This window comes from Phocoena sinus, chromosome 20 (genome assembly GCF_008692025.1).
Source record: "Phocoena sinus isolate mPhoSin1 chromosome 20, mPhoSin1.pri, whole genome shotgun sequence".
NCBI lineage: Eukaryota > Metazoa > Chordata > Mammalia > Artiodactyla > Phocoenidae > Phocoena > Phocoena sinus.
This window is the reverse complement of record NC_045782.1, coordinates 40,768,290-40,837,590: the sequence shown is the minus strand read 5'-3', so window position 1 is coordinate 40,837,590 and position 69,301 is coordinate 40,768,290. Positions and strand designations below refer to the sequence as shown.

General features: G+C 52.9%; 2 protein-coding genes and 1 non-coding gene across 8 annotated transcripts; all 3 read left to right on the top strand.

The window, feature by feature from the left end:
• Window positions 1-12,739: 12,739 nt before the first annotated feature.
• On the top strand, window positions 12,740-12,812 carry TRNAQ-UUG. Its single transcript has one exon. It is a non-coding gene; the product is annotated as a tRNA-Gln (tRNA).
• Window positions 12,813-20,919: 8,107 nt separating this feature from the next.
• SLC4A1 (solute carrier family 4 member 1 (Diego blood group)) lies at window positions 20,920-35,913 on the top strand. Its single transcript, XM_032617424.1, has 20 exons — window positions 20,920-21,059; window positions 24,671-24,753; window positions 24,860-24,947; window positions 25,944-26,011; window positions 26,855-27,035; window positions 27,144-27,279; window positions 27,712-27,835; window positions 27,991-28,075; window positions 28,226-28,422; window positions 28,924-29,134; window positions 29,358-29,564; window positions 29,740-29,888; window positions 30,003-30,197; window positions 31,132-31,305; window positions 31,750-31,839; window positions 32,338-32,504; window positions 33,001-33,254; window positions 34,213-34,382; window positions 34,476-34,652; window positions 35,343-35,913. Exons 2-20 carry the CDS (start codon window positions 24,739-24,741, stop codon window positions 35,421-35,423), a joined length of 2,769 nt encoding a protein of 922 aa, XP_032473315.1. The 5' UTR covers window positions 20,920-21,059; window positions 24,671-24,738; the 3' UTR covers window positions 35,424-35,913.
• A 14,747-nt stretch (window positions 35,914-50,660) lies between these two features.
• UBTF (upstream binding transcription factor) lies at window positions 50,661-66,785 on the top strand. Of its 6 annotated transcripts, none has more exons than XM_032615179.1 (21): window positions 50,661-50,786; window positions 53,793-53,917; window positions 55,420-55,595; window positions 56,156-56,239; window positions 56,337-56,492; window positions 58,886-58,950; window positions 59,228-59,348; window positions 59,731-59,841; window positions 60,185-60,318; window positions 60,473-60,614; window positions 60,909-60,950; window positions 61,082-61,195; window positions 61,296-61,451; window positions 61,802-61,936; window positions 62,208-62,318; window positions 62,711-62,799; window positions 62,903-63,092; window positions 63,888-63,935; window positions 64,050-64,121; window positions 64,219-64,362; window positions 64,448-66,775. In XM_032615179.1, exons 2-21 carry the CDS (start codon window positions 53,860-53,862, stop codon window positions 64,571-64,573), a joined length of 2,274 nt encoding a protein of 757 aa, XP_032471070.1. In that variant the 5' UTR covers window positions 50,661-50,786; window positions 53,793-53,859; the 3' UTR covers window positions 64,574-66,775. The 6 variants fall into 6 exon arrangements, with proteins under 6 accessions (XP_032471070.1, XP_032471071.1, XP_032471073.1 ...); XM_032615180.1 differs by lacking the exon at window positions 50,661-50,786 and adding an exon at window positions 51,067-51,243 and having other exon boundaries at window positions 64,448-66,785; XM_032615178.1 differs by lacking the exon at window positions 50,661-50,786 and adding an exon at window positions 52,375-52,605 and having other exon boundaries at window positions 64,448-66,785.
• Window positions 66,786-69,301: the final 2,516 nt, after the last annotated feature.

Sequence of the window (69,301 nt, the reverse complement as noted above, 5' to 3'; positions counted from 1 at the left end):
ATTCTTTTCATGTTCATGTGGAGGATTACATTTAATTGATTTTTCTAATGTTACTAAACTCGATGTCTGGGATAGCCCCGTTTGGTCATGATGTATTACCTTTTTCTTTTATTACTGGTTTCAGTTTGCTAATCTTTTGTTTATTTAGGACTTTTGAATCTATGTTCATGAGCAAGATTGACACGTTATTTTTCTTCCTTGTACTATCCATGCCAGGTTTTGGTATTAAGATAATGCTACTAGGTGAGTGAACAAGTGCCTCCTCCTTTTCTGTAATCTGGAATAATTTGTGACTGTTTGGAAGTATTTCCTTCTTGATTATGTGATTGAATTCAATGATGAAGCTCTCTGGTCATGGAACTTGCTTTGTGGGAATATTTTCGACTGCTAATTCAATTTCTTTTATGATTGTAGACTATGTAGGTATTGTATTCTTTTTTTTATTCCTAGAAGGTTTTTATTTTTATTTCGTCAATTAATTCCTCCATTAAAAAAAAACAACATTACTGAAGTATAATTTACACACAAGAAATGCACCCATGTTAATTGTACCAGTCAATGAGTTTTGACAAACATACACACCCACAATCAAAATAGGGGATATTTCCATCACTGGAAAAGTTCTTTCGTGCCTCTTCCCAGTCAGTCCTCTGCCCCAGCCCCAGGCAACCATTTATCTACTTGCTATCACTGTGAACTCGTCTTTTTTAGAATTTCATCTAAATGGAATCATATAGGATTTACTACATTGTGTCTGGCTTCTCATACTCAGCATAACATTTTGGAAACTCATTCCTGTTGTTGCAAGTGTTGTTAATTCATTACTTATCAGTGCTGTGTAATATTCCAGTGTATAAATGTACCACAATTTATTTGTCCATTCATTTGTTGATGGCATTTAGGATTATTTCAGCTCTTTTCACTAGTATGACTAAAGCTGCTAAAAATGGTATTGTATAAATTTTTTTGTAATGAAGCGTTTTCATTCCTGGTGGGTAATTACCTACAAGTAGAATTTCTGGATCATATGAGATGTATGTGTTTACATTTGTAAGAAACCTCCAAACTTGCAAAGTGGTTGTACCATTTTACATCCCCATCATCAATGTATGAGAGGTCTAGTTGCTTCACATACTCACCAATGTTCAGCATCTTTATTCCTTTTTTAAAATTTAGCTAATTGAAGTATAGTTGATTTACAATGTTATGTTAATTTCTGCTGTACAACAAAATGATTCAGTTATACATATATACATTCTTTTTCATATTCTTTTCCATTATGGTTTATCACAGGATATTGAATATAGTTCCCTGTGCTATACAGTAGGACCTTGTTGTTGATCCATTCTATTGTTCTTTTTAATTGTAGTCATTCCAGTACCTCAGTGTGGTCCTTCATTATTGAGGTGTAATTTACATACATAGAGCAAAATGTTTTGATTTTAAGCACTGCCATTCAATAATTTAATAGATACATGCACTCAGGTATCCCACACACCTATTAGGACACAGAACATTTCCATCACCCCCAGGAAGTTCTCCTCTGCCGCTTCTCAGTCAATCCCCCCCACCACCAAAACAACCACTGATCTGAACCATAGATCTGTTTTCCCTATTCTAGAACTTTCTACAAATAGAATCATACAATAAATATTCGTTGGCACTGGCTTTTTTCCTTCAGTGTAATGTTTTTGAGATTCATTAGTGTTGTAGCCATGTATAAGTAATTTGTTTATTTTTATTGATGAGAAATATACCACAGATGTCTATTCATTCGCCTGTTGATAGACGTTTGAGCTGTTTCCAGTTTGGGCTACTATGAAGAAAACTTTCATGAACATTCTCATTGAAGGTTTTAGTCGACATGTATTTCATTTCTCTTAGATAAATATCTAGGAGCACATGAATGAATCATAGGCTAAGTGTATGATTAACTTTTACTGCCAAACTCTTTTCCAAAGTGGTTTTACCCCTCGTACAATGTACAAAAATGTAAGATTGCCAATGCTCCATCTCCTTTCCAACACTTGGTGTTCTCAATCTCTCTCTCTTTTTGTTTTTTTCTGGCCATGCCACGAGGCTTGCGGTATCTTAGTTCCCCGACCAGGGATTGAACCTGGGCCCACAGCAATAAAAGTTGTAACCACTGCACCTCCAGGGAAACCCCAGTCTTTTTGCATTTTAGCCATTGAGTGGGCATGTAGTGGTATCTCATTGTGGACTTAATTTGCGCTTCTCCGATGACTAATGATGTTACGTTTTTTCATGAGCTTATTAGTCCATTGTGTATTTTCTTTTGCAAAGTGTCCAAGTCTTTCATCAAAATTTTAATTGAATTGTTTGTTTTCATAATTGAGTTGCAGGAATTATTTATATATTCTAGATACAAGGCTTCTGTCAGATAAATGTATTACAAACATTTTTGCCCAGACTGTGACTCTCTCTAAGGATCAAGGTGCTGGATTTTGTTGTTTTCCAAAATGCTGGACTTTGTTCTAAGAGGCAATTCACAAACTTATTCATGATTAACTTAATTCGTTTGAAGTTTATTTTTAAGGTATTAGGGAAGGTCTAAATTTGCCTACGGCTAAAACAGCCCTCATTAACTACTAAAGTGTTACCTTTCTGGGGTCTCTACTGAATGCCCTGGTTTTTTTAACAAGCGTTCTCCACTCTGGGTGGTCAGAACTTGACTATATCCTAGGCTTCTGTAAGCTCTGGGAATTCTGTAGCTCACAGCACATCTGATCTCTCAGGAGTGTGGCAGTTCACCCTTACACGAGTGGCTTAGTATTCAGAGACTCTCTCAAGTATACTCTGATGCATGTTGCTGGAGCTCTCTCCCTACACAGCTCCCTTCTCTTTAGTATTCCACTTTGTAAATTCCAAGTGTTACAGCCTCCCGAAACTCTGATCTCTCATCCCAACCCAGCAAATCCACTGCTTTGGGACCCCTTCCTGGCACTGGGGTCTAGAGAGTGCCTCCAGGCAGAAGCTAGGGTAATCATAGGGCTTACTTGGTTCCCTTTCTCCTAGAGATCACAGACCTGCACTGCCTATCCAATGATTAAAACAGTTGTTTCATATAGTTTTCTTGTTGTTTACAGCTAGACAGCAATTCCAGTCCCTATAACTCCATCATGATGAGATAGAATTCTCTTATTTCTTCTTGAGTTGGTCTGTGGTGTCATAATTTTCTAGGACATGGCCTATTTTGTTGAAAATTTTAAATTCTTTGGCATAAAATAAGTGTATCTGTAATATCCTCTCATTTTTTAAAATGTCCTTAAATTTGGTAGTGAAACTCACCTTTTCATTTCTGATATTTGCAGTACGTGACCTTTTTTTTCCAATGATAAATCTCACTAGAGATTTTTAACTTTTATTAATCTTCTTAAAGAACTACCTTTGTCTTTATTGATTCCCTTTATTGAAGCTTTATTTTGTATTTTATGTATTTTTATTATTAGTTATTTTTCTTCTTTCTTCTTTTTTTTTTTTTTTTTTTTTTTTGGCTGTACACGGGCCTCTCGCCACTGTGGCCTACCCCGCCGTGGAGCACAGGCTCCGGATGCGCAGGCTCAGGGGCCATGGCTCATGGGCCCAGCCGCTCCGCAGCATGTGGGATCCTTCCAGACCGGGGCACGAACCCGTGTCCCCTGCATCGGCAGGCGGACTTTCAACCACTGTGCCACCAGGGAAGCCCTCTTTCTTCTTTTAAGGGACTCATTTTGTTCTACTAAATTACAGAAATGGGTAACTTAGGGAATTCCCTGGTGGTCCAGTGGTTAGGACTCTGCACACACACCCCCATTGCCGGGGGCATAGGTTCGAACCCTGGCCAGAGAACTAAGATCCCACAAAAAAAAAAAAGAAAAAAAGAAAAAAAAGAAAAAAGAAACAGCAAGAAGAAGCCTGAGGATACAAGAAAGAGTACGCTGGCGTCTGGTTCCTCCAAAGGGATAATCCCAAATAAATATCGAAAATAATTTTTTAAAAAAAGAAATGGGTAACTTAGATTGTTCATTATAAACTTATTTTCCAATATACACATTTAAGGCTGTAAATTTTTCTATGAGTATTGCTTTAGCCATATCCCACAAATATTTTTTTCATTCAATTCAAAACATTTTATAACTTCCATTATGGTTTCTTCTTAAACCCATGAAAACCAATAGGACAAATATGTAGAGACATATAGGTACAGATATATAAACATCTCTCTATATATTTATAGACATACATATATAAATATAGATATTTATATGCAGATATAAATATACTTGTGTATTTCTAGATATATTTATAGATAAATATTTACAGAGAGAGAGAAATTGATTTACTGTTTTATTGCCAAAGAATTGGTTTAGTCAATTGTGAGGGTTTGGTTAGACAAATCTGAAATCTGTAGGGCAGGCACTGACACTGCAGTTCACAGGTAGAATTTCTTCTTCCTCAGGGAACCCTTAGTTTTGCTCTTAAGGCCTTTCAACTGATTGGATGAGGACCGTCCAGAATATCCTTTACTTAAAGTCAACAGATTGTAGATATTAATCCCATGTACAAAATACCTTCACAGCGACACCTAGATTAGTGTTTGATTGAATAACTGGGTACTGTGGACTAGCCAGGTTGACACGTGGAACTACCCATCACACCACTGTCTGTCTGATGCTTCTGTCATGATTAGACTCAGGTAATGAGTTTTGGGGAGGAAGATCACAGAGTCCCATCTTCATCCCATCATCTCAAATGTATGTACTATCAACATAATGTGTGATTGAAGATGTTGATCCTGCTCGTTGGCTGAGCTAGTGTCTCTTCTGCTCCATTTATTAATCTATTCAATTACTTAAACATATCAATATGGACTCATGGATGTTTGTTTTATACTTTGGGTTGTAATCCAATACTTTTTTATTTTGCTGTTCAAATTGTTCTAGCTTTGGCCACTGGAAACTGCATGCTATATATATTTCCCATCTTCTTACCTTTACCTTTCAGCATGCATGTTCAGCAAACATTTATTGAGCACCTACTGTGTGCCTTGCCCTGTGCTAATCATATAGGATCTGCATGTAGTTTTAGTATATAAGGGGAGAGAATGAAGAGGAAGAATGAAACTCAAGGTTAGACAGAGCTACAGGATTTGAACATTAGCATCCTTTTAACTTTTTATTTTATATTGGAGTAGAGTTGATTAACACTGTTGTGATAGTTTCAGGTGTACAGCAAAGTGATTCAGTTATACATATACATGTATCTATTCTTTTTCAAATTATTCTCCCATTTAGGTTGTTACATAATATTGAGCAGAGTTCCCTGTGCTATACAGTAAGTCCTTGCTGGTTATCCATTTTATCTTTAAAATTATTTATTTATTTATTTTCTTTTATTTATTTATTTATTTATTTTCTGGCTGCCTTGGTTCTTTGTTGCGGCACGCGGGGTCTTCGCTGAAGCGTGCGGGATCTTTCGTTGCGGCGCGGGCTTCTCTCTAGTTGTGGCGTGCGGGCTTTCTCTCTCTAGTTGTGGCACGTGGGGTCCAGAGCATGTGGGCTCTGTAGTTTGTGACACACAGTCTCAGTAGTTGTGGCACGCAGGTTTTAGTTGCCCCGCGGCATGCGGGATCTTAGTTCCCCAACCAGGGATCGAACCCACGTCCCCTGCATTGGAAGGCAGATTCTTTACCACTGGACCACCAGGGAAGTCCCTGGTTATCCATTTTAAATACAGCAGTGTGTACATGTCAATCCCAAACTCCCTAACTATCCCTCCGCCCCTCCCCCCCGCCAACCATAAGTTCTGAACGTTAGAATTTGAACATTACCAAGGAGTGACAGGCTCCAATTTGGGCTTTAGAAAGGTCATCAGTTACAGGAAAAGTCAATGGATGGTTCCTTGGTGATTGGCCAGATAAGGCGGAAGTTTTGCAGTCACTTCCAGGTTTCTGGCTTGAGCATTGGGTAGACTGGGGTGTCATTGGCTGAGACAGGGCACCTTGAAGGAGGGCCAAGTCACAAGAGTATGCACCGTGGAGGTAAGATAGCTCAGGAGAGATGAACTTGGGGGAGCATCAACATGGGGGTGAGGTGATAGGAGGAAGATGAGCCAGCCAAGAAGATAGAGGAGAAACCATCAAATAGATAGGAGGGGAACTGAGAGCAGATACCTCCAAGATGGGAGGGGCTGCACATGTCAAATGGTACGGAGAAATCCACCTGGGGAGCTGGGTAGTGTTCATTAGACTTGGCAACTTATAGGTTATTAGTGGAAAGGGGAGATAGAGGAGAAGCTGAGCTGTCGGGCAGAGGAGGGAATGAGAGGTGAGAGAAAGAGAGTGTTAGGCATTGTGAAGGGGAGGAGAGCAACAGGGCAACCTCTCTAGCGTCAAGAGAAGCTTGTCTGGTTATTTCAGTGGATAGACTTGAGCTCTTTAGGGCTGTGGGGAAGGAGCGAGTGGAGAGAGAGAGGGAGAGTGGGGAGAATGGAGGGAGGAAGTCCAGAGTGGCCTGTGCCTCAGGGTGGGGGTGGAGTGCTCCAGAGAGGTAGGGTGTCCCATGGAGCAACCTGAGCCCCCTAGAGGACGGGTGCTATCACTACAGACAAGTTTACCGGAGTTGCGGGAGGAGAGGTTATTTATTAAATCCTTCAGCCTTCAAGGGTCTTTACTGATGGAGAGAAATCCTCACTACTACCTGAACTTGGTTTCAGGTCCAGTTTATTTATTTTTTTATTTTTGACATCTTTATTGGAGTATAATTGCTTTACAATGGTGTGTCACTTTCTGCTTTATAATAAAGTGAATCAGCTATACATATACATATATCCCCATATCTCCTCCCTCTTGCGTCTCCCTCCCACCCTCCCTATCCCACCCCTCTAGGTGGTCACAAAGCACCGAGCTGATCTCCCTGTGCTATGCGGCTGCTTCCCACTAGCTATTTTACATTTGGTAGTGTATATATGTCCGTGCCTCTCTCTCACTTCATCCCAGCTTACCCTTCCCCCTCCCCTCATGTCCAGTTTATTAACCTTCTGAATCTACTGAATAATTGACATTACTTTAAACAATCAAAACAATTAAATAAATAAAATAAAATAAGTAAAATAAAAAAGGAAATTCTCTGGCGGTCCAGTGGTTAGGACTTGGCACCTTGACTGCCGTGGCCCCAGGGTTAAACCCCTGGTCAGGGAACTAATGTCCCGCAAGCCAAACAGCACGACCAAATAAATAGATAAAAATAAAATAAATAAAAATAAACAATCAACATCTCTCTGATAATCACATGAGCACAAGTTAACACTTAGGAATTTGACAAATTAAATGTCTCCTAACATTTTAAACATGAATGACGATAATAATTGGTAACACTTAATATTAGCCTTTACTATATGCCCCAAGCACTGTTTGAAGTGCCTTACATGTATTACTTCATTAATACTAACAACAATCCTTCAAGGAAGGTGCTATGTTTATCACCTGGTTCCCATTTTGCAGCTGAGGCGACTGAAGCCCAGAGATGTGAAGTAACTTGCCCAAGGTCACACAGCTGATAAGTGTTACACTTGGGATTTGTACTCAGTCACCTGGGCCATGGAGACTCTACTACAATTACACACTGTAATGAAAACATGGCTGACTTTTCTGAACACTTAAACAATTGGCAACACATACACAAATATGATTATTTCCAAAAGTATTATGTCTGGTTATCAGGCGAATTGAGGTTTCTCTTTGCAATGGTCATTTCCCAGTGATCTAAACTCTGTCTTTTGTGTTTTTCTTTGACCGCGCGGTGCAGCTTTGGGATCTTAGTTCCCCGACCAGGGATGGAACCCGTGTCCCCTGCAGTGGGAGCGCAGTCTTAACCACTGGACCGCCAGGGAAGTCCTTTAAACTCTGGTATTAAAGTACAAAATGAGGAGAGGGAACTTAAAGCCAGCGGGCAGAGACATCTCTTATGTCCTTACTAATTTTTTGCCTTCATTTTCTGCCCCCTTGAGCACATGGAGGGCCACTTCTCCTGCACTGGCCTGTCCACTGTCAGAAGCATGTTTTGACCATCGGGACATCCTGTCTGCAGTGCCTTGCTGCGTTTCACACCTGGCTTATCTCAGGTTAGCCTGATTATCCTTCTCCTTCTGATGCTGGCACTGTCCCTGCCCGACAGAAGGACTCCTCAGCACGGCCCCTTGACATCCTTGAAAGTTTTCTTGCTACCCCAGGATACGGAAACCACTATCGTCCTGGGAATTGTAGATTTCCTTTGGTGGAAGAACTGATTCGAGAGGTAAATACGGGAGTCAGGCCATGTTTGGTTTGAGCAATGTCCTCCAGCAGCAGAATCCGGGGTGTGAGAGGACACCCCCTGGTCAGGCAAGGTTTTGGATCTGCTGGGCAGATGAGGCAGAAGGATGAGGGTGTCTATACATTGCAGATACTGGCAGTCCGTCTTTTTTTTTTTTTTTAATAAATTTATTTAATTATTTTATTTATTTATTTTTGGCTGCATTGGGTCTTTGTTGCTGTGCGTGGGCTTACTCTCCGTTGCAGTGCGCAGCCTTCTCATTGCCGTGGCTTCTCTTGTTGTGGAGCACGGGCTCTAGGCGTGCAGGCTTCAGTAGTTGTGGCATGTGGGCTCAGTAGTTGTGGCTCGCGGGCTCTAGAGCTCAGGCTCAGTAGTTGTGGCGCATGGGCTTAGTTGCTCCGTGGCATGTGGGATCTTCCCAGGCCAGGGCTTGAACCCGTGTCCCCTGAACTGGCAGGCGGATTCTTAACCACTGCGCCACCAGGGAAGCCCTGGCAGTCCATCTTAGCGTCTGCCTTCCAAGGCTTCCCATCTGAGATGGAGAAGAGATGGCAGATCCACCAAGCTGTTGGCTCATTCCTTCACGGACACACTTGCTACACTGCTTTGAGCGCATCTGTTTACCTCTCTGCTAAACCACAAGAGGAAATCCCTGCTCCCTCCTGGTGTTTACCGGCCAAACTGATGTGTAACTTGGGGTACAGGAGGCTCCCATTGGTTCTGGGCTGCTGCCTCTCTCTGCACAGTCCCAGGACTGCAGTATTTACTTTCCCTCAGACTCTGAGGCTCCCGGGCCCGTCCGCCTGGGTTTCTGCATCCCCAAGCACCTAGCAGGGTGGCTGACACATTAATAGATGCAAAATAAATGTTGTGGACCTATTCTTGGGTGAATAAATGAACTAACTTCCCCATCTTCTCAAAGTTGAGGCTTAGAAAACCCCATTTCCTCCAGTTATCCGAAGGTAAACTGAGGGACAGACTGGAAACCCTTCCCCCATCCTCCCTTCCCCTCGGATATGAGACCCAGTATTTTTTTCTCCCAGACAAGATGGGTCAATGTAGTCGCCTCCCAAATCTGCCAGCTGACAGCGCTGGATCCTGAGATAGGGGCCTGGGTGCTGAGACACCGCTCTCTACTCCCCACCCTGTCCCACCCAAGCCCCTTTAGCACCACTGGTCAAGCCCCATTTGAAATTAACCAGTGTAAGGGTAGAGCTGATGCTCTGGGTCCTGATTGGCTGCTCCAGGTCTATTCAAAAAGGAACAAGGAGGGGCAGATAAACTAGGAGTTTGGGATTAACATATACACACTACTATATATAAAATAGGTAACTAATAAGGACCTACTGTATAGCACAGGGAACTCTACTCAATATTCTGTAATAACCTATATGGGAAAAGAATCTGAAAAAGAATGGATATATGTATATGTATAACTGAATCACTTTGCTGTACACCTGAAATCAACACAACCATAAATCAACGATACCCTAATATAAAATAAAAATAAAGGGACTTCCCTGGCAGTTCAGTGGTTAAGACTCCTCGCCTCCAATGCAGGGGGCGCAGGTTCCATCCCTGGTGGGGGAGCTAAGATCCCACATGCCCTGCGGTGTGGTCAAAAATAAATTAAATTGAAATAAAATAAAAATGTGCTACTTGAAAACAAAAAGAAACAAGAAGCAATTTGGACTTTGGGGCTCCCTGCCCTCCTCCAGGTTCCTGGAGAGACAGTTATTAAGCTAAGTCTTCTGGAGCCTGGTTGGCTTCCCCCCGAGGAAGACAGAGGCTCCTGAGAGGAATAGAGGTTTCTGAGGTTTCCCTCAGGAGGTCTTCCCAGAGCTCAACCTTCCTGCTGGGAGTCGGGGTGGGCATCTCAATGTCTCCTGATAGGGACAGTTCACGAAGGAGGAGAAGCTAGGGTCAGGGGCTTTGGGACCCAGAGGCCTTGCTTTTCCCCTTCCCCATCAGCCAGGTCTTTGGGTACGTACCCTCACCTGCCAGGATCATCAGACCTCAGGGACCAACATATGGAGGGACCCTCGGGCTGACTGGGGTTTTCTCCTAACCATGGCAAAACCTACTATTTATCAAACTTTACTAGGTGCCTGCAGCTGTGCTAAGGGCTTCCTAGACAGTATCTCATTCTACCTGCACAACCTCTCTGGGAGGCTGGATGTTATGGGTGAAGAATCTGAGACTTTGAAGACATCTGGAAACTTACTCAAGGTCACACAGCTAGTAAGAGGCCAGACCCAGTTGGTTTGACTCCAAAGCCACTGGTTTAACCACAACTCCTCCCCCCAACTCCCCCCCCACCCCCGCACCACACACACACATACACAGTGGGGGACACACCCATAGGCCCAGGCCCTGAGACAGACTCTGCCATCAGCTGTCAGGCAGAGGCCCCACGCATCTGGCTCAGCAGATAGGGAGGACCAAGAAGGGATGGAGCTGCTCCCCGAGGGAGGGGCAGTCCCTCAAGTCAGGCTGGGCTCTTTTTTGGAGGAGCCACCTGACCCCTCCTCCAGCAGGGATGGAGAGAGAAGACGCTCTCTTGGGCTGAGAGGCGGGGGAGGGCCAGACTCACAGAGAGACCCACCTACCCCGGGAGGGGTGGGTCAGCCATGGAGAGAGATCCCAGGGGATGCAGTGAGAGACAAGCCAGGGACAAGACAGAGGGAGGGTGGAAGGGGATTTCCCCCACCCCTCGGGTCCACCAACAGCTGTCTTGCCACACAGAACTCACTAGTGAACACTGACATGGCAGGCACAAATACCACCGCCCCCCCAGCAAAGCGGCCCCTCCACAGCTCTGAGTATTTCAAAGGGTCAGGAAGGGAGGGAGGACAGAGGCAGCTTCCCAGTGGGTTCCACAGTCAGCCCCTGCCACACCTAGTTCTGAGCTCCCTCCTGGGTGCAGGCCTGCCCTGAAAGCAGAGGATGACACTCACAAGGGGCCCCTCAGGAAGGGGAGGAGGACCAGTGGTCATGCGTGCTGGGCAGCTAGTCAACAGAGGCGGGTGTGGCTGGACTGGAGAAGGGACAGAGCTCAATTTTAACACTTAACCAGTTCAGAGGAGAGCACGGAAGCTAGGACCAGTAGGGCAGGACCTGGGATCAAGAGCAAGTTCACAGACAGGAAGGCCAGGCCAGGAGGTGAGCAAAAATCGGGTCAGAAGGAAGAATTTGGACTTTATCCTGGGAAGCCAGGAGCAGCTGGCAGCAGGAGTGGTTAGAAGGGCAGGAGCGGGTTAGGTGGGCAGGATCAGTGGGCCCCTGGAGCACATGCAGACCCCCTACGTGCCCTACCCGCTTTGGGAAGGAAGAGGGAACTGCTTTCCATGGGTTTTCTCCGCCCGCTCAGGGCTCCCCAGGCCTGGATACCCTCTCCCACACACAGAGGCCCCCAGGGATGGGTCCTCTTCGAACACAGTCCCCTCCCCCTCCCCCCCCCCCACAGGTTCTCCCCCACCCTCAGGTTCTCTGCCGCTCCCTGCAGGTCCTTCAGGTGTAGAGCTCCCCAAGCAGGCCTGAGTCCAGGCCGCCTGGGCCCTAAGTGGGCAGAGCAGGGGTCTTGAGCCTCTCCCGCATAGTGGATCCAGGACAGGAATTGAGTGACTGTCCCCCACTGGCCAGCCCGCCCTCCAGGCCTGAGTCAGTCTAGTGGGCAGTGGTTTCCGGTCTGCTGCAGCCCCGCCCCAGCGCTGCTCCCTGGGCCTGGTCGGTGTGACCTTGAACTCTCACTGACCCAGAAGAGCCATTTCCTTGAGTGTTTTCCCTCCCTGACCCCATCCCAAGCTTTAGACCCTGGCTGTCTGTGAGCACACCCTGCTCCAGCTGGCTGACTATGAGCTGGGTGACCCCTGGGAAGCTACATCACCTCTCTGTGCCCCACTTTCTTCAAGTATTGTGAGGATTAACCGAGAACAGGCTGTGAGTAAAGACAGCTTACCTTACGGAGGGTGGTCTTCGTGCCATGTGATCAAGTCTTTTTGTCTAGATGAGGAAGCAGAGGGTCAGGGGTTGCTACTTAATGGGGAAGAGATGAGGTGGAGGGGGCCTAGATTTCAGCATCCCACTGTGGGCTGAGGCTTGTTCCAAGACTATTCCTCATTTTGAAGCCCTGTGGTCTCTGGGGACTTGTGAGCCATCCTAGAGCTACTGTCTCCACCTGTGGGCTGTGTTTTCACCCCCTGAGGACAGAGGCTAGATGGTGGGATTAGTGATGGATGAGATAGTACCGGGAAAGGGTGGGAAGATGCAGGCTAGTGCAGACCAGGTTGGAAAATGGCAGGGACCTCAGGGATCAACACAGCAGGGGACAGAGATAATACTGTCAAATGTTCTACACCAGAGGATTCCCCAACGCCCCCACCCCACCGCCCCACCTCCGGCTTTCAAGGTGCCTCCTCCTTGGGAATTCCCTGGTGGTCCAGTGGTTAAGACTCCACACTTTGAATGATGAGGGCCCAGGTTCAATCCCTGGTGGGGGAACTGAGATCCCACAAGCCGCGCAGCACAGCCCCCAAAAAAGATGCCTCCTCCCTCCTCCTTGAAGCCTTCTCTGACCACTTCATTCTCTTACTGGAGAATTCCTGGGGCCTGAGAAGCTGCAGCTTAGCCTTGGCTAACTAAGTGTTCCCTGTTACTGCATGTGATAGGGGCCCACCATTTATTCATCACCGAGTTTTTTGTAAAGAGTTTTGCCAGGACTTCCCTGGTGGCGCGCAGTGGTTAAGACTCCACGCTCCCAATGTAGGGGGCCCGCGTTCGATTCCCGATACGGGAACCAGTTGCATGCTGCAACTATAGAGCTTGCAAACCACAACTAAGGAGCCCGTAAGCCGCAACTAAGGAGCCCACCTGCTGCAAATAAGACCCAACACAACCAAATAAATAAATATTTTTTTAAAAAAAGAGCTTTCCCATGTATTAGCTCATTTAATCCTCCTAATAGCCCTGGGAGGGAAGGATGAAATGTGCTTACTTCCAGGAGGAATTTATCTCATGGATTCCAGTAACATTCTCACCTAGTGAGTAACAGAAAGGTTACACAAACTTGTCCCAACCATTTCTGATGTTAATCCCATTAGAGCACGATATAAGTGAGAACTTGAGAATTTCACAGGGAAATGGCATTTACAGAATCCAGGTGATTGTGTCCTGACTTCTAACTTATCCAGGGTGGAGCTGAGAGATCAGAGAAGCCAGCGTGTGAGGTGAAAGTTGAAAGAACACTGGAGCCGCCGAGAGCAAGTTTCAAATTCTGGCCCTACTGCCTACTGTGTGACCTTAGGCGGGTTACTTAATCTCTCTGAGACCCATTTTCACCATCGGTAAAATGGGAATGAGAATACATCTCTCATACAGTTATTGTGGAGAATCATTCAATCATTCATTCAGTAAAAATTCAGAGCCTACCCTGTGCCAGGCACAGTGATGGACAAGCCTAGTAAAGAACAGGTCTTCAACGAACTACTATGTATAAAATAAATAGGCCACAAGGATATATTGTACAGCACAGAGGATATAGCCAATATTTTATGATAACTATAAATGGAGTATAATCTTTAAAAATTATGAATCAATATGTTGTACACCTGAAACTTATATCTTATTGTCAACTATACCTCAATAAAAAAATTTTTTTTAATATAAAAATAAAAAGAACTTGTCTTCATGGAGTTTATAGTCTAGTGGAGAGAGATAACAATAAACAATAAATAAAACAGGAAATTATCAGCTGATAGGACAAAGCAGGTGATCCTGACTGAGATTACTGGGTGTCCTCTCATTTTCATTCTCTCTCTTTTTTTTTGGCGGGGGGGCTGTAAGATCTTAGTTCCCCAACCAGGGATTGAACCTGAGCCCTTGGCAGTGAAAGTGTGGACTCCTAACCACTGGACCACCTGGGAATTCCCCTCCTTTTCTTCTTGTGTAACTCTGGACACATGGCTTCCCAGGTTCCCTTGAAGCTCAGCGTAGCCATGTGACTAAGTCCTGGCTAAAGGGATATAAGCAGAAGCCACCTCTAGGAAATGTCCTTAGAGAAAGGGGCATATCTTTCTTTACCCCTTCCTCTTTCCTACCTGCTGGAATACAGAGGTGATGGCTGAAGCTCAATCAGCCATATTTGACCAAGAGGAGAAAGCACCCGCTGAAGATGCCACAGATAGAAGGTATGTGGGGGCTTCCCTGGTGGCGCAGTGGTTAAGAATCCGCCTGCCAACACAGGGGACACGTGTTCAAGCCCTGGTCCAGGAAGATCCCACATGCTGCAGAGCAACTAAGCCCGTGCGCCACAACTACTGAGCCGGCGTGCCTAGAAGTTGTGCTCCGCCGCAAGGGAAGCCACAGCAATGAGAAGCCCGCGCACCACGATGAAGAGTAGCCCCACTCGCCGCAACTAGAGAAAGCCCGTGCGCAGCAACAGAGACCCAACTCAGCCAAAAATTAATTAATTAATTAATTAATTAAAAAAAAAAAGAAGGCATGTGGGTGGGGTCCCTGACACCATGGAGGTGTCAATAAACTTCTGTCTTGCTTAAGCCAATGCGATTCGGGGTTTCTCTCATACACAGCCCACCCTGATTTTCCTGGACGTGATGGTAGAGTCGATGGGGTTATCTGTAAATGGGTGATCAAAGATGCAGGGGTAACATTTGATCTGAAAGCTGAACGGTGAGAAAGAACCAGCCAGGGGGAGATTGGGGAGGAGCACCCAGGCAGGATGGGGAGACACAGGCAGGAATGGCGCTGGGGCCTTGGCAGAGCAGAAAAAGGGGGGTGAGCAGAGGGCAGGAGTAGCCCAGAGTAGGGAATGGGTGTGGGGAAGTCATGAAGGATTTTACACAGGGGAGTAATGTCTTCTGTTTTCTGTTTCTCAAAGGTGAGTCTGAGTGCTGGGTGGCCCCTGTATTGTGAAGTCAGGAGGCCAGGTGGGAGGCTCCTGGGGTGACGGAGGAGCAGGACGGTGGGCCTGGGGAGAAACAGTAGAGAGGGAGAGAAGAGGTTGGAAAAGTGGAGGTGGAGACAATAGAATGAGCCGTGGCTGGATGTGGAGCTAGGGGAAGAGAGGAATCAAGCCAGCAATTGGACTGGGGGCACGAGGAACCAATGGGTGAAGACTGGACGAGGCCCAGAGTTTGTTCCTTTGCTTATTTGTGTTTAGGGGGAAAGGTCAGAATTAAACAAGACTGTTAACCTGTGTCACCCGTATTGCCTTTCTCAAATAGTAATTGCCTCATGCATGCTTTCAGCAGTGGGCTAGGGAACCGATTTTTGCATTGACGGCATTCACAGTCAACAAACGCGTATGAACTATCAACTATGGACAGAGCTCTGGGCCAGGTTTAAGGGACTGAACAATGGTCCCTGTTCTTGAGGTTCATGGTCTGTGGAGGAGAAAGGGCCATGGACCATCCCAGTAGAGCACAGACGGGCGATGACACAGGTGGGCTTGGGCTGAGCCGTTTCAGTCCTCCAGCGGTGGGGGAGCACGAGGGGAGGGAGGCTTCACAGAGTTGGGGATGCAAGAGCTGAACCCTGAAGCTCCATTTCAGCATATATAGTAAGGAAGGGTGTCTCAGGACAAGGGAACAGCATGTCTAAAAACCCAGAAGCCCAGGGAGTTCCCTGGTGGCCTAGTGGTTAGGGTTCCGGGCTTTCACTGCCATGGCCCGGGTTCAATCCCTGGTCAGGGAACTGAGATCCTGCAAGCAGGACAGCGCAGCCAAAAAACAAACAAACAAACAAACAAACCAGAAGCCCAGAGAATACAGAACCTTCAGGGGAGAGCAAGTGTCAAAACTCTGAGAGAGGGACTTCCCTGGTGGTCCAGTGGTTAAGACTCCATGCTCCCAATGCAGGGGGCCCAGGTTCTATCCCTGATCAGGTAACTAGAGCCGCAACTAAAGATCCCACGAGCAGCAGCTAAGACCCTGCGGAGACAAACAAATAAATATTAAAAAAAAAAGGGCTTCCCTGGTGGCACAGTGGTTGGGAATCTGCCTGCCAATGCAGGGGACACGGGTTCGAGCCCTGGTCCGGGAAGGTCCCACGTGCCACGGAGCAACAAAGCCTGTGCGCCACAACTACTGAGCCTGCGCTCTAGAGCCCACAAGGCACAACTGCTGAGCCCACCTGCCACAACTACTGAGGCCCGCACGCCTAGAGCCTGTGTTCTGCAACAAGAGAAGCCACTGCAACGAGAAGCCCGTGCACCACAACGAAAAGTGGCCCCTGCTCCCCGCAACTAGAGAAAGCCTGAGCACAGCGCACAGCAACGAAGACCCAACGCAGCCAAAAATAAATAAATAAATTAATTAATTAATTAAAAAAAACAACCCTTTGGGAGAGCTCTCAGCCTTGCCTTGAGGCCCCTTGAGCAGATCCTACCTACCAGGGCACCCCACCTCCCTGCCCTCCCTGGAGAGCCAGGTTGACCTCACAGCTCTCCAAGGCTGCCTTTTGACCTCCCTCCTCCCCTTCTGGAGAAACCCCTGGAACGCTCCTCCCCCTCTTCTGTGAGCAGCCAGTTCTCAGGGGATCCTGCCGACTCCTGGTTTGTATCTCGGAGGGACTTATCTTTGCAAGATCTGACCTTGCTGCCCCCAGACAGGCAGAAGCCTCCTTGCTCTCGGGATACCGCCTGGGACCAGCCAAAGGTGCGAGGATGCGAGTCAACGGGTACAGGATTCCAGGAGAGGAGGGCTGGACGGGCTCATCCCTGAATGCCCTTCCAGTTCCAATCCCTCGCCCTGCTTCCCTGTTCTCCCACCCCTCCCCCCTCCCCCCGCCATAAGGATGACTGGTCCATTCACAATGTAGATGAATTACTGTCCCAATTCCATTCACCCCAACTCTGCTCTGTCCCCAGCCCATGCCGTACCTTACACCTCTGGTGCCTCCACCTGGGAGGCCTTGCTCCCACTTCTCCTGATGGACTTTTCTGAGACTTGGCTCAGAGGACTCCCTGGAGACATCTTGACTTCCCAAATTACTCATCCCTCGGTCTCCCCATTCTTTGTTCACACCCCTTGCTGTCATCACACTCTAGTTATTATTATGTGCTGACACCTGCTATCTCCATTGGACACGAATTCCTTGAGGATGGATGCTGTGTGGCCCTGGTCACCTGAGACACAGGTGACCTTCAGTCTCCATGGTGTATGTCCCCATTCACGACTCAGTCCCTTACCTGCGTCCAGAGCAGATTATATTCTCAAACTCCTTTCCATCTGTCATCCCATTTGGTGCGTACATCGGCCCAGAAAGGAAAATCAACACCGGAGGGAGGATGTGACCAGCTCAAGATCACCTAGCGAAGGGGAGAGCCACCTGCCCCAGCAGTTCACACTGAACCTAAGTGCCCCAGCTGTGGCGCACGTGCCTTTAGTGCAAAATCCCAGTGGTTTGGGTCCCCAATCCAAGAGGGCACAGGAAGCCACATCTTCACAAGGGATACCCATGGGTCTCTCCAGACCTGGCCAGACCCTGTCCCGTCTGCCAGCCTCCTGGCTCCCTTCGATGGGTCATCCCGTGCTATCTGGACCTCCACTCACCTCAGCTGCCACTGCATACTATGCCCTGAGCTTGGGCCCAGACCCTCCCTTCCGTTCCCACAAGGGAACTGTCCAGCAAGGCTTTGCTAGGGGTCTGGGGAGAGCAGCAGAGGTTCACCCACTGGGCACCAAAGAGTAGGTATGAGACTACCAGATGGGTCTACCTTCAGTGGTCACCAGCCCACCTAACACTTCACTGTCAAGCCCATCGCAAGGGGCAACTCACCATGACCCCACCCCCCTCAGCTCCCTCAGGCCAAGCGAAGGAAGGCAGCCTCTTCCCTTTCAAGGTCTACTGCCAAATCCTCACTTCTCATCGAGGACTGACCGGAGTCCCAGCCTGACTGAAAATACGAACGTCTCCTCCCTTCAGAAGAACTTCACACCCTGCCCACAGGGTCTCCCTCGGGGACAACCAGTCCCAACCCATGATCTGGGCCGTGTGGTCTGGAATAATATCAGATGGGAGTGCAATCAAATCCCAGTTCAGGGTGGGCTTCCGCAGGCCCAGCTCGGGGCTCCACCCTCGGCTCACCTTGTTCCTGCCGACATTTGAACTTGGCACCCAAACTTCTACAAGCATGAACTTGGACAGGGGCATCCGTGGACCTTGGAGAGGGGACCAGGTAGGTGCCTCCCTAGTGCTCTAGGAAATGGCGGGGTCTGGATGTCAAGAGGGGCTCTAAGTGAAGAGGATTAGGGGGTGGGGGGGTGGCCCTGGAGGACCAATCAGGATACCCTCTCAGGGCATCCTGGGGCCCTGCTCAGTTCCCCCAAAGCCCAGGCTTTCTGACCATCTCCATCCAGCCCAGGGGCATGGCTAGGGGGAGGCAGGCCTCTCTCGTCTGATTTCCCCAGAGCCCAGCGCAGTGTGAGGCACTGAAGCCTTCAAATAAATTGAACTGACCCAAGTCCAAATTGGAATCAAATGAGTGAAAGGAGCCATCACTACTTCCTGGAGAATCATTAACAAGCCAAGTGCGACGTCGGGTGGATTTGGGGAAACAGCCACGCCCAGTCAAGGTGACAAGAGTGACCAAGAGCACGTGGTGTGAGTAGAAGGACCGGAGGCCAGTCCGCTCTGCTGCTGCTTCGGTGACTGGTGGGCTGGTCCCCGCAGGACAGCCGAACAGCTGGGTGGATTCTCCTTCTAAGCCAGACGTTCCCATTTGTCATCCCCCCTTCTCCCCGCCTCTCACCTAGCTGGCTGCCAGTCCCTTCTGGGCCCTGGGAGAGGTGCTGTGTTTCAGTCTCCTGCACTCAGCTGCCTCTCAGCAACTGGGACAGGCAGAGGGCAAGGTGCCTGGGACCTCTGGGCTGTGGTGGGAAGGCAGGGCTTGCATCTGGTATTCGCTGCCGCGAGCTGCAGAAAACAGTCCAGTCTGGACCAGGGCCTGGAACAGATGCCACCAGCTGGGAGACTGAACACGAAGGCGGAGCAGAGGAGGCATCCCCATCCCCCCTCGCCATGGCCGCTCTGCTCCTGACTGGCATGAAGGCCAAGGGTGGCAGGAGGGAGCCCAGGGCTTGGCCTCAGACAGGGCACCAGCTGCAGGGAGTCACCTACCTCTCCACCCTCAGCTTTCTCACCTGTAAGAGGGAAAGAATAGTAAACAGCGCCTTCCTCACAGGGGCTTGCAGAGCTCAGAGAGGTGATGCCTGTGAAGCGCTGGGCATGGCACCAGCACAGAGCCGGTGCCCATTCATTGGTTATTCTTTTTACTGGGAAGCCACTTTACCTCTCTGTCGTGTTAGTTTCCTCCTCTGTAAAATGGGGAGGCTATAAGGATTAAGTGTGACCACCAGGTGAAGCCCCCAGTGCAGAGCCTGGAACAGACCCTCTGCAAACTGGAGGATTCCAGCTCCGGGTCTGAATGGATGGATGCCCTTTCTCTCTCTGTCGGGGCTCGGCACGTGCGGGCTTGTGGTGAGCCCCAGGGAATGGTTGTGGAATTACTGGATATGCCATCTCTCAGTCCTTGTCTCTGCGTTTCTATTGTTTGAGTCTGAAGCAGGAAATCCCCAAGCTGGCAGCCGCAGGACCGACACTCTCCCTTTACAGATGAGGTCACGGAAGCGCGGAGAAGGGCAAGCACTTGCCGTGCGTCCCGCAGCCAAGCAGGGTCGGAGCTGGGCTAGGACGGTTTCCTTCCTCCACGCAGTGTCCACAAAACCCCCTTTCTGTCCGCTTTCAAACCTCTGTTCACTCGTGCCCATCTGACCTCCTCTTTCAGTCTCTGCCTCTTTAGCAGCCCGAGCCCAGGAACCGGTGACCAGCCCCAGTACCCGCCAAGAGCAGAGACTGCCCTGCTGGGGAGTGGCGGTGGGAGCTGAGAATGCCAGCTGCTCAGGCCCCGGGGCCTGGGTCGGCTGCCGACAGAAGAGCCAGTGTGCCCAGGCATTGGGGCTTTGTGAGCTCAGAGCTCCGTGTGGGGACGTTGTTTTTGTTGACCTGAGATTGTTTCAGGTTGACTGAAGGGCTGCGTCTTAGCGCCCAGGCGCCAGTTCTTTGGAGCTGGTTGGGGTCTTGAGGAGAGGATGGAGGGGGTGCCCTAGTCTGGGGCAAGAAAGGGCAGTGGCTGCCTGGGTGCCCTCCATGAACACCAGTCCCTGAGGGCAAGGCTACAGAGGAAGAGTGAGCGAGTCCCGAGGGACAGCACCAGGACAGGAGGGAGGAGAAAGCAAGCGCCCGTGCATCTTGGGACCTGAGCAGAGGGGCCTGGCCAGAATGAGGAGGGACAGAGGCAGGACAGGGGCATCCAGATGTTGGGACAGACCCGCTGGGAGGCTGGGAGCTCCAGGAACCCAGCCATCGAATGTTAGTCCACGAAGGAAGACCCAGGAGACTCGTAGGGGACAGGAGGGCCTTGGGAGGCCTTGGAGGCTGGCCATCCGGGGTTGGGTGGGGTGGGCCAGACTCACAGCTGTCCAGATGTGGGTGAGAGATAACTCTGTTTACTGGGCATCCAGCGGGAGCGGGGCAGGGGGTGGAAGGGGCTCCCAGGGCCCATGGGGCGGGCAGATTAGGAGGCGGGGGCATGAGTCAGGGGTTTGGGAGCTGCCCCAGGGGCACGGGAGCGAGGACCAAGTGCGGTTAGAGCGGGTGTGAGCTCAGCTGGTCGTAGAGGCCACCGGCGGCTGCAGGAGTTCGCCGAGGGACCTGGAGGCTCGTGAGCAGGTGAGCAGGGCGGGGAGGGGCTGGGGTGATCCTGAGGTGCCTGTCCTGAGGGTTTCTGCAGGTGCCCAACCTGAATCTGTGCCCGTGGGCATGGATGCTGGACCTGCGAGAGGGGTGCTGGTGGGCGGGATGAGAACGTTACAATGTGTGTTGTTGCCTCTAAGGGCACAGGCCCATTGGCCCCTGCGGCTGGGAAGAGTGGGGCGGCAGGTATTAGGAAGAAAAGGCTGGCACGCGGCAGCAGCCGTGGGTGAGCTGGCTGGGTGAGTGCGTGTGGAGGGGCAAATCTGACTCCCCTCCAGGTGTGGGTCCTTGGCAGGTTCCTATTTACCAGCCCCTAAATCGAACAGGCTTGGGTCTCACCCCGCAGCCTCCTCTTTCCCCCGCATATGGGCACCCCCAGGCCACCCCGTCTCCCTCCTAAGAGGAGAATCGTCAGCTGACACTGCTTCTCATTTTGAAACACTTCCAGGGAATCTAACCAGGGAGACCTGGCACTGTCCCCATCCCAGGGGATGTTTGGAAGAAAAGGAGGAGTCCCCCACCACCTGAGGATCTCAAAACACTTAGGTTAATTCCATGGGAATTGAAAGAAAATCAGAGGGGGATGAAGATAGCCAGTCTGTACTTGATCCCTAGTAGCAGTGAGAACGATAGCAAACGTTTACATAGAGCTGTTTTGTGCCAGGCATTAGTCTAAGTGCTTTATATACGTGAACTTACTTAACGCTACAACAGGCCTATGAGGTAGATGGCATTATGATTAGCCCCATGTTACAGATGAGAAAACTGAGGCACAGAGAGGTTGAGTCACTTGCCTAAGGTCACACAGTAAGTGGCAGGGCTGGGATTTGAAGCCAGGCAGCTGGATTGCAGGGTCCATGCTCTTAGTCACTGATACTAAACAAGCTACTAGCTATTTTCTCTTCTGGGAGACAACTCAGGGCAATGGTTAGAGGTGTAGCTGGAGTCAGATAGGGCAGGGTTTAATCCTGCCTCTGCTACCTACCTGCTAGGGCACCGAAGCAGTAAACCTCTCTGAACCTCAGCTTTCTCATCTGTAAAGCGAGGCTAATGACCTTACCCGCCTCACAGAGTGGTTTGGGGAGAGATAAAACGGCACAGCCATGTATGGTGTCGGGACGATTACACAAAGTTGGTGCTATGCCACCAGGGAGCCCTCCCCGCCTTGTGGTCCACGCCACCCCCACCAGCCTCTTCCAGCTGTGCTCTACTTCCGGGGCTCCAGATGCCCTGCTCCCCCTTATCTGCCTGGCCCTGGCTGGCGGGCTGGCCAGGTGTTTGGTGCGCTTCCAGGTGTTTGGTGCCATCAGGGTCCAGACTCTTATCAGTGTCAGCAGAGCAAGGCCTGCAGCTGGGGGGCGGCTGGGCCTGGTGGCGGCTACAATCTGGGTCATGGGTGCACCCTCTGAGGCCCCAGCAGAGCTCGAGACGCCTCTGTTCTCCCCTCTCCTCTCTCACTGAAGTCTCAGAACCCCAGCAGGAAGGCGTCCCATTGTACAGACAGGGTGACTGAGCCCTAGAGAGAGGCGGGGAGCTGCCAGTCAGTGGCAGAGAGGCAGCCTGGATGTCTGGGCTCTCGGGCTCCGAAGGGACCCTCTGACCCTCTCCCCTCTCAAATGGGAAACTAAGACCACAGTTCCAGCCCATAGGGCGTTGTTGTGGGGGGGCGGGCGTAGCGTATGTTTAGCACCTCAGGCAACAAGGCCAGAGAAGGGAGAAAGAATAAAAATGGGAGAAGAGGAAGGCAGGGGAACCTGGGGAGAAGGGGACACGGACAGACAGAAAAGGGAGAGAAAAAAGGTACATGACCAGACTCCTCAAAAGGCAAGTCCCCTGCAGTAGGAACACCCCATCCTCAGGCTTTGGAAACCGCCCCCCCAAGGCCATCACTTGCCCTACAACCCCCCAAGGCAGGGACCGCTGCGTTTCTCAGTGTAGGTCAGGGGCTCACGCACGCCCCTCTCTCTATCTCTAAGGACCTCAGGGCCAACCATTCCTCAGAATGGCTCTTTCCGTATATACTCCCTGCCCTGTTCCCTCCCACAGTGCCCAGCCCTGTCTCGCATGGTCCTCTCTCTGCATCTTGCCCACCATTCCTGGCACCCGGGCTAGCCCTCCCCACCTCTCAGCCCTTCACATCCCACCGGTGCTTCTGGACCCAGCACCAGTGTCCCCTCCACCAGAGACACTCCGCCTGCAGCCCCACTGCGAGTCCTACTTCCCCATGCCACAGGCACCCTCAGCACCCAGCATGGTCTGCTCACTGCTTGTGTTTGTCTGGGGCACGTGTTTTCTCCTGAACGCCTTAGCCTGTCACGTGTCCCCAGCTTGTCTCCCCAGTCAGGGTTGCGAGCTTCTGGAGAGTAGAACAGTGTCTTGTTCATCTCAGCTTCCCAGGCCCCATGCCAGGCACAGAGTGGGCACGTTTGTCAACCTGACCCAAACCCCGCAGCTACAATGTGCTCTGCTGCTGTGGGTAAGGTGGAGGATGTCCCTCCACACCCAGCCTGGGGCCGCGCCAGGGCACCCCTGTGCTCTCCTTGGGCTGGTCCTCACATTCCTGCAGTGGGCATCCTTCCTCTCCACTAGAGAGACAACTGAGAAAACGGAGGCGCAGGGCTCCACTGCCTCCTGGCTGGGTCCTAGTCATCCTGGCTCCCCAGCCCCAGAGCCCCAAGCCTGCAAGGGGGAGCCATTCTTACATTCTTTCAACACGTATTTATTGAGTGCCTACTATGTGGCAACCACTCTGCGAGGAGTGGGAGATCCAGTGAGGATTGAGACGCGCAGGATCCTAGCACTCATGTGGCTTCCTTTCTAGAGGCGTCCTCAGGCCATATATCCACAAATGAATTAAGAAACCAGAAAATGACAGATTGGGTTAGTGACTGTTAGGGTGGTCAAGAAGGGAATCTGAAGAGGTAGCCATATGAGCTGAGATGTGGGAAGGGCTGAAGTGTGGGGGTAGGGGCATCCAGGATGTGGCCAACTACATGTGCAAAGGCCCTGGGGCAGGAAAGGGCTTGGTAAGGAGGCCAATGGAATAGGTGGTGAGAGAGCAAGAGAGAGGGAGTTCAAGATGGAGTAGGGGAGAGAAGCAAGGCCATATCATCCAGGACCTGTGAGCCACTCCTAAGGATACTGCGGCCCCATGCCCAGGAGGAGGCAGCCATTTCTGGGAGAAGAGGGTATTCCGTGGAGACTCTCAGCTAAGCTCCCTGAAGGAGGGACACTTCATGTTCTTGGAGTTGGTGATTCCTGGGGATGGGCAGAAAAGGAAGCCAGGTGAGGACTGGTGGATGGTGGAAGGAGTCGGATTGGAAGAACACCCCCCATCCCATCCTCCCAAACATCCTTATGTCAGTGCCAGCTAAGTTTCCTCTTCCCTGCTCTGCCCTGTCTCTCCGACCCCTGCACACCTGCCCTCAGACCTACAAATCCAACCCCCTACTCACACTTCTTTCCTCTGACCCCATTGTCTCCCAACACCTGGGATCCCCCTTCACTCAAATACAGCCCCCTGTGGGGACGAATGGGAGACCCCAGGCTGCCCTGTGCCTCACTGAGCCTGTGCCTTTCCCCTGCAGGGACCTGCAGTGTGGGTTATGCTGGGGGCTCAGATCACTGCAGACAATTGAACAATCAGGACAGCGCCATGGGGGATTCACAGGTGAGTCTTGGGTGGCATCTGCAGGGCTCCTAACCCTGGACTCCTACCTTCACGGAGGTTTGTGGAGCCCCCTCCACAGCCCAGCCCTGATGGCAACTTCTCACAGGAGAATGAAGATAAGCTGGAGGAGTTTCTAGAGCAGAAGGAATATGAAGACCTTGGATTCCCCACGCTCCAGGTGGAGGAAGCAGAAGGTGAGCCCCATCTCCCTCTCTCCTGCTGGGATGAGCTGCTGAGCCCCATTAGACACAGGTGGGGAACTTGTCCTCCCCTTCTCCCCGCTCCCCCCCGGCCCAGCCCCAGGGCCAGTTCTCCCACAATCCTGGCTGATTGAAGGATAAACAGAGTTTTGTTTGAAATGATCACAGGAGGTGACTGGGGGTGGGTGCTGGAGGCAGGACCAGTCACCCATCACTGTGCCCCTTAGATTTGTAAGAGGGCAGCCAGGCCTGTCGGGGACGAGGGCATGAGCCCGCATGCCACCCGTGCCTATCCAATGCCGGCTTCCAGGCCAGGCACTGGGCCTGTTCTGGGAACATTGTTCTGTTTGGGGGTCCAGGAGTCCTGAGAAATGGAGGGGGGCCATAGAGACCCTCAGGGCGGAGAAACATCAGGAAACCTTCCTGGGCCTGGCCAAGGTCTCGGTTGGGGAGCCCCGGGAAGGGACCTGTTTACTGTCAACAGGACTTAAGTGCTAGCAATTGGTATTGGAGATAAGAGGCCCCTCTGGGAAATGAGGGCTGGGGGTGCAGGGGCCAATAATATAAGGGCAGACCACACGGGGCACCCAAGCTCCACTTGGAGGCAGCGAGAAGCTACTGGCTGGTGGGATCGTTGAGGCAGGTGGGAAGAAAGAAGGGAATCTGGCCCCAGAAGGTAGCAGGAGAGAGAAGAGAATTGCCACTCAGGACTCCCCAATCCCCTTGGAGATGACCCTCCTTGTCACCACTGAGGATGAGCCCCAGGGGTCCTCCACAGCGCTCAGATGGGGAGTGACAGTGCCAGGCTGGGCGGCCAAGAACACGCGTGGGGGGCCACAGCCCACTGAGCAGCAGGGGCAGGGTCCCAGCCAGGGGCAAGGGGAGGGAGAGCGGCATCATCCCTGTGGTGTCCAAGGCTCATGCTGGTGGTGCAGGAAAGTCTTGCGGGAATTGTCTGCGGCCAGCGCTAACCGGCTTCTTGATTTTCAGCTCAGCTCACCGAGCCGACAGCCACAGACTACCACACCGCGCCGCACCGCCCCCCAGACGTCCTCGAGGTGAGCACCCCAGCCTCCCCCGATTCTCTTTCCTGTGCAGCCCTTGGGATCCATCATTCTACCAGGGGAGGAGAGGAGCAGAGGGATAGCTACAGTTTCAGGATGGGGGAGAGAAGGCATGGGCCTCCTGGGAAATAGGTAAAGGACATCTACCAGTGAGGGGGAGACCCGGGGCCCCCTTCCACTGATGGGGGAGCTCCCTGGACAAAGATGAATGGACAGCTGGAGGTCTGAGCCACCAGGTCCACTGGCCCGGGCTGGGCTGTCAGTTACTCCCCGGGGAAGCACAGAATTAAATACATGCTCTCCTCAGCCCAGTCCCCCAAGGCCCCCCACGTCCTTGCTGGACTCCAGACGGTCTAGCTGATTAGAAAATCGGGTCTGCCCTCAGCTAGGCCCCTGGGACTGGCCATCTGGCCCCAAGGAACCCCAAGGGCATGCTGAGCCCTCACGACAATCTTGGAGGCAGGAGGCTGACCCAGTGACCCCAAAGGCTTCCCTCTTCTTTCCTCTCCTGCTCACTCTAGCAGCCCTTTTGGCCCAGAGTTTCTTCAAATGCTTCTGAAATGGGGTGAGGGGTCTGGTCAGGAGGTTGGGGAACAGAGCCAGAGGTGGGGGACCCCCAGTCATCTCCTCACATGTCACACTTCACTCTACACCCTGAGGATGTAGCTCCTGACGGTGCCTTCTGAGCTCAGGCTCTGCCCTCAGTGCTCCAGGACCCCTGGGCCTCTGACGGACATCTCTCAGAGCCTGCTGAGTGCCCACCATGCCCTGGGCTTCCAGCCTCCCCATAGCCCTGCCCGGGGCCCGAGGGACTAATTCAGGCCTGTGGGGCTGCAGGTCGTCGTGGAGCTGTGGGAACTGGTGATGGATGAAAAGAACCAGGAGCTACAATGGATGGAGACAGCGCGCTGGGTGCAGCTAGAGGAGAACCTGGGGAAGGACGGGCTCTGGGGCCGCCCACACCTGTCTTACCTCACCTTCTGGAGCCTCTTGGAGCTGCAGAAAGCCTTTGCCAAGGGTGAGTGAGCCCCTCTGTGTCCCTCTGCGTGTGGCCCCTGCATGTGAAGCTGCTAGGGAGGAGGAGGGCCAGGGCCAGCCAGCCCGTTCACCCGTCCCCTGCCTGCAGGTACTGTCCTCCTGGACCTGCCAGAGAAATCCCTGGCCGGGGTGGCCAGCCAGCTGCTGGACAGGTTTATCTTCGAGGGGCAGATCCAGCCTCAGGACCGAGAAAATCTGTTCCGGGTCCTGCTGCTCAAACACAGGTGCCCCTGCCTGCCAGGCCCTGGATTCCACACCCACAGGGCCCATCTCCCCGGCCCGCCTGCCCCAAGCTCTCCCTGGGGGTCAAGATGGCCCCTCCCGACCAGGCTGGGTCCCACTTTTCTTCCACAATGTCTCCTGCTTCCGACACCTCTCGAGCGGTAACCATGTCTCCACGCTCAGGGTTGGGGGCCGCTGGTCCCCAGGAGGGCGGACTCTCAAGGTCCCTCTCTCCATCCATTTTTCTGGCTCCACCTAGTCGTTCCAGACAGAGGACACCCACTTCCATCCACAGTGTCCTTCAGAGGAGGCCTGGGCCTCTCTAGTCTGGTCACTGGCAAGTCCCATGTCCCTCCCACCACGGGTCTCCACTCTGCTGACAGCCCAGGCTGAGCAGCCTACTCAGCCCATGTCCCCTGTGTGTCGTCCTGCAGCCACGCCAGAGATGTGGAGGCCCTGGGGAGTGTGAAGCCTGCAGTCCTGACACGTTCTGGGGACCCTTCACAGCCTCTGCTCCCACAGCATCCCTCGCTGGAGACAGAGCTCTTCTGTGAACAGGTGAGGCTGTACCAGGGGTGTGTGAGGAGAGCCGGAAAGCTCCCAACCTGAACATGGTTCGAAATGAGAGTGGGTAGGGCAGACGGGGTGGGCTACTCCAGTGTCCAGGGTCCAGAGTGGCCAGAGGACTCCCCTCACCACCCTCCTTCCGACAGGGAGAGGGGAGCGCGGAAGGGCACTCGTCATCTGGAATGCTGGGAAAGAGTCCCCAGGACCGGGAGGCCACCCTGGTGCTGGTGGGTAAGTGGGCAGAGCGTCCATCCCTCACCCCTTCATGTCCCCTGCTCCTGCCTCCTGCCCTGGCCCAGCCTGCCTCTCCCTAAGCCTGGACCCCAGCAGCGCGCCCCCCTTGGCCTGGCCCGACCACCTCACTTCGTCTGTCCCCAACAGGCTGTGCCAGGTTCCTGGAGCGGCCAGTGCTGGGCTTTGTGCGACTAAAGGAGCCTATGGAGATGGAGCAGAAGCCACAGGAGCCAGAGGGGCCGGCAGTCCCTGTGCGCTTCCTCATTGTGTTGCTGGGACCTGAGGCCCCCAACATCGACTACACCCAGCTGGGCCGGGCTGCTGCCACCCTCATGTCAGAGAGGGTGAGGAGGGGCCGGCGAGGGCTCGGGGAGCCCAGGGGGCTGGCTAGCAGCTGAAGCCTTGTCCCCGGCCCCGGTTACTTTAACTTCACTAGTTTGGCCCATTCAGTCTGATCTAGCTGCTTCCGTCCTGTCTGGCCAGGGGGAGTCCAAGCCCGTGTAGTCTGGCCTAGCCCTGCCTGATCATGCCTGGTCTAGTCTGGCCCACTCTGCCCTGGTTCTGTCTGGTTAGGTCTGGCCTGGTCCAGCCTGATCTGCTCTCGTTCCATCTGGTCTGCTATAAGCCACCTGGTTCGCTTTAGTTCTTTCTGCTTTCCCGACTCAGGGCCCTGTCTGCCTCCCCAAAGCCCTTTCAGAGCAGAAGGTGGAAGGCCAGGGGGGAAGGAAAAGCAGTCCCCAGCAAGCAGGGGCTGGGGGACAGGGGCCCCTAGGCCCTGGCTGTGGCCTCTTGGATCCTTTTGCCGAGCAGGTCCTTGTGGCTCTGACCTTCCTTCCTGCTCCCAGGTGTTCCGCACTGATGCATACTTGGCCCAGAACAAGGAGATGCTGGTGCATTCCCTAGAGGGCTTCCTAGACTGCAGTCTGGTGTTGCCGCCCACGGACACTCCCTCTGAGGATGCCCTGCTCAGTCTGGTGCCCGTGCAGAAAGAGCTGCTGAAAAGACGCTACCTGCCCAGCTCTGCCAAGCCAGAGCCCAGCTTCCTCAAGGGCCTAGGTACCTGCCCTGCCCAGCCCTAGGCTTGCTGAGCCCAGCACAGCCCTGTGAGCCCCTACCGCCCCTCTTCCCATTAAATCTCCCATGTCCCCTCTCCCTGTCCTCATGCCTCCCAGTATCCTGGATCACCCCATTCCCATCAGACAATCCCCTTCTCGATTCCCTTTTCCCCACACTTCCCCCTTCCACCCCCCCGTGACCGTGGTCCTGCCCTTCACTACAGATTTGAATGGGGGTCTAGAGGACACCCAGGATGACCCTCTGCAGCGGACAGGCAGGCTCTTCGGGGGACTGGTACGTGACATCCGGCGCCGCTACCCCCGCTATTTGAGTGACATCACAGACGCATTGAACCCCCAGGTCCTGTCTGCCATCATCTTCATCTACTTTGCTGCCCTGTCACCCGCCATCACCTTCGGTGGCCTCCTGGGTCAGTGCCTCTGTGTGTCCCACTAACCCTCACCTCTGACCCTCTGGCCTCAGTATCAGCCCTGACTTTGCCCCGATCTGACACTCCGGACACCTACATCATCTTGTCCATGAGATACTCTATCGGCCTCTGGAAATGACCTTGACCTTGACCGCACTGTCACTTCCATCCACAGGAGAAAAGACCCATAACCTGATGGGTGTGTCGGAACTGCTTATCTCCACCGCGGCGCAGGGCATCCTCTTCTCCCTGCTGGGGGCTCAGCCCCTGCTCGTGGTGGGCTTCTCAGGACCCCTGCTCGTGTTTGAGGAAGCCTTCTTCTCGGTAGCTCTGTTCTGGCCCCACTGTCACCCTGTAACTGGCCCCTGGCCCAACCCGCTTCATGCACGGGGCCTGGGCCCATTTATCTGACCCCAGCTCCCTCTGACCACCCTACAGTTCTGCAAGAGTAACGGCCTGGAGTACATCGTGGGCCGTGTGTGGATTGGCTTCTGGCTCATCCTGCTGGTGGTGCTGGTGGTGGCCTTCGAGGGCAGCTTCCTGGTCCGCTTCATCTCCCGCTACACCCAGGAGATCTTCTCCTTCCTCATCTCCCTCATCTTCATCTATGAGACCTTCTCCAAGCTGGTCACGGTGAGGGCCATGGGAGTGTTAAGAGGCACGTGTGCGTGCATGTGTGTGTGTGTGTGACTGTGGGTGTCATTGCACATGTGTCTGTACGGCATTTATGTGCCCGTGTTTTCACGGTATGTGACTGTGGCCACATACATGTTGATGCCTGCTGTCTGTGGGCCGGTATTCTCACCATGGCTGTGCGGAGTGACGGTGCATGAGAGCTCCCCTCTGCCTGCACAGGCCCATGTGTATAACCACAGGCAGTAACCAGTGGGCACGTGTGAGACTGAATGTGGGAAACTGCAGGCATGGCGGGGTAGCAGGGGTCCTGGAGACTCTGAAGTCCCCCACTCCTTCTCCTGCAGTTGCCCTTAGGAACTGCAGGGCCTGCAGAGGGCATGCCCCGCCTCCTCAGCTCTGTCACCTTAAACTATGCCTACGTCTGTGTCTGCGTTTTACATGGAGGAAGGGTGGATACTGGACATCTACCCGATTCTGTTGGTCGGTGGGTCTTTCTCTGGTTTCCAAGTGTCTGGAGCCTAAGTCTTTTTAGGAACCTCCTTGGCACTTGTTTCCTGCCCTCCAGCCTTGTCATGGCTCCCAGGCCCTGGATGCTCGTGCGTGCACACACACACACACACACACACACACACACACACACACACACTCTTTCATTTCCTCCATGGCCTGCCCCGCCCAAGCCTGGCCTGGTCCTCAGTCCTGAAAACCAAGCTGTGGAATCCCATTGCCTCTCTGTTACTATGTCAGTTGAGGAAGAAAAGAGGTAGATGGATGATGCATAGACAGATGGATGGATGAATGGATGCTGAATAGAGAGATGGATGATGGATGGGTGGACAATGGATAGACAGATGATACATGATGCATGTATCATGATGGCTGGAGGATGGCTGGATGGGAGGAAAGAGGATGCCTTGGTTTTCTGCTGCAGATCTTCCAGGACCACCCACTGCTGGAGAACTACGACCACAACGTGACAAGGATACCCAAACCTCAGGCGCCCCTGCCCAACACAGCCCTCCTCTCTCTTGTGCTCATGGCTGGCACCTTCTTGTCCGCCATGATGCTTCGCAAGTTCAAGAACAGCTCCTACTTCCCTGGCAAGGTCAGCACGTCCCCCCACCTGTCCTTGCCTACACTGCCCTGTCCCAGTCTACAGCGCTCCCCTCAGCTTTCCCAGTGCCATTAGTTCCCCTTCTTACATTAGATTCCCATTTCCGATTCCAAGCCTCCCTCCCCCCTCATCATGCAGGAATTTACTCTTGAGACAAGCGCATCTCCCTTTCTTGGCACATCCAGGCTGAGAACCCAGTGGGGAACCAAGGACAGTTCTTGGAAGGGAGTGGAGAAGCTGTGGGGCCGGGGGTGGGGCTGGGCCAGGTGAACAAGAGAGGAGGCAGGTATGTTGAGAAGCAGGACAGGGCATTAGATGTTCCCCCTGGGGAGAGTGGGACCCCCTGGTGAAGACGGGGCAGGGGTGGGGGCAAGTGGCAGGTGAGAGGTGGGAAGCAACTGGGCACTGACCATTGGTCCCTTCACCTGCCCTCAGCTGCGACGAGTCATTGGGGACTTTGGGGTTCCCATCTCTATCCTGATCATGGTCATGGTGGATGCCCTCATCCAGGACACCTACACCCAGGTGACCCTCTCCCCCACCCTTATTTCATTCCCCCAGCATGCACCCTCCCCCAAACTGCCTCCCCAAACCTGAAACCAGCTAGAACTACCCCTTCCCCAGTCCTGTCTCTCCAAGCAGCCCCATGTTCTTCCCACGGCCCTTCAGGACACCTCTGGCTGAAGAAAGGGCCTGGGTCAGTTTGCCCCCTTTCACTCCTTAATCCAGGGCAGTAGGAAAGAATCCGCTTTGAAGCCAGGTTGATCTGAGTATGAATCTCAGTTTTGCTACCAAATAGCCGTGCAATGCAGAGCCAGCTGCATAACTTCCCTGATCCTGTTTCCTCGTCTATAAAGTAGGGAATGAGAAAATGTATGTAAAGGGCTTAGTGCAGTGACTGAGTACAAAGTAGATGCTCAATATAAGTAAGTTCCCTAGTGCCCAGGACCCTGGTTCTCCCTGTCCCCACCCTTCCCCATCCCCCCGCCCCCAGGTATTCTCACCAGCATCCCCCTCCCACAGAAACTCAGTGTACCTAAAGGGCTCACCGTATCCAACACCTCGGCCCGAGGCTGGCTCATCCACCCGCTGGGCTTATATAAGCCATTTCCCATCTGGATGATGTTTGCCTCCGCCCTGCCTGCCCTGCTGGTCTTCATCCTCATCTTCCTTGAGTCCCAGATCACCACGTAAGAGCCAGGGTGGGACTGGGCCTGGGAGGGTCCGAGGCAGAGAAAGGGACAGGCTCCAGGCAGGCAGGACACCAGGGACTGAATGCTAGTAGGAAGGATGGACGGGAAGGAGGTCCAGGTTTTGTGGGACATGACGTGGTACTATTTAGGGAGCCCTTTTTAATAAAAAGAATATAAAATGAGAACTATAAAATTAGGTGCTAGATCTTGGAAAGGGCCTGTGCCTGTGAGGTTCCCTGAAGCTTATTCTTCTTTAGCTTCAGTGTAGATCTGCCGGTGGGTGTTCTAGGTGATGATGAAAACACTTCTGCTCTTAAGAGTCTCGATTTCTCAAGATGGTGCAGGAGGGAGGGGAGAAAGGAACTCTAAGGGAGACGGGCAAAGAAGGATAAACTAAAGTGCAGAGGGACCCAAGTCTAGGGGAGGAAAGAGAGGGTAAAGAGGGTTGGGGTGAAGGAGAGCCCTGCTTACTCCTGACCTTCCACACCCCCAGGCTGATCATCAGCAAACCGGAGCGCAAGGTGGCCAAGGGCTCTGGCTTCCACCTGGACCTGCTGCTGGTCATGGGAATGGGCGGGGTGGCCACCCTCTTTGGGATGCCCTGGCTCAGTGCCACCACTGTGCGTTCTGTCACCCACGCCAATGCCCTTACGGTCATGGGCAAGGCCAGCACCCCAGGGGCTGCAGCCCAGATTCAGGAAGTCAAGGAACAGCGGATCAGCGGGCTCCTGGTCTCTGTGCTCGTGGGTGAGTGAGGATTGGCCACACTTTCCAGCACCCTCAGCCCCTGCCCCTTAGGATCCAGTGCCCCTCCAGCCCCACCCACCCTGCAGCCAGGTCTCCCCAGACACCCACTGCCCACATCTCCCCAGTGTCAGTTATTCACATGAAGGAATTCTGGAGGAAATACCCAAGGCACTGAAATGGGATCTGAGGGGGATGGGGGGGCACTCCATTACTGGAAGCTTCTCTAGACAAGACCCTGTACTCTGAGCTTCTCCAACAGTTCAGTGAACTGTGGGTTCCAGCCCTGCCCCGCTGCTGACTAGGTATCCCGCCTTGTCTCTGGACCTCAAGTTTCCCTCTCTGCACCATTAGAGGGTTCATTAGATGCCTGAGCTCTCTCTAGCTCTGTGACTCATACAAAGGGCAGTGCTCCTAGGTGGGGGTGTGAGGTGAAGACAGAGTGTCACTGATCTGAGTTCCAGAGCAGCTGAGAGTCCAGTTGGGCTTGGTGTGGGCAGTGCCACGGGATGCAGAGGCCAGGGAAGTTTCCTAAAGGAGGCGAAGCTGATGCTAGCTGGAGGAGGGCTGGGATTTGGGTAGGTGGAGGGTGATGGAGGCATTCTGGACCGGGGTAAGAGGAAAGGTGGGCTTCTCTGCCCTCTGTGACTCCCTAGGTTAGTTGCTTCACCTCTCTGAGTCTACTTCCTCATCTGCAAAATGGGGGTAATATCTATTAAGAGGATCCAGGGAATTCCCTGGTGGTCCAGTGGTTAAGACTTGGTGCTTGCAATGCTGTGGGCCCGGGCTCCATCCCTGGTTGGGGAAATAAGATCCCAGAAGGTTCTTGGCGCGGCCAGAAAAAAAAAAAGAGGATCCACACAAAGGGTTCCATATAGTCCCTGTGACATCATTCCCCAGCCTCTGCTTGTGCCGATCCTCTGGGGCAGCTGGGGCTAAGACTGCGTGGGTCTCCCCACAGGCCTGTCCATCCTCATGGGGCCCGTCCTGTCCCACATCCCCTTGGCTGTGCTGTTTGGCATCTTCCTCTACATGGGGGTCACGTCCCTCAGTGGCATCCAGCTTTTTGACCGCATCTTGCTTCTGTTCAAGCCGCGCAAGTACCACCCGGATGTGCCCTACGCCAAGCGGGTACGGGGCCCTCCCGGCTGCCCAGGTCAGGGGCGGGGGGGGGGGGCTGGGTGCCTGGGCAGGGCAGGCCATGACCCCAGCCTCCGCCCGCAGGTGAGAACCTGGCGAATGCACTTGTTCACGGGCACTCAGATCATCTGCCTGGTAGTGCTGTGGGTGGTGAGAAGCATCAAAGCCATCTCGCTGGCCCTGCCATTCATCCTCATCCTCACGGTGCCCCTACGCCGCTTCCTGTTGCCACTCATCTTCCAGAACCTGGAGCTCCAGTGTGTGAGTTGCTTCTCCCACCACCCAGCCCGCGCCCCTCCCCCCCATTTCCTATGGCCAGAGGGCACAACTCCAGAGCGGAGGGCAGCAAGGGGACATCAGTGGGGCTCAGCGAATGTGAGAAGTGTGTCTGGGAACTAAGGAAGGCAGAAGAGCAGCGTGATTAAGGTCTAGGTTGGGGCCTGCGTCCAAATCCTGGCACTGCCACATCCCAGTGTGTGACCTGGAGCTAGCGGCCTCGTTTCTCTGTACCTCAGGTTTCCTCACCTGTAAAGAGAGGAATAATGACAGGGCTGGTGAGAGGACTGAGAGGCTCACGAGATGTGTTCCACTTGGGTGGTCCCCACCACTGAGCGGCTAGTCCCGTGGTCTTATAAAGCATCCGGAGAGTGGCTCTTCCAGTAGAATTCTTCCACGATGTGACACAGGTCACTGTGGCGCTGCCCCGGTGAAGGGGTCTCCTGCCTGCCGTCTGGAGGCCCTCCCCTACCAGGGCACCAGATTCCTGGAGGCTCCCCGCCCTGAGGAAACCTCTCATCTAGACCAACCCTAGGAGATGCAGGGACAGGACAAGACTTGTCCAAGGTTCAAAGAGAGACAGGCTCTCCTGACCCCAGAGGTGCCTCAGCGCTGGGGGGAGGGCTCACCTGGGCCCTCAGCCACTCACCCTATGTCCTTCCTGCCCCCCCGCAGCTGGATGCTGACAATGCCAAGCCGAACTTCGATGAGGAGAACGGTCAGGATGAATATGATGAGGTGGCCATGCCTGTGTGAGGGGAGGGCCCAGGCCCCAGAGCCCCCTCCATCATTCCACTTCCCCACTCTCCCAGGAAAAGCAGAAGTTTATGGGCACCCTATGGACTCCCAGGTCCCTCCTGGGGCAGCAGTCGAGGCTCTGGGGCCACGGGTGGGGGAAGGAAAGGGTGTCTAGGAAACCTTGTATGAAGGGTAGACTGGCTTTTCTGGATAGAAAAGGCCAGTGGGGCCCACAGTAGGGGGATTCGCTGTGCAGTCCCTCCTGTGGCCACACTGCCACCTGGGGGTCCCACCCTGGAAGACTTAGATTCAAGCCCTACCTCCTCATGACACAGACACGGGAAGTAAAGAGGATGGGAGTTGGTGGGGGGGGATTCAAATTCCTGCTTTCTGTGTGACCTTGGGCAAGTCCCTGGATCTCTCCAGCCTCTGCTTCCTCATCTGTAAAATGGGTCTATTGATAATCACACCCACATACAGGATGGTTTCTGAGGACCAAAGTTAATGTGAAAAAAGGGCTTCGTAAAATCTGAAAGAACTATTATACAGTAGTCATCCTTCTTCAAGCCTGCCCAAAGTCACATAGCTCCTGAGCCATACAGCTGGGATTTGGCCTCTGAGGCCAGAATCTACTTCAGTCACCCACCTTTCCATGCTTAGAGATGCCCCTGCTGGCCCCTCTCTTCCTCCTCTCTGCTCCCACTGGGGACCCTCTTCTCTGGGGCGGAGGAAGGTGTCCTGGTGAGGGCAAGGTGCAGGTGAGGACAAAATCAGGGCTGGGACTCAGGACTCCTAAGTGCTGCTCCCTCCCCCACGCTCTCATTCATTCACTCATCCATTCATTCCACAAACATTTATCTAAGGCCCTGGGCCCCCGTGGACACAGAGGTGACTGAGACAAGACCTTGCCTTGGGGTTGGGAGTGGGGGGCAGTGTACAGTCCATTCTTGATTTGGATGGGGGGTGGGGGAGGGTGGGAAGATAGGGAGGGGATGGGGAGGGGGAGGGAGGGAGGTTTGTAATTTATACCTCGTGTATCCTCAGAGCTTTCATTGTACTTCAGCTACACACAGGCACGCTCGCGCATGCGAGCCCCAATTAGAGACACACCGTCCTCAGCTCCACTTGAACCAAATCTTGGGGAGAACCCAGATTTGACCAATTGGGGTAGGAGACAGTGGGAGCTGCAGAATATGGGCAAAATCTATTTTTTTACAAAAGAAAAATATAAAAAGAGTTGAAAGAACTGGAAGTGGTGAGAGATGGTTGAAACTGAGAATCAGGGTGTGACAGAAAAAAAGGAGGCTGAGAGAGGGCTCTCAGGTACCTCCTGAAGGCTCACAGCTGCTTCCCACCACTTCACTGTTCTATGCCTCAGTTTCCTCATCTGTAAAATGGGGACGATAATGGTACCTACTTCGTAGGTTTGTTATAAGGATTAAAGGAGACATTGCCTATAAAGTGATTGCTTAGCACAGCGCCTGGCCTCAGACCCCATCAGAAGAGTTCAATAAAGTTAGCTGCTGGTATTGTTATTCTGACTGGGATGCCCCTGCCCCTTCCTACCCTCTGCTACTTGAACACTGCCAAGTGGAAAAAGTCACTCACCCTGCTAGCACCCTTCCCCTTGATGCTTGGGAATAGGTTTTACTAATAAATGCATCTATGGTGGAGTGAGTGCCATGCTGGAATTCCCTTCCCAGGGTCGGGGGTCCAAGGGGTCTGGGCTGGAGAAGGAATGTATGGTGTGGAGCTAGTGCAGGGCTGTGGCCCTAGGGGGCAGGAAGGGCCAGGCTGGGGGAGGGGTGTGGCACTAGAGTTGGGGGAGAGGCAGGGCTGGTAGGCCAGAGCCCTAGGGTGGAGAGGGCCAGCACCCAGTGAGGGGGTGGGAGAGCAAGGGAAGACAAGTTTATGCCCCGGACATCCCTCCTCTCCAAAATAAGCAAGACCCATGGAGGTGGGGAGAGGGGCGCCTCCTGCCCTTTGCACAGTGAACCCCACATTCCTTAGGACCAGTTAGCCCCTTAGCCTGGACACATCAGTCTGGGCAGCACCGCTAACACAAATTGTCAGAGAGAAAATGCGGTTTGCCATCAGTCACACAGGAACAGCAACTCTTGACCAGCTTTCCACCAGCCCCCACTGTGACGCCCTTGGAGGCCCTGCCCCCGACTCCCACCCCCAGCCACTTCCAGCAACTCTAGGGGACTGCTGGGCCAGGTGTCACCCACCCCTGGTGAGGAAGGTGTCAGGACATCACCCCTCACCACCCCAACCTTCCAAAGAGAGGTCAGTGCAGTGTTGGGCCGCCTGACTTCCTTCCCTGGATCTATATTTACATACTGCCTATCCCCAGCTGACCCCTCCCAGGCTGGCCAGGGCAGCCGCCAAACAGCCAGAGAGCTACTGTGGCCCCAGGGTAGTAGTCTCAGCCACTCACCTCCCACACACAGCAGCGTCATGTCCCACAGAGTTGTCCCAGTCCCCAGGGCTTGACAGAGGGACACCCTAAGTCAGCAGGGAAGGCATTAAGGAAATGTGAAGACCACAAAAAATCCATCGGGATCCAGCTTCCTGCCTGGCCCGAGACCTTACTCTCCCGACATTTCCTGCCCCCTCTCCTCGCAGATGCCCTGCCCCCCACGTCCACATTTCCTCTCAGGAAAACTACCTCACCGTGAATTAACTGCCATGAGGAACACCCTTTCGTGTGAACACAGAGTAACCTAAGCCTAACCCACTCCTGGCAAGGGAATAACTCAACAGAATTGAAAATCTCTGTACCTGAAACTATTCTTTGCGGGACTGTCTATGAAAGCAAAAAGCTAGAAAGAGTCCAAATACTCAGCAATAGGAGAGCTGTTAGTAAATTACAGTGAATTACCCGACATCAATATAATGGACCATTAGGCAGGCCCTAAAAATAACGATGATGATGAAGAAGTGATTGGATCAGCTTGGTGCAATCACGTGATCCTGGGCATCTGAGGCCGAGATATTTGAAATTCCAGCTAAGAACCACATTCCTGAGCTCAGTTTTCTGCATCTGCACAATGGAGGTCAGGACACAGTACTTACCTCACAATGTTACTGAGAGGATGAGTTGAGATCACACACCAGTGGGTCCTAGCCCAGTGCTGGCACTGAGTAAGCAAAAGTGCATTCCTAGGATTTCCCTCGTGGCGCAGTGGTTAAGAATCCGCCTGGCAATGCAGGGGACACAGGTTTGAGCCCTGGTCCGGGAAGATCCCACATGCCGCAGAGCAACTAAGCCCGTGCGCCACAACTACTGAGCCTGCGTGTCACAACTACTGAAGCCTGCACGCCTAGAGCCCGTGCTCCGCAACAAGAGAAGCCACCGCAATGAGAAGCCTGGGCATCACAGTGAAGAGTAGCCCCCGCTTGCCGCAGCTAGAAAGACTTTGCGCAGCAACGGGACCCAACACAGCCCCCCCAAAAATTTAAAAATAAATTAATTAATTAATTAAAAAAGAAAAAGTGCATTCCTATTCCTAGGGGAAGCACGCAGTGATGTGACTGTCATGGTGACAGCCTTGTGGAAAAGTACGGTGGGCACAGGAATGAAGGTTAGAGGCTTAGATGGAAAAAATTAAAATGCCACGGTGGTAGAGGTATAGGGGATATCAATTTCTTTCCTCCTTCTTTTGGACTTTAGGTGCAAAGGGTTACGTTAATCATCCTCCCAGAGTGGATTTTCGTTGACCGTTCTTATTTCCTTCCTTCTGTCCTTCCTTCCCCTTTGTCCTCATTTTCTATTCCCTCCTATTTTCTTTCCCCTCCATAGGCGGTCACTCTCACATGTTTAATGTGTATCTTTTTGTGTGAACATAGTCTTGAAAATATGTGTCATTGATATTGTTTTAAGTTTTATTATGAATTTTAATACATACACAAAAGTAGAGACAATAGTACGACAAACCACCATATACTCATCTCCCAGACGCAGAACTTATCAAGATTTTGCCTTAAAATCTTGCTTAAATCTTTGCCTAAAATACACTTTCTCTTTTTTCCCTCTGCTGAACTAAATACTTGAAAGTAAATTTCATACGTCATGCCATCTCACCCTTATACCTTTCAGCTATGCGTCCCCCCCAGCACTGATCATTTTTGAACCCAACTGCAGTGCCATTGTCACACCCAACAAAATTAGCAAAAAATTAGCATTCAATCCATAACTAAATTTCTCAGAATGTCTCTTTTTGGTTGGTTTCAGGGGGTATGTGTGTGTTGGGCTGTACCCCACAGGCCTACAAGCCCTGTGCTTGCCCAGCTTCGAGACCGAAGAAAGAGCCCAGAGTCAGCAACAGACACATCGATGGTTTAATGGATGGGGGAGCTTACATGTGTGAAGCAAGGCCCTGGAGCGACACCTCACCATGTACGGCAGACAGGACGTGGTGGCAGTCTTCGCTCCCTAAGGGAACGGGAGACTGCCACATATAGGGGGAACTGACATCAGGTTGGCTCATTAGTTACCAGGGGAAGAAGCAGAGAGGCATGCCCCTCACCACCCCTTTGATAAGCTATCACTAGCTGGGCCTGGGGCAAGTACATAGGAAGGTCAGTCATGTGCGTAGGGTATAGGTGAAGCACGCACTGGTCTGGCAGGGGATGTACACAGAGCAAGAGAACAGCCATCTTGAATGGCCTGACCATACAGTGTGTGTGTATTTCTATAAATTACCAGCACTGTGTTCTAGGTCTTGCCCTGTTCGTCCTCTTTGCACCCAGCACTGTGGCTTTAAGATCCAGCCAGGTTGCCCTGAGTTGGATCCAGCCAGGAACAGAGTTGCTTTAATTGCTGTGGGGCGCTCCATGGGGGCATTCCCCACCTTTGACCTCTTCACTCTCCCAGGGAGGGACATCTGACTGCACCCAACTCCCCTCCAGTAAGCAATGCTGCAATGCACATCCTCAGCCTTGTCCTCTTACGGATCTAGTGAGAATCTCTCTGAGTTATAAATGTTGAAGCCAGGAGTGGACTTGCTAGGTCATAGGGTATAAATACACCTGCCTTCATTTGACTAAGTACAGCCATATTTTTCTCCGCAATGTCTGCACCAGGCCACACTCCCACACACAGAGCAGGAGGTTCCTATATTCCCATATGATTGATATTATCCAGCTGTCTGATTTTTCCTACCCCGACTGAGGTATTATCTCACTGTTTTTTGGGTTTTTTTTTTTTGCGGTACGCGGGCCTCTCACTGTTGTGGCCTCTCCCATGGCGGAGCACAGGCTCCGGACGCGCAGGCTCAGCGACCATGGCTCACAGGCCTAGCCGCTCCGCGGCATGTAGGATCTTCCTGGACCGGGGCACGAACCTGTGTCCACTGCATCGGCAGGCAGACTCTCAATCACTGAGCCACCAGGGAAGCCCCCTCACTGTTGTTTTATTTGCATTTGTCTGATCACCAAAGAGTTTGAGCATCTTTGCACTTGGTGATTAGTCTTTAACGTTTCCTCTTATATAAAGTCTTTTTACATCATTGGATCATATTTCTATTGATGCCTTTTTGGAGGTTGATTTGCAAGAGATCTGGAAGGATCTATGTTGGTTTTGGACGTTGCAAAAATATTCTCCCATTTTGTCATCTCTCTCTTAACTTTGTCCACCTCATTGAACAGAAATCTTTAACCTTGATGTAATTAAATATACACAAGAGGAAGAGTTTGGGTTTGATTCAACAGGCACCAGCAAGTCACTGCAGGTTCTAGAACTGGGGATGACATGATGAAAGTGATTCACCTGGGAGCTATATACAGGAGAGGTTGGCTGCAAAGAGGCAAATTGGGAATCCTTCCATGTAAGTGAGTCAATAGCAGAGGCAGGTGGACATAGCCCCAATTCTCATAGGACTTCCAGTCTGCGTGGGAGCCAGGCGTTCAACAAGAATGATGCGTAATTCTGCAGGGAGTGCTGGGGGCAGAGGCCGGCTGAGGTTTGGCAAGGATTCCTGGAGACATTTACTCTGATTCCTGAGGGAAAAGTAAGAGCTGGCCCAGTGATGAGAAAGGGGGGATATCTTGAGAGAATAAGAGTCTGGAAAATGGAAAACATTGAGAAATAATCTGAAGATGAAGTGGGTGAAATTTGCTCAGCAAAGCCAAGTCACATGGTGGAAAGCCTGCTGGGTTGGCAGGCCACATGGTGATCTCAAAAAATTGTTTCTTTCCCAGGCACCTGGGCCCAAAGCCAGATGACAGGAAGTGAGGAAGGAAGGGCTGGTAAGCAAGCAGAAGCAGGAGGTAGAAGCCATGGTCTGGGAGCTTGGCAGGAATGGGACAGAGAGCACCCAGCTGACTTTTTTCCAAGATAGCCCAGGCTAGGAGGACACATTTGCAGCCATGCAATCATCTTTCTCTTTCCCTTAAAACATGTCTGTATATTTTCAAATTTCAAAAATAATACATGTATACTATAAAACACTTAAAATTACAGAACTATTTAACATAGAGAATAAAAGCCTCCAATACCCCACCTCCACCCCAGTAACCATTGTTAATAATTTAGAGTGTTTTCCTCCAGATATATTTATATGTGAACACTCATTTCCACATATATAGTTTTTTTTTTTTTTTTTTTTTTTTTGCGGTATGCGGGCCTCTCACTGCTGTGGCCTCTCCCGTTGCGGAGCACAGGCTCCGGACGCGCAGGCTCAGCGGCCATGGCTCACGGGCCCAGCCGCTCCACAGCATGTGGGATCTTCCCGGACCGGGGCACGAACCCGTGTCCCCTGCATCGGCAGGCGGACTCTGAACCACTGCGCCACCAGGGAAGCCCCACATATATAGTTTTTTAATGGAGCATATATAATTTTTTAACAGAGCTTCAGATACATGAAGCAAAACCTGATGGGACTGAAAGGAGAAACAGATAAATCCACAGTTACAGTAGGAAACTACAACTACCCTCTCGATAATCCATAGAACAGGTAGAGAGGAAATTATTAAGGATACAGAACCCCTGAAGAGCACCATCAACTTGCTTGACCTAGGTTACAGTTGTAGAACATTCCAAGCAACAATAGCAAAATACACATTCCCTTCAACTGCACATGGATCACTCACCAAAACAGACCATATTCTAGGCCACAAAAAAACCTTAACAAATGTAAAAGAACTGAAATCATACAGAGTATAATTTATGTCCGTAACAGAATTAAATGACTCGTATATCAAAGATATACAGTGTACAGTATAATGATTTGACTTACATGCATCATGAAATGATTACCACAATAAATTTAGTGAGCATCCATCATCTTGTATAGATATAAAGTAAAAGGGACTTCCCTGGTGGCACAGTGGTTAAGAATCCACCTGCCAATGCAAAGGACATGGGTTCGAGCCCTGGTCCAGGAAGATCCCACATGCCGTGGAGCAACTAAGCCCATGCGCCACAAATACCGAGCCTGCGCTCTAGAGCCCTTGAGCCACAACTACTGAGCTCGCGTGCCACAACTACTGAAGCCTGCACGCCTAGAGCCTGTGCTCCGCAACAAGAGAAGCCTGCACACCGCAACAAAGAGTAGTCCCCACTCACCACAACTAGAAAAAGCCCTTGCACAGCAACGAAGACCCAATGCAGCCAAAAATAAACAAATAAATAAATAAATAAATTTATAATAAAAAAAAGAAATCATACAATGTCTTCCCTCAGAACACAATGGAATTAAAGTAAAAGTCAACAACAGAAAGATAGCTTGAAAATCCCAAAATACTTGGAGATAAAGCAGCACACTTCTAAATAACACATGGGTCAAGGAAGAAATTTCAAGAGAAATTTAAAAATATTTTGAAATAAACGAAAACAAAAATACTAATCAAAATTTGTAAGATGTAGCAAAAACATTGCTTGCAGGGAAATTTATATCACCACGTGCATATAGTATCAGAAAGAAGAAAGAACCAAAATCAATAATCTAAACTTCCACTTTAGGAAACAAGAACAAAAAGAGCAAATTAAATGCAAATTAAACAGAAGAAAAGAAATCATAAAAATCAGAGCTGAAATCAATGAAGTTGAAAACAGGAAATCAACAGAGAAAATCAACAAAACCAAAAGCAGGTTCTTAGAAAAGATCAACAAAATTGATAAGCTTCTAGCCAGGGTAATTAAGAAAAAGAGAGAAGACACAAATTGCTAATATCAGAAATGAAAGAGGGGACATCACTATAGCTCTCATATTCATTAAAAGGATAATACAGAAATATTATAAACAGCTCTATGCCTACAAATTTGATAACCTAGATGAAATGGACCAATTCCTTAAAAAATACAATCTGCCAAAATCCACACAAGAAGAAATCTGAATGGGTCTTTATCTATTAAAGAAATTGAATTAATAATTAGTAACCTCCTAAAACAAGAAGCACCAGGCCCAGATGGGTCACTGGTGATTTCTATCAAACATTTAAGAAAGGGGTTCCCTGGTGGCGCAGTGGTTGAGAGTCTGCTTGCCAATGCAGGGGACACGGGTTCGTGCCCCGGTCCGGGAAGATCCCACATGCCACGGAGCGGCTGGGCCCGTGAGCCATGGCCGCTGAGCCTGCGCGTCCGGAGCCTGTGCTCCGCAACAGGAGAGGCCACAACAGTGAGAGGCCCACGTAACGCAAAAACAAAACAAAACTTAAGAAATAAATTATAACAATTCTCTACAGTCTCTTCCAGAAGATAGAAGCAGTCAACTCTTTGTATCCTCAGGTTCCACATCTGCAGATTCAACTAACTGTGGATTCAAAATATTCCAAAAAAATTTTTTCCAGAAAGCTCCCAAAACCAAAACTTGCATTTGCTGTGTGCTGGCAAGTATCTATGTAGCATTTACATTGTATTTTCAACTATTTACATAGCAGCTACATTGTATTAGGTATTATAAATAATCTAGAGGTGATTTAAAGTACATGGGAGGATGTTCATAGGATATATGCAAGTGCTAAGCCATTTTATATAAGGGACTTGAGTATCTGTGGATTTTGGTATCTGCAGGGGTCTTGGAACCAAGCCCTTGTGGTTACCAAGGGATAACTGTACTTCCTAACTAATTCTACGAGGCCAGCATTACCCTAATACCAAAACCAAAGACATTACAAGAAAAAAAAAACACTACAGATCAATATCTCTCATGAATATAGATGCAAAAATTCTCAACAGAATATTAGCTAATCAAATTCAACAATGTATAAAAAGCACTATACACCACAACCAAGGAGGATTTATTCCAGATATGCAAAGCTGGTTCAATAGTTGAAAATCAATTAATGTAATCCATCACATCAACTGGCTAAAGAAGAAAACTTACACGATTATATCAATCGAGGCAGAAAAAGCATTTGACAAAATTCAATACCCATTCATCATAAAAACTCTCAGCATGCTAGGAATAGAGTATGCGCCTCAGTTTGATAAAGAAGATCAACAAACAAGGTACAGCGAACATACTTAATGGTGCGTATCTTAACGCTTTCCCACTAAGATCAGGAACACGGTAGGTATGTTCTCTCTGACCACTGCTTTTCAACCTTGTACTGGAAATCCTAGCTAATGCAATAAGGAGAAAAGAAAGGAAAAGGAAAGGAAAGTTTAGGAAGAAAGAAGCACAGATTAGGAGGAAAGAAATAAGGCTGTCTTTTTTTGCAGATGACGCGATCATCTATGTAGAAAATCTGAAAGAATCAACCAAAAAACACTCCTGGAATTAATAAATGATTATAGCAAGGTTACAGGACACCAGGTTAATGTACAAAAGTCAATTGCTTTCCTATAAATCAGCAATGAACAAGAGGAATTTGAAATTAAAAAACTGTTATTTACATTAGCACTCAAAAAAAAAAAGAAAAGAAATACTTAAGTATAAATCTAACAAAATATGTATAAGAACTATATGGGGAATATTACAAAACTCTGATGAAAAATATCAAAGAAGAACTAAATAAATGGAGAAATGTCCATGTTCATGAATAGGAAAACTTAATATTTTCAAGCCATTAGCTCTGGACTTCCCTGGTGGCGCAGTGGTTAAGAATCCACCTGCCAATGCAGGGGACACGGGTTCGATCCCTGGGCCAGGAAGATCCCACATGCCAAGGAGCAACTGAGCCTGCATGCCACACCTACCAAAGCCCGCACGCCTAGAGCCCGTGCTCCGCAACAAGAGAAGCCACCGCAATGAGAAGCCCGCGCACCGCTCGCCGCAACTAGAGAAAGCCCACGTGTAGCAATGGAGACCCAATGCAGCCAAAAAAAAAAAAGACATCAGTTCTTGTCATTTTGATCTACAGATTCAAAGCAATCCCAATCAAAATTCCATCAAGTTATTTTGTGGACATCAACAAACTGATTCTAAAGTTTACGTGGAGAGGCAAAAGACCCAGAATAGGCAATGCAATATTGAAGGAGAAGAACAAAGTTCAAGGAATGACACTACTCAACTTCAAGATGTGTATAAAGCTACAGTAATCAAGACAGTGTGGTATGGGTGAAAGAATAGACAAGTAGATCAATGAAATATAATAGAGAGCCCAGAAATAGATCCACATACATATAATCAACTGATCTTCGACAAAGGAGCAAAGGCAATACAATGTGGCAAAGATAGGCTTTTCAACAAATGGTGCTGGGGAATTCCCTAGTGGTCCAGTGGTTAAGACTGGGCACCTTCTCTGCCATGGGCCCAGGTTCAATGCCTGGTCGGGGGAACTAAGGTCCCACAAGCTGCGTGGCACAGCCAAAAAAAAAAAAAAGTTGCTGGAACAACTGGACATCCACATGCAAAAAATTTAAAAATCAATCTAGATATAGATCTTATATCCTTCACAAAAAATTAACCCCAAATGGATCATATACCTAAATCTAAATCACAAAACTATAAAACTCCCAGAAGATAACAGAGGAAAAAACCTAGGTGACCTTGGGTATGGTGGTGGCTTTTTAGATACAACACCAAAGGCATGAAAGACATCACTGATAAACTGGAATTTATTAAAATAAAAAACTTCTGAGAAAGACAAAGTCAAGAGGATGAGAAGACAAGCCACAAACTGGGAGAAAATATTTGCAAAAGACACCTCTGATAAAGGACTGTTAGCCAAAATATACAAAGAACTCTTAAAACCCAACAATAAGAAAACAAACAAAGTCAGGACTTCCCTGGCAGTTCAATCCCTGGTCGGGGAACTAAGGTCCCACATGCTGCATGGCAAGCCAAAAAAAAAAGAAAACCACCTGATTGAAAAACTGGGCAAAAGATCTGAACAGACATCTCACCAAAAAAGATATATGGATGGCAACTAAGCATATGAGAAGATATCCAACATCACATGCCATTAAGGAATTGCAAATTAAAACAACGAGATATCACTACACACTTATTAGAATGACCAAAATCCAAAAACACTGACAACACTACTTGGCAGTATCAAATAATGTCCAATATATTTATAGCCTATGATATAGGAATCCACTCCTAGAAATACACCCAGGAGGAATGAATGCATATATCCACCAAAATATAGGCACAAGAAGGTTTGAAGCTGTTTTATTCATAGTAGTCAAAAACTGGAAACAACCCATATGCCCATTAGAAGTAGAAAGAATAAATTGTGGTATATTTATACAGTGGAATACTACATAGCAATGAAAAGGCATGAACCAGTATTACGTGCAACATCATAAAAATTAATCTTAGACATAATGTTGAGTGAAAGAGGTTAGATGTAAAAGAATACATACTAAATGATTCCATGCATATGAACTCCAAAAACAGGCAAAACTTATGGCAATAGCTCAGAATACTGGTGACATTTGGAGGGGAATATTGACTTTGAGTGAGCTTGCTCAATGCTAGAAATATTCAATATCTTGATCAGGGTGGTAGTTGCATTATACATGTATGTATATGTATGCATGACTATATATACATACATATATGTAACATGTAAACTATGTATACATAGGTAAAAATGCATCAAGCTGTACTCTTAAGATGTGTACACTTCATTATCTGTAAGTTACACCTCAATAAAAAAGAAAAAAATAAATGAGGGACAGTAGCTCCCCCCAAAAAAGAAGCAGGTTTATGTCACTATCTTAAATTTTAAAAAAAAATGCATTTCCAAATACGCAATATAATACATAACTTTGAAAACAATATATTCATCTGTACACTATCTAAAATTACTCCATGTACACTAGGAATTTAAGTGCCACACTTTGGTTAATGCATTCCAGGCACAGTAGGGGTTTTATATGAGCTAGTGCTGGGATACTGGCAACCCAAGGAAAGGCTGGGGCCAAGTGGAGAATGAGTAACTAGGATTATGCCTTGTCACCAGCCTGGCTGGGGTTGTGGAATGCTGAGGCTCTGCTTCAAGGCTCAGGGCAGAAAACTGGGAGGGAGGGGGAAGTGAATTGGGAGAGGCGGCATATAAAAAAGACCAAGGGTAGGTTCCCTCATGCTCTGGCCCATAGCCCAAGTCCTAGACTCCTGACCTCACCAGAGACACAATAGATGTAAAACAAGCCAATTGGTTTCCAAGTGGGGAAAGTGCCAGCTATGGTTTTTGCTGCCCAAGAAATGAAAAATCAATAATTATCATTCTTGGGCTTCCCTGGTGGTGCAGTGGTTAAGAATCCGCCTGCCAATGCAGGGGACACGGGTTCGTGCCCCAGTCTGGGAAGATCCCACATGGCACGGAGCAACTAAGCCCATGGGCCACAACTACAGAGACTGCGCTCTAGAGCCCGCACGCCACAACTAATGAAGCCCGCACGCCACAACTAATGAAGCCTGCGCGCCTAGAGCCTGTGCTCTGCACGCAACAAGAGAAGCCACTGCAATGAGAAGCCCACGCAACCCAATGAAGAGTAGCCCCCACTCACCGCAACTAGAGAAAGCCCCACGCACAGCAACGAACGCCCAATGCAGCCAAAATAAATTAATTAATTAAAAATAATAATTATTATTATCATTCTTATGATTCACGTTCATCCTGTTTTATTCCAAAGCCCTTTACCGAAAGGCCCCTTGGCCCAGCCAAGAAGTTCAGGGCCAGGAGCCAGGACACCTGGACTCCAGATCTGTGTGTGGAAGACTTGGAACTTTCTTGGGGTCTAAGTCTCATTGTAAACATCGCAAGTGACCTTGTGGAGTATTTTACAGTTTTACATATATCATCTCACTCGACCCTCCAGCCCCTGGCGAGGAAAGCAGAGAACATAGGATTGCTATTTTAATTTTATAGACAAGGAAACTGGGATCAGATGAGGTTAAGAGATTCAATCAAACTCACACTGTTAAGAAGGTTGGGAAGCCGCTCGGAAGCTGGGACTTCTGACTCCAAACCCTTTGCTGTTTCCCAGTCAAAACAAGAAAGTCAGTCCCTGCAGGCTCGAAGTGCAGTGTGAGATGTCGTGGTTCTACACAAAATGCACTCTGTAGGTTCCAAGGGCAGAGCTGGGTTTGTGGGGCTAAAACTTGTACAATTGGAGGGGAGGGGGAGACTCAAAAATAATACCAAATGATGAATCAAAATTAAGGACAGGGCCTTGAACAGGCCCTGCGATGAGGAGCCCTGAAGCGTAAGCTTCAATAGCGTCAAGGTAAATCGGCCCCTCCTACATGCCCTACCCACTGAAAAATCCAGACACACCAGACCTTGACAGGATTTTCCTCCTTGTTTGTGAAACGTGGCAGATGTGGGCTATGGAAGTCCTGGGAAAGGAATCTCATTTCTCCCAGGAGACAAGAGGAATTACAGCAGCAGCGAGGCTGTTGTGTGAGGATGGAGAAGGCTGTGTGCCAGGGGAGAGTCCAAAGGGGCCGGTGATCCAGCTGGTCGAGACGTGGGCCGTAGCAGTGTTGGTGTGGTAGACTGGCATTCCGGGACCCGGGAGCAATGGCTCTGCCCCCGGAGCGATGGCCCAAGCCGTAGGCTCGCCGATTGGAAGCAGGCGTTCTTCAGACTGTCTTCTGGCTTCCTGCGTCCAGATGAACCTTCCTCGGAGGAGGAGAGGCAGAGACAGACAACCACAGCCGACGGCAATGGGAGGGTAGATGGTGGTCCCGCCCAGGCCTTTCGATCCCCGCCCAGGCCCTAAAATCCCTGGCCCTCAGGATGGTGGAGAGCGGAAACCTACGAGGAGGCTGCCCCGCTGCGGCTCGGGCGGCGAGGCCGGGGTGCAAGGCTCCCCTCGCGGCTCCCCGCCGCCGCCGCCGCCGCCGTGCGGGGGGCGGGGGGTAAGGTTGGGGGGGCAGTGCCCGCGGCCTGTTTTCCCAGGGCTGGCCGAGCCTTTTTGACAAGCTGATTGCGTGGCGGGGATTGGCTAGTCCGGGCGTGACGCCGGTTAACAACAAAGGTGGAGTTGGAAGAAATTAGATTAAAGGCGAGGGGGCAAAAAAAAAAAAAAAAATTAAACGGGGAGCAGGCAGGGGACAGGAGGCAGAGACCGAAGGGGGGATACTCGAAGCGCGGTCTCGCGGCTCCGACTTTGCCCCGGAATCCTCTTCGCCTAAACCAACCAGGATTTTTGCTCTCAACCCGGGCTCCGGCCCAGCTACCGAAGCTGGGGTGGGAGGGATGGTTTTGCTTCTTGAGAAATGCCCCCGAACTCTCACCCTGACACCCCCTTGCTACGGCCCAGGGGGAGAATTATTTGCTCGGACTCCTCGGACCCTAAACCCGAAGGAGGTGAGGGGCATTGAGAATAGCGTGAGGCTCGCTCTAAAACCCGGAAGGCCCTCGCGGGGCTCCGATATCGGACGAGGCGGGGTACTCCCCCGGTTTTCCAATGTGTTACAAACCTAATAGCTTCTTGCTTGCTTTTTTTTCTTCTTTTTGGTAACACCCCCCCTTTCTATCCCCCCCCACTTGGCTCCAGGGTTGCAAAAGCAAAGAGCAATAAAAAAAAAAAAAAAGCGCGCACACACTCAGACACACACCAGTGGCGACAGGGGAGAGTTGGAAAGACGCAGGAGAGAAGCAGGAGGCAGGAGGCAGCGGGGAGGGAGCAATGGGACCGGGAAGCCGCAGGTTCCCTCGCAAATCCCCCTCCGTCCCCACGTCGTCTCGCCGGCCGCGGCAGGGGAGCGAGGAGCCGGGCGAGCAGATGGAGGAGTGGAGCTCGCTCTAGGCATCGGGCTTGGCCGGAGAATGGAGGAGCCGCCAAGCGATCGGCTGATTGGAAGAGAAACGCAGAGCGATGGAGGCGGGGGTAGGAGGACGATTTCTCTGCGGGGACTGGCGGCGGCGTATACGCCCGGGTCGGGCGCTGCAGAGCTTGGCTAGCTTTCAACCCGCGCTTGCCGGCTCCAGCCCCGCGCGCCCCCACCCCCAGCCCTCCCGGCGGCTCCGCAGGTGAGTGCGAGCTGGGGGCAAAAAGATCCGAAAGTCTCAACACGCCCGCCCTACCGAAGGAAAAAAAAAAAAGCATTTTTCCTTTTCTTTTTTTTCATTTTCGTGCAGCCCCCAGCGCGGTGGGAGGGAAGGGGTGAGGCTAAGCCGCCCGGAGGAGGCGGAGGGGCCAGGCGAGGCCCGGGTGGCCCGGGAGGCGGCGGCGGCGCCGAGGCGGCTCTGACGGGCGAGCGCTCGGAGCGGCGCTGCGCTGCGCCGAGGCGGGCGGGCGGGCGGGCGGAGCGGGGCGGGCGGAGCGCGGCGCGTGGGGCTCGCCATTAGCCGTCGCTCCGCTTCGCCATCTCGGGCTTTGTCTGGCGACTTGCTGCCCCGGCGTCGGCTGCGGCGGAGCTGCGGCTCGGCTCTTCGGCCCGCCGCACCCCTAAGGTGCCCCTGGCCCGCGCTCCCATTCACACGCTCGGTAAGTGAGCCCCGGCGCCGCCGATTTCGGGGGAGAGGGGTTGCTGAGAGTGGCGGCGGCGCCGATCTCCATGCGCCCGGTCAGGCCTGGGGAGCCATGCCGGGCTGGATTGAACCAGCTCCCAGAGAGGCTCCTCCGCCGGAGCCCGTCGCCCCCTCGCCCTTTCGGGGTTTAAAGAGCAAAGGAGACTTTTTTTTTTTAATTAGCAAGGAGGATATTTTGTAGGGATAATTTTTTTTGAAAGTTTCGTGTGTGTGCTGCTCGGCAGCTAGACGACCGCGAGGCAGGCGCCGAAGCCTGGCGCCGCAATCGGCGTGCGTGCGCCCCGAGCCGGTGGCTACGCTCCGGGGATAAGGGTGGGCGCGGACCGCCCGCTCAGCGAGGCGGGCGAAGGGAGCGTATGAGGGCTGGAGTGGAAGCCCGAATCTGAGCTGGGAAGACTCGGGAGAGAGCTCCGGAGCAGGGCTGCAGCCGACCCCTGAGCCTCCACGGCCGCCTGGGGGCCCTCCGGGCACCCTCTCTGCGGCCGCACCTCGCGCCCTCCCTCCCGCGCCGGCCGAGCCTGCTAGTTCCCCCGCGGGTCTGGCGAGGTCGCTCTTGGCGCCCGCCCGCCCGCCCGCCTCGGCTCCGAGCCCTGCCGCCATCCGGGCGGCTGCGTGTCTCCCTGCCCCGGCCCCCCCCCCGCTCCCCGGCGGCAGCCACCGCGGCCGCCGCCACCACTACTACTACCACCACCACCACCGCCACCGCCGCCGCCGCCGCCACCACCACCACCACCACCCCCTCCCCTCCTTCCTTCCCTCCGCCTCGGCCGCCCGGGTCCCCCCAGCTCCCGCCCCTCCTCCCAGCTGCCCCCCGCGGAGCCCGCCCGGGCAGGCTGTGGGAGGGAGCGGAGCCGGCGAGGCGGGCGGGCTGGCGCTCGCTCCCCGGGGGTCGGTGTGCGCTCTACGGGGAAGGACGCGCTCGCTGCCCCGCTTCTCCCGCCCCCCCTCCCGCTCCTCCTCCTTTCTCCCTCCTCCTCCCCGCTCCGGCGGCGGAGGTTGCGGCGGCGGCGGGGGGTGTGCGAGCTGAGGCCGGGGCCGGCGGGCGGGCGGCGGGCGGGCTGCCTGCAGGCTGAGGGCGCTGTGCTTTGTGCTTTTCGCCGCGAGGAGCAGCAGGCAGCAGCCACAGCCGCCGCCGCCACAGCAGCAGCAGCAGCCGCCGCCCCAGCGCCGCCGCCGCCGCCCCAGCGCCCGGAGGAGGAGCCGCTGCCGCCGCGGGAGGGAGCTGCGGCTGTGCCCGGCCGAGCGGGGGAGGGCGCCGCCGCTCAGAGCCGGGGAGGGAGCCGCCGGAGCGGGAAGCCCGGAGGCCGCGCTGCGCCGGGTAACCGAGGCAGCTGAGGACGCGCGCCGGGGTCGGGGTCGGGGCCGGGGCCGGGCGGCGGGGAGCGAGCCGTGGGTGCGGTGGACACCCGGAGGAGACCCGGGGCGATCTCCGGGCAGGGGACTGGGCGAGAGAGGACCAGGGCACTGGAGAGGACGCCGAGAACCGGGGGAGGGGAGGGCAGGAAGCGAGGCCCGAGCCGAGCCCCGGCCGCAGGCGGAGGAGCCCGCGCTTCTCCGAGCCGGCAGGCGCAGTTCTCTCCGGCCGCCGGAGGGGGCGGCGGGGCCGGTGAGCGCTGCTCCCCCGCCTCCCGGCCGCCGTCCTCCCGCCCTCTCCTTGGCTCGGCTCCCCGGAGGCCGGGGCGGGGGCGCCGGCGGGGCTGGGCCGCAGGCTCGGGGGAGGAGGCGGCGGTTCCCGCCGTGGTCGCGCCTCTGCGCCGGGCTCCTCCGTGAGCGTCGGGGTGGCTGGGCGGTGGCGGCGCCTCTGGCCGGGGTGGGTGGCTCGGGGGCGGGGGGCAGGCCAGGCCGCTTCTCTCCGGCTGCTCGCCCGCCCAGGCGGGCGGGGACGGCGTCGGGAGCCCGAGGGGGAGGGCGGCGGGAATCCAGATCCGGTCCCCGGGGGCGATGCGGCCGCTGCGCTCCGGGGCCGGCGGCGGCTGCGCTGCGTCCGGGTCCCCGCCGGGTTGCGGAGGCGGGGGGAACCGGCCGGGGGGGAGCGGGAGGAGGAGACTACAGCGCGTGCCCGCTTCCGCGGTCGCGCGCGCCCTTTACCCGCCCTTCCTCCTCCCCCGCCCTCCAGCCTGGGGCCTCCCCGGGGCGGGGCGCACAGAAGAGGAGGAGTTTTTTTTTTTTTTTTTTTTTTTTTTTTGGCCGGGGTGGGGGAAGGAGGGCGGAGGGCGGGTGCTATAGCTGCACGCGGGAGCTGGGAGTAGTCTCTCGCGTGGGCAGGGGAGGGCGCACGTCGAGGAGCGGGGCTGTAGGAGCTGTGGGGCGGGGGTGGGGGGTGTGTGGTTAGGAGGTAGAGGAGGAGCGCACTCCCACCCCCACCAACTCATTAAGCCTCCTAGAGTCTTGGCTGGGTTTCCCTGAGAGTGTGGGCTTATGTCCCCCTCCCCTTTGGGGGAGGGAGGGATAGACAGTCCCGCACCTCTCAGTCCGCCTGAATGGGGACTGGTGTCTCTTCTAAAGGGTGAGGTGGCTTTGACCCCGGCTTGCCTGGCCAGCACGACCGAGGAGGTGGCTGGACGGCTGGAGAATGAACGGAGAAGCCGACTGCCCCACAGACCTGGAAATGGCCGCCCCCAAAGGCCAAGGTAGGAGCCCCGACCCTCAGGCCTCTTTAACTTAAATCCTCTTTTCTCACGTAGGTCTGCAAGGCCCACTCCCCTTCTAAAGGTTTTCTCAAGTCTGCATTCTCTGAAATGATATGGAAGGGAGCGGCTTGAGTGTCAAACATCCCTTACACTGGGGGTTTGGCTAAACCCAAATTATTTGGCCTTGAACCTATAAACTGTATTTTTCACACTCCATTACCCCCACATCAGAGGGGGAGAAGGAGGCATATGCAAGTCTTCCTTCTGGGGTTCCCAGTCAGCTCTAGTGTGTCCTCAACAGTGTCCTGGAACGGGAGGGAAGATGAGGAATGTGGAGGAAGGGGGAGATGAGAGGGATTGGGGAGGCTTTTCAGGTTCTTTATTGTTATTAAGAGGACAGTTTTTGGTGAGGCAGGTTGGAGAGAAAGGGTGTTTTGATGGCTTGAGGCCTCAAAGATAAATAACTACACCCTACCCCACCCAGTGGGGATCCAGTGTGTAGGGTGGCAGGGGGTAGGATGAATCTGAGCATCTGGCATTGCCTGTCGGACATTGAGAAGAGAGAGGATTATGGGTTCATGTGACCCATCTGTGGAAACCCTGGCCCAGGTTACCAGATGTAAATACAAGAGCCCTTTTGACTCCTAGCCTTGGATAGATGTCCTCCCAGCTCACTTTCCAGGGTAGCCACCCTCCAGAGAGGCCTCACTGGAGCTACCTTTCAGTGGCTGGAAATAGCTGGTCCAGACTCCGTTTTTTGCCTGCATGGGGAGTTGGGCTGAGAAGACAACTCAGAATTCTAGGGGAGGGAGCAGAGGGGCGGTGTTTCCCTGGAGCAGGGCTGTGGGAGCGTTTGCCCACCTGCCTGCCTTGCCTCACAGCTGCCCTATATGGTTCTACCATTGTTTTACTTACCCCAGATTCTCCTTTGGTCCTCTTTGAGAGGAGGGGTAGGATGGTGGAATACTCATGCCTCTAATGCTAGTTTCTAGCTGTGCTGGAGAGAAACAACAGCATGGGTTCTCCTTACTGCCCACACCCCTTCCTCAGTCTGCGCATTTAGGGTAGCCACCTAGAACTTGGATTGAATTTAGCTTCACGTTTAGATGTGTTGCCTCCCTCCTTCCCTTTCTTCTCCGATAAGCTAGCTGTTCTCCAGCAGTGTCCCAAATCACTGTAGCGTCCTTTCCCCCCACTTCGCTACAGTAAACTGTAGCCCGTGTCAGGCTGGCATGTTAGAAATGATAATAGCTTTGAAGTAAGCCAGACTTGAGTCCACGTCTGGGTTTCTAGGCCTGATGCTGTCTAGACTGGAGTCCCCACTCTAATCCGTATGGCCATGGCTTTTCCTTAAGGCCAGGCCATGTCTTGTGTATGCCTTCAGATGGGAAATAATCAGGGTCTGGGATGCTCTGGGAAGGAAGGGTTGAGTGCTTAAGGACCGGGGAGCAGATGGGGGCTGGCATGAGCTAGGCGTGATGGCTTTTCTTACCCTTCCCCAGACCGCTGGTCCCAGGAAGACATGCTGACTTTGCTGGAATGCATGAAGAACAACCTTCCATCCAATGACAGCTCCAAGTTCAAAACCACTGAGTCACATATGGACTGGGAAAAAGTAGCATTTAAAGACTTTTCTGGAGACATGTGCAAGCTCAAATGGGTGGAGATTTCTAACGAGGTAACGGATCCCCCCCCACATGCTTCCTGACACATTCGAACACACATCTACACTTACCCTTGCCTCAACCTTCCTGGTGGAGGAGATGGAACAGAAGTCTATAAACAGGAAGGAAAGAGACTAGGCGAGGTGCTCTTGTGGTCGCCCTTGTGCATTTCGGGAGGTGGCACGGTTGACAGCACTGGCCAAGACTTCTCAGTTCTGCCACTTTCTAGCTGTGTGGCCTTGAATACTTACCGTCTTAGAGCGTCTGTTGCCTGAGCTGTTTGAATGAGGTGCTGACATGAACAACCATTTCTAGTTCAGGCGGTCACCTTGTTGCTGTCCTGTGCTGTGTACTGACTGCCTGGGCCTCTGCAGTAAGCACAGACCAGTGCCTGGGTGTCTGCCTGGGTGTCAGGGCTGCCTGAGTTGTGTCACTGTCGGCCCCTGCCCTCCTCCTTTGACAACTTCAGTCTAGTGGAAAGTAAAGAAGGCCCATTGGGGAACAAGGCTTCGTTCCTGGGTGGTGTCCCCCTCTTCGGAACTTCCCCTTCCACTCACCTCCCTTCTTCCTCCAGGTGAGGAAGTTCCGTACGTTGACAGAATTGATCCTCGATGCTCAGGAACATGTTAAAAACCCTTACAAAGGCAAAAAACTCAAGGTGAGTTTCCAGGAGAAGGAGCACAAAGGTTTGGAGAGGCAAGGTCCAAAGAACGGCCAGTGTCTCACCTTGACCATGTCCTTGTCCCTCCTTCCAGAAACACCCGGACTTCCCAAAGAAGCCCCTGACCCCTTATTTCCGCTTTTTCATGGAGAAGCGGGCCAAGTACGCAAAACTCCACCCCGAGATGAGCAACCTGGACCTGACCAAGATTCTGTCCAAGAAATACAAAGAGTTGCCAGAGAAGAAGAAGGTGGGGGGAGGGGGACCAAGGTGGGGGGAGGGGGACCAAGTGCGGGGAGGGAAAAGGCCGGGAGCAGCTGGTATGGTGTAGGTCATCTGTCGGGGGTGGTGAGGGCTTAGACCAAGGGACCTGGCATCAGGGGCGTGGGTGGGCCAGCTGAGCAGGATAGGGCCTTGGGCAGCTGCACCTGATCCCCCTCTCCCAGGCCCACACACTGTCCGGCGTGGGCACTGCTGCAGGTGTAACCCTGACGGAGGCAGGCAAAACCCGTAGTGTTCTTTCACACACACGTCCTCACTGTTAGGCCTGCAGAGCTGTTCACTTCTGCTATTTCCCCACGTGGTCTCGTTTGATGCTTGTAGAGGTAACGCCGGGAGACTGGGTTATCCTGATCTTGTGGGCAATGAACGGGGGTGCAGGAGGGTATCGTGTCCCAGGACTCCGGTTTAGTGTTCAGGTTCCCTGCCTAGTGCTTTTCCCCCTGCCACGTCCACAGGTTACATGGGCAAGCTTCCCCTTGCACACATTGTCCCTCGTGGCCTCACGCTCTCCCAGACCCTCAAGCCCGTTAACCTTGGGCAGGGGCTGCCCAGCCTCCCAGGCAGGGGTGGACACAGCACAGTGAGATCATGTGGTACCTTGCAGAGATAGACAGCAAAGCACTGCAGCTGGGACACGAGTGAGGTGGGGTGGGGAGAGAGACCCACACACACAGGAGATGCTACATGGTAAGATGGAGCCAGGGAGAGATGTTGGCAAGGGGCAGCAGGAGAGACAAGAGGGCACATTTATTTGCTGGGAGAGGACACAGAGTTGCAGGCAGCCAGCTCTCGGGAGGGCACCAGCGCTGGGAGTAGCCCTCTTCCTGGTCTGCACACCCTGGCTTCGGGCTCACGTGGCCTGGTTCTGTACCCAGAAAAGGAGCTAGCTTGGCTGGGTAGATCCGGCTGTCTGCAACTACTGCTTGAGCCAAGCCGGAGTATGAATCGCTGGAGCCATTCTTGACCCCTACAATGGGGCCGTCACAGAACTGACTGTACACATAACACCGAGACATTTCCGCGGGGTGGGAGGGAGAGGCAGAGGGTCTCAGGTTCAGGGAGGGATAGAAGAAACTCCGTGGTAGAGTGGACAGAGTGCCGGCCCAGGGGACACAGGCCTTGAGCCTGTTCTCCTGGCTACTGCTGAATCGCTGTGTATGTGCGCTTCGGTAAGTTACTTCAGTCCTTCGGGCCTGATCTTGATCTGAGGTGTGGAGAGTGAGCCTGATCTGGGTGGTGCGTTCCGGCTGTAAAAGCTGCTGTCTTGCGTGAGGAGGGCTGCGACTGGGGCTGAGCCGGCTGGGTTCTGCTCCCGGTTTTCTGCGGGAACCTCGGAGGGAAGTGGAGCTGCCTCGCTTCTTGCGCCTGATGAGAGGCAGGGGTTGCGCTCAATGAGTTTGAGACCCTGGCCTCCTCCAGTGCGAACTCATTTGTGAATCTGGGAAGAAGAGGGATAAAGGAAAGATGGACATTGAGTGGGAGCCAGGACAGGATGTAGATGAGAAAGGGAAAGAGACAGGCTGGAAAGGAAGTCAGAGTGAGGGGTGTGGAGAGGCAGGAAGGATACCGGGCTGGAGGTGGGATGGTGGGAAGGGAGGACCAGGCTGATAGAAGCCGGTGCAGGCGAAGGAAGGGAAGCCAAACAGCAAAGGAGAATGACGGGGCTAGGGGAGGGAGGGCTCAAGGAGCCAAGGAGCCAGGAGCCTGGAAGAAGGGATCAGAGGCAGGGAAGGTGGCAATGACTGAGGAAGGGGGTGGGGGTGGGGATGGTGTCAGGATCACCGAGGACAGCCAGGGACCCAAAGGTAGCAGATGGGGGGGAAAAATCCAGATACAGGAATTCACTCTGGGTTCCCTTCAGTGCGATCTCCCTTTGGAGCAGGACTCAGCCTGCCACTTGCCCTGTGGGCCACTTCTGAGGGGGCGGATTAGCGTTAGCTGCCACAGACTCGGGAGGAGAGCGCGACAGGAGCGAGACCTACATCTCCTGACTCTCCCTGGGAGTGTCCTGGCGCTGGGGAAAGGCAGAGGGGTAGTGTTGCGGGGAGTCCCAGCCCTGTCGCTGCTTACTGTGTGACTGGATAATGCCATGTCCCTTTCCTGGGACTCTTTCCCTTTCTTAAAGGGAGGGGATAGGATGTAGGATGTGTTCTGGGAGACCCCTGTAGCTCCCGCTGTCTGGGCTACGGTTGAGTTCCCCATCCTCAGCCCACTGGAAGGCAGACCGCCATCCCTTTCCTGCTCATGACATCCTCTGTATACATCACCAACTGGGAGGCAGAATAGCTAGCAAGGAGGACTTAGTGGGTTTTGTAGCTCAGGCCTTGGGTTGTGGATGACCCCGTCACCTCCTCCCCCCAGATGAAATATATTCAGGACTTCCAGAGGGAGAAACAGGAGTTTGAGCGAAACCTCGCCCGATTCAGGTAAGGCAGTGGAGCCCAGAGGAGGGCCCCAGGGCGCTGGGTGCAGCAGGAGAGGGTAGCAATGACCAGAGCCTGGCACTTGAGGCACGGGAGATGGATGAGTCACCTGTAGACCCTAGTGGCTTAGACTCAAGGGCAGGGACCGGCAGGCAACCGCTGTCCCGCTAGGCCCCAGCTGATAGGCCAAGGAGCCTTGGTGGGTGGGGCAGCTAGCTTGGGCCTGCCCTGGCAGGATCCCCCTCCCCCCATTGACTGTTGCTCCCCGTGCCCTGGCTAGGGAGGATCACCCAGACCTAATCCAGAATGCCAAGAAGTCGGACATCCCTGAGAAGCCCAAAACCCCCCAGCAGCTGTGGTACACCCACGAGAAGAAGGTGTACCTCAAAGTGCGGCCAGACGTGAGTGTCCGGCCAAGGGGTGGCAGGGAGGGCGCACGGTAGTGGCAAGGGGGAGCCGCGCCAGATCGGCCGGGCACGGTGCAGGGGAGCAGGAGAGGAGGCCCCTCCCCAGGGGTGGGCTGCATGGACAGGGCCTGGGCCAGCTGGCGTGCGAGTGCGTGCATGTGTGCGTGTGTGAGCCTGTCCCCTCGCACCCAGGCGGGACCCCCCGCCCCACCCCACCCCACCCCCGCCGCCTCTCTGCCTTCCCCTCCTGGCCTGTGGGGGACACTCTCGTGACCTCCTGTGGCCTGAGGGGGCGGGGGCCTCTGTGTCCCCCTCCCCTGCCCCTCCCCCCTTGCCCCTGGCTGCCTGTGTGTGTCTGACGGCTTTTGGTTTGCAGGCCACTACGAAGGAGGTGAAGGACTCCCTGGGGAAGCAGTGGTCTCAGCTCTCGGACAAAAAGAGGCTGAAATGGATTCATAAGGCCCTGGAGCAGCGGAAGGAGTACGAGGTTAGGCTTCCGCTGCGCTCCTCCCCGCCCGGCTCTTCACGAGCCTCTGCCCTCTGACTCTGCGGCCTCCGCACTCTGCGGCAGGCAGTCTCTCCCCGTCCTACCGCTGAGGGAGGGGCCTTCGGGCCCCTCACCTCTGCCCCTACCTTCCCCGCCCCGCCCCACCCCATGAGATCTCAGGCTAGGGCAGGGCAGGGCACCACGTCTCGTGTGACACAGCAGACACGCGGCCACCCCCCAGCTTCGCTCCCTGCCTCCCCTTCCCAGCGGCTCTCCCCCACCCCCCCGGCCCCAGCTAACCCCACACCCCGTTGCCCTCCATCCCCCCCACCTCACTCTGCAGGAGATTATGCGAGACTATATCCAGAAGCACCCCGAGCTCAACATCAGTGAGGAGGGCATCACCAAGTCCACCCTCACCAAGGCCGAACGCCAGCTCAAGGACAAGTTTGACGGGCGACCCACCAAGCCACCTCCGTGAGCGCTGCCCTGGGGCGGGTGGGCGAGTGGGCAGCTAGGGAGCCGGGTGGGGGAAGGGCCTCAGCCCAGGCTCTGGAAGTGAGGGGGCTGCCGCCCTGGGCCTCCCAGGTCGCTCACAGGGCCGCTCCTCCCTTGCTGCCGGTTGTGACAGGAACAGCTACTCGCTGTACTGCGCAGAGCTGATGGCCAACATGAAGGACGTGCCCAGTACAGAGCGCATGGTGCTGTGCAGCCAGCAGTGGAAGCTGCTCTCCCAGAAGGAGAAGGATGCCTACCACAAGAAGTGCGACCAGGTGAGCGGTGGCAGGAGCCAGCCCTGGAGAGGGAGGACTCCTGGAGAGCCTTGGGGGTTTGAAGCGTGAGGTCTGACCCCTGGGCACCTGCTTCAGACATGGTGTGGTGCTAGGCTTAGCATCTGGGCTGATCCAGGCAGATTCTTGGGCCTCGCGCTTGCCACCTATGGAGGGAGACTAGGCCCTGTCCAGGCTCTGGAAGGTCTGCTGAGGGCTACTGTTTGTCCCCTGAGCATGGGAGGGTCTCCCGTGAGGCTGCCCCCGTACTGACCCTGACTCCCTTTCCTTCCCCAGAAAAAGAAAGATTATGAGGTGGAACTGCTCCGTTTTCTAGAGGTGAGTGTTCCTTTCGGGAGGGCAGCGGGCAGAGAGAGGCCGGGGAATTGGTGAGCAGCGCCCTTAAGGCAACCAGGAAGCAGCCTGGGGACCAGACATTCAGCCCCGTGGCGCCCCTTCTCCCCAAGCAGAGCCTGCCTGAGGAGGAGCAGCAGCGGGTCCTGGGGGAGGAGAAGATGTTGAACATCAACAAGAAGCAAGCCACCAGCCCAGCCTCCAAGAAGCCCTCCCAGGAAGGGGGCAAGGTGGGCAGGGGGCACGACCCAAGCAGGTCCTGGGGAGGGGGGGAGGCGGGGCTCCCTGTGAGCACCCCGTGGACCCCGACCCTCTTTGCACATCTACAAGGGTGGCTCGGAGAAGCCCAAGAGGCCCGTGTCAGCCATGTTCATCTTCTCGGAAGAAAAGCGGCGGCAGCTGCAGGAAGAGCGGCCTGAGCTTTCAGAGAGCGAGCTGACCCGCCTGCTGGCCCGCATGTGGAACGACCTGTCAGAGAAGAAAAAGGTCAGGCTTGCAAGACCGGAGGGGCTGCTTCTCCCCTGGGGGCTAGCTGTACTTCCTCACCCTGCCCCAGGTGTGTGTGGGGTGTGAGCCGCAAGGGTGCCTGGGCGCAGATGGTGGGGCTGGGAACCCAGCGAGCCGGAAGGCGGGAAGCTGTCAGCTGTGGGCTGTGAGCTCCCTGGGGAGCAGGGCCGCTGGGCGGCTTGTGCCCCTGGCCGGAGACCTCTGCACCGGCCCACGCCTCTGCTCACCCCACCCTTGCCGGTGGCGGGGAGAGCCTTCAACTGCTGGACGAGCCACGTGCGCCCCCTGGGGGTGGCCGGAAGGCTGACGCCTCTGCCGCCCCTCCGCAGGCCAAGTACAAGGCCCGGGAGGCCGCCCTGAAGGCCCAGTCGGAGAGGAAGCCGGGCAAGCTGCCAGAGTCGCCCAAAAGAGCCGAGGAGATCTGGCAACAGAGCGTCATCGGCGACTACCTGGCCCGCTTCAAGGTGGCAGGCAGTGGGAAAGGGGTTGTTCGGGGTTTTTTCTTTTCTCTCTTTTCTTTTTCTTTCTTTTGGGGGGTGTGTGTGTGTGTGTGGTTGTTGTTGTTGCTTTCCTGCTTTCTTTTTCCGTTTTCTTTTTCTTTCTCTTTTTTTTTCTTGATAAGTAGTTGCTTTATTATTAATTTCATAGCAAAGGGGTTGTTCTGCCACCGCCCATGCAGACCCGCTCCAGCCCTGGGTGACCCTTCCCACAGCTGACACCCCTTTCTGTCCCCAGAATGACCGGGAGAAGGCCTTGAAAGCCATGGAGATGACTTGGAACAACATGGAAAAGAAGGAGAAACTAATGTGGATTAAGAAGGCGGCCGAAGACCAAAAGCGATATGAGGTAGAAAGAGGGCTTCTGGTTAGCGCGGTGGGGCAGGATGGAGCTGGGGCCACCTCTCTCCACCACCCTCCTGGGTGGGCGGCTTTCCTCACTGCGTGGGACTTGGAGCCAGAAGTCCCAGCTTAGGTTGTGTGCCCCTAAGTAAGTCTCTTAACTTCCTTCTGGGAGCCTCAGTGATGCATCACTAAAACGAGGGCAGTGATACTAGTCGTGTGAGTGCAATTATGAAAGCACTTTTAGACGGCAGTGCCTGTCTGACACAGGTGTGAGCTGTTAGGAAGTTGCTCCTTGGCTGTGCCTCAGTTTCTCCTCCTTCCTGGTACATAAAAGGAGAGTCAGATGGCATGGGGCAGGCGGGAGGATGAGTGTGACCTTTCCGGGTGTCCCCATAGAGAGAGCTGAGTGAGAGGCGGGCACCCCCGGCTACTGCAAACTCATCCAAGAAGATGAAGTTCCAGGGAGAACCCAAGAAGCCTCCCATGTGAGTCTGGGGGCTGGAGTTCACCCTAGGGATGGGGAGGGTCAGCGCAGGACGGCTGCTTGGTTGGTCTCCTGACCTTCCCTGCAACACCCCCGCCTCCCAGGAACGGTTACCAGAAGTTCTCCCAGGAGCTTCTGTCCAACGGGCAGCTGAACCACCTGCCACTGAAGGAGCGCATGGTGGAGATTGGCAGCCGCTGGCAGCGCATCTCCCAGAGCCAGAAGGAGCACTACAAAAAGCAGGCCGAGGAGCAGCAGAAGCAGTACAAAGTGCACCTGGACCTCTGGGTCAAGGTGAGAGGGCCGGGGGACCCTAGGAAGGAAGACGGAAGCATCGTGGTGGCTGGTCTGCATTCATGATTTCATTCAGTGTCCCAGCAGTCCTTCAGGGTAATGATTACTGTCAAAGATAAGGAAACCAAGGCTCAGAGAGGTTAAGTAACTTAGCCAAGGTCACACAGCTAGTGAGTGGGAAAATCCAAATCAGACTGCCTTTTCCTCCCTGCAGCTGGGACCGGGGGACCTCTCCTAGATTCTGGCTCAGCCCCTAGCCTCTGAGCTTCCTTTCTGTGCCTTGCTTGAGCAGTCAGATCTGTAAAGCGGGGAGAGTCACTGATGTCCTCCCCGGCCACCCAGGCAGGTTGGCCAAGAACCCAGGGAATTAGCAGGGTTTAAGTGTTTCAGAAGTTTGGTGAGCCCCACTGCGTTGGCAGTGGCTCTGGACTTGGCTTCTGGGGAGGAGTGTTGCAGCCAGGCTATGGAAGTCATCGTATTGGGGCTTCTCTGAGTTGAGGAAGACCCTGAATCTGGAGCCTCCATTTGGGTAGAGTAACAGGACAGACATGAAAACCAACAGTCCTAGGACAGGGTAGCTTAGAAAAGGCTTCAGGGCATCTTAAGCAGAAACACTGAGCTGTGTTCTCAGGTCCCTGGGGTTCTCTGCAGAGACCCAAGGTACGGGGAGACTGGGACGGGCGAAGGTGGGATGGTGGGCAGTGCTCAGCCCACTGCCTGGCACTTGGCCAGCATGCTCAGTCAGCAGTGGTTTGGGTCGTGTTTCAACCCTCACCTCTTCTCTGTCTCCCCCAGAGTCTGTCTCCCCAGGACCGTGCAGCATATAAAGAGTACATCTCGAATGTGAGTCTGGGAGCGGGCTGGTGTTGGGATAAGGAGGGAACTTGGGCGGGGTGGGGGGGTGTTTGCTGTTCCCTTTGCTGCTCCCTTTGCCCACGTCCCCATCCTCTCCTACAGAAACGTAAGAGCATGACCAAGCTGCGAGGCCCGAACCCCAAGTCCAGCCGGACGACCCTGCAGTCTAAGTCGGTAAGGAGCCCCTCTCAGAAGGGGGACCGGGAGCGGGGGGTCCACGGTGCCTGGAGTGGTGTGGCAGGGACCACTGATGCGCTTCCGTCCCTCCCAGGAGTCTGAGGATGACGATGAAGAGGATGAGGAGGAGGAGGAGGAGGAGGAGGAGGAGGAAGATGATGAGAACGGGGACTCCTCTGAGGATGGGGGGGACTCTTCCGAATCCAGCAGCGAGGATGAGAGCGAGGATGGGGATGAGGTGGGATGGACGGGGCCCGATGGGAGGGGAGAGTGGGGTCCCGCCAGGACGGCCACCTGGTGACTGCACACTCCTTGCCTCGCAGAACGAGGAGGATGACGACGACGAGGACGACGACGAGGACGACGACGAGGATGAGGACAACGAGTCCGAGGGCAGCAGCTCCAGCTCCTCCTCCTCGGGGGACTCCTCGGACTCTGACTCCAACTGAGGCTCAGCCCCACCCGGGGCTCCCCTCCCCGACTGACCACCTTTGTTTCTTCCCCATGTTCTGTCCCCTGCCCCTTGGCCTCCCCCACTTTCTTTCTTTCCTTTTTTTTTTTTTTTTTTTTTAAAAAAAAAAAACAAAATACGGTGGGGGGAGGCACTGGAGGCGCCCAGGCCAGAACTCTTCGGCCTCAGAGACGTCAGCCCTGGGGGGCCCTCCAGGGAGCACAACCATCAGACTGAGCCACCACTGGACCGGCCCAGCCCACCCCCGTCTGCACTTGCGGTTCCGGCATGGACAATGGACCTGGGAGTGGGATGGGGGGGGGGGGTCCCAAAGAGTTCAGTGAGGCCCCCTACACCTGCAGCCCAACCCAAGGGAGGGTGGAAGCTTGTGGAAGACCCCTTTCTTTCCAGAGGGGCTTGCAGCCTGGACCCCTACGTTGGAACTGGAGGCAGGGAACATGGGAGAGGAGGGCGGGCGCCTATGGGAAAATAGGCACTGCCCCATGGCCCTCTCCTGCCCCCTGCGGGAAGGAGCTGCCTGGACCCACTCATGGCGGGGAGGGGGCAGAAGTGTTTTTTATATATGTGTATATATTTTTTTTTTTTAAGCTCTGAGCTGTCAACGAGACGTTTCCTACCGACCTCGGCTGCCGTCTCTGTTGTCATTTCTGGGAGAGGGAGGGTTTAGGGGGTAGGTTTGGGACTTTTTTAAAACGGTCTTGATGCGTGTGGAAAAGTGTGTGTGCGCGTGTGTGTGTGTGCGCGTGCGTGTGCGGCCTATACATAGCATGGGTGCACCTGTGGATGCGTGCAAAGGCACATGGGCATTTGTGCGTGTAAGAGAGAAGGGGGCGCCCACCTCAGTGTGTGAAACTGGTAAAAGGGTTGGTAAGGGCCAGGGAGACGTTGATCCTGGTGGGGATAGGCCGCGGTGGCCCCTTTCTCCATATCTTCTGCTTTGCTTGATCTCTAATTCAATTTGGGGGGCGTACTGAAGCCACTCTGATGTCTCCTATACTGGTTTCCCTCTGTCAGGGTCATTGGAGCTACTGCTAGTCTCCAGTACCCAGCAGGACTGTGGGGAGGGGGAACGGACCAGGTGAAGCTTAAAGCTTTGATTTGGTGGGAAAGGCCCCTGCAGCTCATCTGAGGGGTCACCCAGTCACCCTGAGCCCTGAACCTGGCCTTCAAGAAATGTGTTGGAAGCTCTTAACTTACACATCCCTCCTGTCTTTACCCCGCATATCCTCCAGCTACCCCACGCCTGTTTCCTTTGATTTCTCAGGTGTGTTCCCTTCCCCGCCCCACCTCCCCAAATCCACAGCTTTGGGAAGAGGTCTGCAAAAGCTGCTTTTGCAAGCTGTCCTCCTAAACCTTCCCAGCCATCCCCCTCATTTTGGTACCCTGATTCCTAGATTCTTCATAAGCCAAGCCACCTTGCCTCTGTGGGTTTAATTTTTGTTGGTTTGTTTTTTATTAAATTTTGGCTTCTCTCTTTTTTAAAAAAAAACAATCACATCAGTGACCTATTTAATTGGGGCTTTGTGCATTTCCACCTTCCCCTCCGAATGGAAGCCAAGGGACGGGGAAGAATGGGAACTCTACCTAGGAGGTGGGATGGGAAAGGTAGGTCCCCTTCCCAGAGGAAGGCAGACCATCTGCTTTGCCTTAGCCATGGTGCTGTGGGGGGGAGGGGGTGGCTAGGGAGGGACACTCCCCACTCCTACTCCCCTTTGTCCGGATCCTGGAATTAGGTACAGGGGTCCATAAGGTTCTATTTCTTCCCAAGAGCCCCTGCAAAGAACCGCATTACCCTGAGTGCCCCTGCGCTGTTGTGTTTTAGCGGAATGTGTTTTCATTTAAAAACAACTTTGAATGGGGCACTTTTTTTTTCCTGTTTTAAAGTTTGAAAAATTCTTACAGTTCAAACAGGGCTGTCAGGTGGTGGGGGAGTTAGTGCTGTGAGAGGTGACTCGGTGCATTTTGGCACTGGGATGGGACGGCTGGGGTGGGAGGACCCTCACTCCCACCCCACCTCCCGGTTTTTTTCTAATATTTAAGAAGTGTTTTTGTAGGTTTCAACAACAACTGCAACTTGAATTTGCATCATGGGAGGTGGGAGGGAATGGCTTAGAGGTGTCTGCCTAAGCTGAAGGCCAACTGTGGAAGTTTTGTTTTCCCTTTTTTTGTACAATAAAGTAAAAAACAAAGATTTGACTGCTGTCTGATCACTGGACTCAATGAAGGGCGAGTAGAGACAGGGGCGACCGGACAGTCTCGATGTGGAAAGACCCTTGAAGCCAGCTTGTTTGCCCCTTCTTTCTAGAACCATCTTCCTCATCCCTGACGATTCCGTAGGCAGCCTGCCTTCACATTGTTTCGTGCTACTGTTCTTGCACTTTCTCATTTCAGTTTGTTCACCTCGGGTTGTCAGACCACTAAGGCCTGAGCATTTGGGAAACAGATACATTATTTTCTCCCGGAATGCACTGCCTTGAAAAACGGAGGTGATGAATGAACCATTAGGGTCAGGGGTGTTCACCATGGTCATGCAAGGGCTTATCTTTGGGAGTTGGGGTAACCCTCCCACCTTGAGCCCTCAGCCTCACCAGGGTTAGGAATGACTTTCCTAATGACCCAGACCTCTGATGGGAAGTGGGCTGGGCTGAGATGACTTGCTCTCTGATGTTAAGGAGGACAGCCTTCCCTCCACAAGCCTTGGCTGGGTTCCTGCAACCACCAAGGGCTAACGACCCAGGGCCGTCTAAGACCTCTCCCTTCACCCCACACCCCTCTCTCATGCTTGGCCAAACTTCTGAAAAGCTCCTTGCCCCTCATGGTCTCCCATTTCCTCACCTCCCACCCACTATTCCCCTGAGGTGACTCGCTGAGGTCACCAACATGTTCATCAGTTACACCCAGTGGACACTTGTCTGTCTCTCTTTTTTTAAAATTAATTTGGCTGCTCTGGGTCTTAGTTGCGGCACAAGGGATCTTTTAGTTGTGGCATGTGGATTCTTAGTTGCGGCATGTGGGATCTACTTCCCTGACCAGGGATTGAACCTGGGCCCCATGCATTGGGAGGGTGGAGTCTTAACCACTGGACCACCAGGGAAGTCCCACTTGCCTGTCTCTTGACTTCTTGGTCGTCTCTGCTGGCATCCACTCCTCCTCATTCTTTTTTTTTTTTTTTAAAAATAAGGGATTGATTTTATTTCTTTTTTTAATATTTATTTTATTTACTTATTTGGTTGTGTGGGGTCTTAGCTGCGGCAGGTGGGCTCCTTAGTTGCAGCACATGGGCTCCTGAGTTGTGGCACGTGGGCTCCTTAGTTGAGGCATGGGAACGTTTAGTTGCAGCATGCATGTGGGATCTAGTTCCCTGACCAGGGATCGAACCCAGGCCCCCTGCATTGGGAGCATGGAGTCTTATCCACTGTGCCACGAGGGGAAGTCCCACCTCCTCCTCATTCTATCCTAGGTGTTCAAGTCACTCTATGAACCCCCAGTTATCACCCACAGTAACCATTCCAAAAGGTGGTCTCTATAGAGACTGCTCTTCCAAGCTGCAGACCCGTACAGACTTCAGTGTATCCTTTGGGATATCTTGCAGGCACCTCATACCTCAAGACCCCAGTTGATCACTAACTATCTGGTCATTCAATCTAGAAATCAGTGTATCATCCTTAAGTCCTCGCTCCCTATTTCATCTCTTAGTGAAAGGAGGTGAAATTCGCTCACCTAGACCCGTCCGTTCCATTTCCCGTATCTCTCTCAAATCTGTCTACCTGCTTCCATCCCCATCCTCTTCAGGCCATCACCATTGCTCAACTTCTGCAAAGACCTAAAACTGGTCTTCCTGCTTGCTCTCTTGCCCCCTACAGTCCATTCTGCACACAGCAACCAAAACTATCTTTTTAAAACAAATCTGATGACCTTACACTTACAACTCCTTGTCTTACAATGACCCTAAAAGGCCTAAGCCTTGTTTCCCCTCACCCTTCTCTCACTCCACTCTTCCTAATCACTCACAAGGATCGAGCCAAGGGATCTGTCTTTTGTTCCTCAAACATGCCTACCACAGGACCTTTGCACTTGTTTTCTCTACCCAAAATGCCATTCCCCCAACACTACAGATAGCTTGTTTTTCCCATCCTTCAGACTTAAGCTCAAATGGCACCTCACAGGCCTTCCCTGACCACCCTCTCTAGAGAGGCCTTCTTCTACATCTCCTTGTTTCTGTATCTGTTTACTTGTTCATTGTCTATCTCTCCAAGTAGAAGGCAACGTATCTGTTCATTCATTACAGTAATCCCAGCACCTAAAAGTGCCTGGCATACATTTTACAGTCAAGAATTATTTGTTGAGGGACTTGCCCGGCGGTCCAGTGGTTAAGATTCTGTGCTTGCACTGCAGGAGACGCAGGTTCGATCTCTGGTCAGGGAACTAAGATCCCACATGATGTGCAATGCAGCCAAAAGAAAAAAAAAAAAAAGGAAATATTTGTTGAATGAGGGAATAAATAGGGCCCACAATGCCCTGGGGGATCTGGTGCCCTTGCTGGCCTCTCTGCCCAACTCCAGCTACACAAGCCATCCAAGATTCAAACACACCACACTCTCTTCCCACGTTCTGCCTGTGCACATAACCATTCCCTCTGCCTAGAATGTTCCTCTTCACCTCTCTTCCTCGTTAATTCAGGGCTCCACTTAAAAGACCACTTCCT

What these genes read in the sequence shown, in the direction of transcription:
- SLC4A1 (XM_032617424.1), top strand. An exon ending in GCAGAAAGCCTTTGCCAAGG is followed by an intron (nt 27,036 to 27,143) that starts GTGAGTGAGCCC and finishes CCCTGCCTGCAG; the next exon opens with GTACTGTCCTCCTGGACCTG. An exon ending in CCTGGTCTCTGTGCTCGTGG is followed by an intron (nt 33,255 to 34,212) that starts GTGAGTGAGGAT and finishes GTCTCCCCACAG; the next exon opens with GCCTGTCCATCCTCATGGGG.
- UBTF (XM_032615180.1), top strand. Translation starts at nt 53,860, where the DNA reads ATGAACGGAGAAGCCGACTGCCCCACAGACCTGGAAATGGCCGCCCCC. An exon ending in CGACCCACCAAGCCACCTCC is followed by an intron (nt 60,319 to 60,472) that starts GTGAGCGCTGCC and finishes CGGTTGTGACAG; the next exon opens with GAACAGCTACTCGCTGTACT. An exon ending in CGACCCTGCAGTCTAAGTCG is followed by an intron (nt 64,122 to 64,218) that starts GTAAGGAGCCCC and finishes CGTCCCTCCCAG; the next exon opens with GAGTCTGAGGATGACGATGA.